This window comes from Trichechus manatus, unplaced genomic scaffold, assembly GCF_000243295.1.
Source record: "Trichechus manatus latirostris isolate Lorelei unplaced genomic scaffold, TriManLat1.0 scaffold00098, whole genome shotgun sequence".
Taxonomy (NCBI): Eukaryota; Metazoa; Chordata; class Mammalia; order Sirenia; family Trichechidae; genus Trichechus; species Trichechus manatus.
Window position 1 is genome coordinate 10834549 of NW_004444034.1, and position 62804 is coordinate 10897352.

At 38.1% G+C, this 62804-nt stretch overlaps 2 protein-coding genes and 1 pseudogene across 2 annotated transcripts; 2 read left to right on the plus strand and 1 right to left on the minus strand.

The window, feature by feature from the left end:
* Positions 1–25800: 25800 nt before the first annotated feature.
* LOC101350079 (60S ribosomal protein L23a pseudogene) lies at positions 25801–26406 on the minus strand (annotated as a pseudogene).
* A 276-nt stretch (positions 26407–26682) lies between these two features.
* Positions 26683–58667, plus strand: GPRC6A (G protein-coupled receptor class C group 6 member A). The gene is given in 8 exon segments (XM_004382755.1): positions 26683–26720; positions 27003–27200; positions 28988–29291; positions 33383–33848; positions 33851–34209; positions 41578–41790; positions 54556–54679; positions 57553–58667. Coding segments are annotated over 8 exon segments (2817 nt in total).
* On the plus strand, positions 49067–52119 carry LOC105756621 (CXADR-like membrane protein). The gene is given in 3 exon segments (XM_023737196.1): positions 49067–49135; positions 49940–50447; positions 50450–52119. Coding segments are annotated over 3 exon segments (978 nt in total). The 3' UTR covers positions 50851–52119.
* Positions 58668–62804: the final 4137 nt, after the last annotated feature.

Sequence of the window (62804 nt, forward strand, 5' to 3'; positions counted from 1 at the left end):
TAATAAAATCACTCAACTTTTCATTGAAAATTATTTCATTAAACCTCAAAATCCAGTGTCTCCAGCAACTTTATCCTTCATATATAAATAACTACTTACCTTTCTTTCCATTCCAATAAAAGCTAATCTATTGGTCTTTTTTAGATTAATATAAAATCAATTGTATGCTTGCAATAGCTTAGAAAAGAGAATAGATTAGGTTGGTCAGTGCACAAAAGGAAATAATGTACAGCTTTATGTATATTTGAGAACTCTTTCTTATAGAATGTTGTAATAAATATATGTAGTAAATGAGGTCATTAGGGTGGGCCTTGATCCAGTATGACTGGTGTCTTTATAAGAAGAAGACAGGCATAGAGGAAAGATGACAATGTGAAGACAAAGGCGGAGATTGGAGCCATGCTGCCACAAGCCAAGGAATGACTGGGGCTACTAAAAGCTGGAAGTGACAAGGAAGAATCATCCCCTGGACTCTTCAGAGACAGTATGATCCTGCTGACACCCTGAAGTCAGACTTCTAGTCCCCAGAACTGTGAGAGAATAAATTTCCATTGTTTTAAACTATCCAATACGTGGTAATTTGTTAAAGCCGCTCTAGGAAATTAATACAGCCTCTGATAATTCATGTATCCTCCATCCATGATCGTGTGCAACCCCCTCCTGTATTGATTCTGAGCTTGGACACGTAATAACAAAGGGCAGGTGGTGCCTTGAAAGGCACTTGTACATTGGGTCTTCACTTCTCTTGCTGATCCTAGAAACCCTGGGACCATTACCACGTGACTAAGTCCAGGCTAGCCTGCTGGAGACATGTCAAACACATTGCCCTACCTGATAGCTAGAACTAACCAATAACCAGAACAAATTTACAGACATCTGAGAGATGTGAGTAAAGCCATTCTTCAATAACCAGCCTCCAGCCGGCCTGCCAGTTGAGTGTACTCTCATGAGTGAACGCTGGTGAAACCTAGCCCAGCTGAGCCCAGAACAAATTGCTGACCCATAGAACCACGTGCTAGCAAAGGATAGTTGATGTAAGCCACTAAAATCTGGGGTGGTTTGTTATGCAGAAAACGCTAACAACTATGATTATGTATTGGCTATCGCCTTGCATGTCACAGTAATTGGTTGTACTTTAGAGATAAGAGTAGTTAGCGGGGAAAGCGGTTTGGAGAGTGAGTGCTGGACAATTTTTTGTCTTTTATTTGCTTTTTTTTACATGAGAAAAAGTAAAACTCAAAGGGGAGGGAGACTCTGAACAATAAAATTTACTTCAAAGAATTCATATAAAGATCAAATGCTATAATAAATACAAAAACACTAAATAAAAGATCATTGTTAACCTACAAGCCTGCATGTATGTAGACTGTATGTATTTTATCTTCTATTTGAAATTTTTTTAGAACACATATAAGTAAGTGGTTATACACATACGGACATACACATACATCTCATTTTGGGAGAAATAAGTTGGGGTGCCGTAGTACACTGTAAAACAGCTCCCCAAAGTTTCTGGCTACAGGTAAGATGTAATTTTTCATAGGTAGATCTCTACTTCTATCTCCAAATCCAGAGAACTCTGCAGTTGCCTCTCTGAAATGATGTATCCACACAGAGACACACTCTATGGGTGTAAAGAGTTTAAGATGTTCAAAGTGTGAACCCCAATTCCCATTAATTAATTAGGCATATTTGAGAGCTAAACAAACACTTTTTCACTTTCTAATTTTTTAGTTACGGTATAATATTCACCACATGCTTCCCTAGTGACCTTGGGGCTGAAGTGCCTATTAGTTAATGAAATACTTTATGTAATATAACAAGATATGCTATTTCATTAAATATTTATTTGTAAAATATAATGTGAAATCTACAAGAAGAGGACAATAAACTGCTTTGTGCCTTATCAGTGTTTATTTCGCATAAATTGGAAAAAGCAGAATAATTTTTAGTCTAAATGTTCCTATAATAACAAAGTAGATAATTGAAATTAAATATCTTATAAGTATACATTTTTTTTCATGTTTTATCTATGGTCATGGACAACACAGAAGAAATTAGATCATCTAAAATGTAAGGCAACACACATGATTTGTCATAAAATTGTTGTTAATTTCTTGTGATCAATAGCTGGCTATAAATCTATTTTTCCTCTCCGTGTACTTCTCTACATCATTGCTTAAGTGTGAAATACATTCTACACATGGTTCCTTTACTTAGAATCCCTGCCCCATGAATATTTACAATTGTAGCTTTACTTTTTTCTCAACCTTCCAATTTTTTGTATTTTATAAAACTGACATGTGAATATGCTGATCGTAATCACTTTGCTGTACATCATAATTTGACTAATAATCACTAACAGTTTTGATGAAATACATTGCTTTTTAATGTAATATTGAAATCAATACCTTTTTTTGGAACTTGTGTAATTTCCTCAAAGCTAAACAAAATTAGTTTTGTTTAAATCACTAGTTATGTAAAATGTCACCATGTCGAATGGACAACTATGCCTACTAACTCCAGGCTGCGGTTCTAAGACTGTGTGTACAACGCATTTATTCCTCATTCTTCATTCTGGTTGAAAGCTTTTGAGCCCAATATATCATCCTTATGGAACCATTTATCAAACAGAGGAGCTGAGTAAACACAACTCTTTCTATAACATATTGCTTTAAGGTGCCAGTAGAGGATAAATAACAATAGAATAATGTAATAAGTACGTCAAGATTAGATCAAGAGAAGAGGTGGTTGGTTATTTCTAACTCAAAGATTAAAACAAAGCTTCTTGAAGTTGGACCAGCTGCATCAGAATTACCAGGGGTCCTTGTCAAGTACACAGATTCCCACCTCAAAACCAGGGAATCGATGCATGAAATGAATTTTAGCAATATAGTGTCATATTTCAATATAGTGTCATAATTTCTCACATCAAGACAAGGAAAAGTGGCTTTTAGAAAAGATGAGGGAGGAGAACGTGTCCCAACCTAAACCAGGGTATAGAATATTTGAATCAAAATAAAGGATGCCTTCAGCAGGATTACAATTTAGTATTGGCTCTTTCAGAAGAATAATGTGGAAGACAGGGCTAAAGGAAAGGAGGAAAGAGAGCAGGAAGGGCCAGGTTGAGGAATGAGACGGTGATCACACTCCCTCAGTAGTCTCAGCACTGCTTTCCTGGTGTTTCATATCATGGCACATGTAGAAAATGCTAATATATACAGCACACTGAGGTAAACAGATAAGTCTGCTCACTGCCAGCTCTAAGAAGTCCAGAGATCCTGGACACCCCAAAAGACCACTGAGTGGATCGATAGTATCCCCTGGGGGACATCCCATTGGGAAACTGCTCCAGAGAATATCCATCATTCTCTTTGTGTGTGCATCACCACACGCTCTTAGCAATTCTTGGGCACTGGTTTTGCCTTCCCTACTTTGTAGAGTGGGGGACTAATGCCAGGAAGTCTCTAGGAGAGACGAGTGATACTTTCTCTATTTTCAAAGTAGGTCATGGAGCACTGTTAAATTATATGACATTTCATATAGAATATTTTTCTTGGTCACTGTATTTTATTTACATTTGAATAAAATATTTTAATACTTATTGTATCAGAAAGTACTAATAATTTCCTGTGTTGTCTTTTCAGTTAGCAGTCTATGTTGTCAGGAAATAAAATTTTAAGAGAATTTTGATTACTCTATATAAAATGAGAAAAGTTATAAGTGCAAAATATATAGAAAGGTGCTAGAGATAGCTCCTTTTATCTTTAGATAAAAATTATTTGCTGATCACATTGGTATCTTACAAATTTAAAAAAAAAAAAATGACTTTCCAGGTTAAAAAGAACAAAGGAGAGAGGAGGAGAAAATCAGAGACAAAGGAGTTAAAAGATAGCTTTGCTATTATATTGTATAAAATCAAAATGGTACTAAAAATATCAGATGATAATATTGCAAAGGAAAAGTCCTATTGATCATTTTCCTAAATTCTGATAGTACTGAAATGTGGATATATATGTGTGTGTGTGTATAGATATACACATATATATATACACACACATACATATACATCAAATTCAGTGTATCAAACTACTTTACATTTTAGCAATATTCTATCTCTCAGTATTAATTGGATACTTCAAAATATTGCAAAATAAACCAGGAAATATGTAACTGAAATTTATATTAACTTTTAAGAAAATTAAATGGCACACAGTGCTAAAAGTAAACTGTAATAACATTTGCACTAACATGGAAAGCAAATAATTACATATGATTACACATTTTGGGCTGATCTATTTGAATTTCTGTATGCTCACACTTCCAGAAACTTAACTCGTTGACAAATAGGGGAACATAAAATCAGATGTAAAACCATATTAAGCTTATTCAATGCTTGCAGTAAATGTGAGCTAAGCTTCAATTTTGTAAAGTGAATAAACAGCTCCTTCATCCTTACAGCATAGCTATTATAACTACTAATCTATAAGTTAAAAAACATCAGAAGGGTGGTTGATCATCTGTCTATAACTATGAGTTCATTTTCAAGGGGCATATGAGAGACATAAATGTCAATTGGTCCCTGCAGAGATGTTAAGTAAATTATCAAGGTCATTATATGAATTGCTGGTTGACTATATAAGGAAAATTAAAATAATGGAAAATTCTCCATCAAATACTCTATGGATTGTCAACTGCTTTCAGCATTCACTTAGTATTAGAAAAAAGAGAATTGAGGAAGACCATAAAAAATGGAAATTGTAATAGTTGAGGCAGGAAGTGATTAAGGTAAAAATAAGAATTTTAGTAGAGTTCAGGTCATGGTAAGGATTGATTTCTGTTCTAACCCTGCTCAGGTATATTGATAATTACAAGTCTACAGAGAGAAAAGTAATTCCATGGTGCCAGAAGTAGGCATATGTTCGAATTCAAATTATTTCATCATCCACTTTGATGTGAATGGATGCAAGCTGTCTAAGCTAGAACAATTAGTACTCATTAAACACTGCGGAATAGACAATGAAATTGTGTCATAGAGAATGAAATTAAACGTTTAACATAAAAGTTAAGATTGTATAATGACTTTTTCAGATTCATGGCCTTCCTGTATTTTATTAAGATTTATTACATCGGGGATGGAAGGATAGCATGTCTGCACTCCTTCGTTCAGAGATCAGTAGGTATGGAGTGCTCTGTGTGTAGGTAGCTTTGTAGAAGACCCTGCAGGAAGTGAAGTTCCTCCCTGTCAGGGATTTACATTAACTCTTGGCAGTGACAGGACACATCCAGGCTTGCTGAGAAAACAGGCTGCCTAGTCTGACGGCAGTGGTTAAGAGCTGCATTGCTAACCAAAAGGTCCGTAGTTCGAATCTACCAGCCTGCCTTCGAATTGCCATGGGGCAGTTCTGCTCTGTCCTACAGGGTCGCTGTGAGGTGGAATCCACTGGACCACAACCGGTTTTTTTTTAAGTCTGACGCAACAAAATGGCCTTTTCTGCACAGCGGATTGATTGATGACATCCAGAAAGATGTGAAACTCGTACTCACCTGTGCAAAATGCTGACTAGAATAGGGAGAATGAGAGAAAAGGAAATAGAAAAGCAAATACTAGCTTTCTGAAATACCTGAATGCAAATTCAAGATCTACAGGAAATAAATAATCAAGATTACCAGAAAGGAGTAGAATTTCACATAATTGGAAACAACACATGGCGGAATAACAGGACATTCAATGCTAGAACTGAGGTGCAAGTTCCTCAGGTGTGGACGAATAAATGCAAAGCATTGACCAATGTCCAAATCATTAATAGTATATAGCACTTTGATCATTATTGGTGCTCAATATTCAGTATAGAAATTAATAAATTTATTGGATTTAAAAAACAACATTTATCATATGCCTAACATTTATTATATACTAGGTACTATGTTAACCACTTTTTATATGTTATGTTATCCTCACTGATTGTATGAGTTAAGTACGACCATGACCTTTTTACAGATGAAGATATTGAGACCGCAAAACTTAAGTGACTTGCCCAAGCTCTTATGGTTAATAAAGGAGCGGGTAGGGTTGAAACCATCCCTACTGAATATAAAGGCTCATGTTGTTAACCAGTACACAATGTCAAGCTTCTTTGACTTCCCACCTAACACAAGTACCAGATATCTGTTTCTTACCTGCTTGGACCAGTGGTTCTCATTTCTATCAAGGCACACCCCCACACCTCTTTTTATATTAAATATTTGTTACCCCTATGTGTCTGTCAGTTTGTCGTACTGTAGGGGCTCGAGAAGACAAAGTAAAGTGTTATAATGACATGTGTAATGAGCTGGAGATAGAATACCAAAAAAGGAAGAACACTCTCGGCATTCCTCAAGCTGAAAGAACTGAAGAAGAAAATTCAAGCTGCGAGTTGCAATAGTGAAGGATTCTATGGGGAAAATATTAAACTATGCAGGAAGCTTCAAAAGAAGATGGAAGGAATACACAGAGTCATTATACCAAAAAGAATTTGTCGATGTTCAAACATTTCAAGAGGTAGCATACGATTAGAAACCGATGGTACTGAAGGAAGAAGTCCAAGCTGCACTGAAGGCATTGGCGAAAAACAAGGCTCCAGGAATTGATGGAATATCAACTGAGATGTTTCGACAAGCAGATGCCAGCACTGGAAGTGCTCGCTCATCTATGCCAAGAAATTTGGAAGACAGCTACCTGGTCAACCGACTGGAAGAGATCCATATTTATGCCTAATCCCAAGAAAGGTGATCCAACCGAATGTGGAAATTATCACACAATATCACTAATATCACACGCAAGTAAAATTGTACTAAAGATCATTCAAAAGCGGCTGCAACAGTACGTCGACAGGGAACTGCCAGAAATTCAGGCCGGATTCAGAAGAGGACGTGGAACCAAGGATATCATTGGATGGATCCTGGATGAAAGCAGAGAATACCAGAAAGATGTTTACCTGTGTTTTATTGACTATGCAAAGGCATTCAATTGTGTGGATCATAACAAATTATGGATAACATTGCAAAGAATGGGAATTCCAGAACAATTAATTGTGCTCATGAGGAACCTATACACAGATCAGGAGGCAGTTGTTCAGACATAACAAAGGGATACTGCCTGGTTTAAACTCAGGAAAGGTTTGTGTCAGGGTTGCATCCTTTCACCATACCTATTCAATCTGTATGCTGACCAAATAATCAGAGAAGCTGGACTATATGAAGAAGAAAGAGGCATCAGGATTGGAGGAAGACTCATTAACAACCTGCGATATGCAGATGACGCAACCTTGCTTGCTAAAAGTGAAGAAGATTTGAAGCACTTACTGGTGAAGATAAAAGACCACAGCCTTCAGTATGGATTACTCCTCAACATAAAGAAAACAAAAATCCTCATGACTCAACCAATAAGCAATACCATGATAAATGGAGAAAAGATTGAAGTTGTCAAGGATTTCGTTTTACTTGGATCCACAATCAGCACCCGTGGAAGCAGCAGTCAGGAAATCAAAAGATACATTGCATTGGGCAAATCTGCTGCAAAAGACCTCTTTAAAGTGTTGAAAAGCAAAGATGTCACCTTGAAGACTAAGGTGTGTCTGACCCAAGCCATGGTATTTTCAATCGCATCATATGCATGCTGGACAATGAACAAGGAAGACTGAAGAAGAATTGACGCCTTTGAATTGTGTGTTGGCAAAAAATATTGAATATACCTTGGATTGCCAAAAGAATGAACAAATGTGTCTTGGAAAAAGTCAACTAGAATGCTCCTTAGTAGCAAGGATGGCAAAACTATGTGTTACATACTTTGGACATGTTGTCAGGAGGGATCAGTCCCCAGAGAAGGACATCATACCTGGTAAAGTAGAGGGTCAGCGAAAAAGAAGAAGACCCTCAAGGAGATGGATTGTCACAGTGGCTGCAACAAAGGGCTCAGGCATAACAACGATTGTTAGCATGGCACAGGACCAGGCAGTGTTTCGTTCTGTTCTGTGGTGCATAGGGTCACTATGAGTCGGAAACCACTCAATGGCACCTAACGACAACAACAACAATTGTTTGTTATAAATATTTGTAATACTATCTTTACTACACTAAAAGAATTTCACATATAGCTACAATATATTTTTAAATCAGTGTTATACACTAGCTCTAATGTAAAGAGGAAATTAAAGAAAAATAATTTATAATAAATAATATGTATTTCAATGGATACATACTTGGGCATGACTACCTTAATTATAGAATCATCATGAATGGCACAGTTACAAATGTAGACTAAAACTTCCCACTAGAGGCCCTATACCTGCTTAGCAGTAGATAATTTAACCTTATTAATTCAAGATAAACTTAGTCATTCAAATATTTGACAAATATTTTTTCAATACTGTTATAGATTGAATTGTGTCCCCCAAAAATGTGTGTCAACTTGGCTAGGCCATGATTCCCAGTACTGTGTGGTTGTCTACCATTTTGTGATCTGATGCGATTTTCCTATGTGTTGTAAATCCTACCTCTATGGTGTTAATGAAGCAGGATTAGAGGCAGTTATGTTAATAAGGCAGGATTCAAATCTACAGGGTTAGGTTGTATCTTGAGTCAGTCTCTCTTGAGATATGAAAGAGAAAATCGAGCAGAGAGGAGAGGGACTTCATATCACCAAAAAAGAAGAGCGAGGAGAACAGCGCATGTCCTTTGAACTCAGGGTCCCTGCACTGAGAAACTCCTAGACCTAAGGGAAGATTGATGACAAGGACCTTCTCCCAGAGCAAACAGAGAAAGTCTTCCCCTGGAGCTGGCACCCTAAATTTGGACTTCTAACCTCCTAAACTGTGAGAGAATAAATTTCTCTTTGTTAAAGCCATCCACTTGTGGTATTTCTGTTATAGCAGCACTAGATAACTAAGACAAGTACTTAGTATGCACCAAGCACTTAGGACTCATCAGAAAGCAAAAGAGAAAAAGATCCTGCCCTTGAAGAGCTTATATTCTAGCTGAAAAGATAGACAATTTAATAAAATTAGTAATAAATAAATTGTATAATGTATCAAAAAGACGTAAGTATGGAAAAAAGCCAAAACAGTACAGGATAAATGGAATCAAAAGGGCAGGTGATGAGTATAAATAATAGCATTAAATAAGTTTATCAGGATAGGCTTCCCTGAGAAGCCTCATTGAGAAGGTGACATGTGAACAAATACTTAAAGGAGGTGAGGGAGTTAGCCAAGTGGCTATGTGGAAGAAGAGTATTTCAGGCAGAGCGAACTGCTAGAGCCTTAAGCAAGAACATACTGAGTGTGTTCCAGGAAAGCAGAAGGCCAGTGTGGCAGGAGTTGAGTAAGTCAAAGGAACAGTAGCAGGGAATGAAATGAAAGAAGTAATAGGGGCCAGATCATATAATGCCTTGAAGTCTGCTGTAAGAACTTTGAGTTGTACCCATTGCAGAGTTTTGGACAGAGGAGGGACATGATCTAACTTATATTTTAAATGTTTACTCTGGCTGCTGTGTTGAGAATGGGCTGCAGGGAGATGCATATAGTGGCTTAGAACAACCACAATTTTATTTTATCTCTTGATTATATGAGTCAAAAATTCAGGCAAGGCTCAATCTTTTTGTTCAGATGGCATTGACTGAGGCGATTCAGTAGTGTTCAGCTGGTAGAAGTACTGCTCCAAGAGTCCAAGATGGCTTCACTCCTATCCCTATTGTTTGGAAAGGTTGGACTAAGACACTGTCAGCTGGAGCTCCTACACATGGCCTCTCCACCATGGCTGTCTCATGGTAGTCAGATTCTTACATGGAGCCTCAGGGCTCCCAGAGAAAGTGTTCCAAGAATCAGGAAGTAAAAACTGCCCATTTGTTAAGAACTGGGCCTAGAAATTGGCAGTGTCATTTCTGCAATATCTAATGGGTCAAAGCAGCTGTGGAGCCCACCACAACTCAAGGAAAGGGAACGTAGACCCTCACTTCTCAATGGGAGGAGTGTTAAAGGATTTGTGGCAAGCTTTAATTGACTATAAGAAGCCTGGTGACACATGGGTTAGCACTTGGCTGCTAACCAAAAAGTCGGCTGTTTGAACCTACCAGCTGCTCCATGGGAGGAAAACGTGGCTAAAGATTACAGCCTTGGAAACCCTATGGGGCAATTCTACTCTGTCTTATGGAGTTGCTATGAGTCGGAAATGACTTGATGGCAATGGGTTCATCAGCTATAGTCCACATTCTGCCACAAATTACTTACATTCCTCTCACTTGTAAAATACACTCAGTTCCTCCCAAAACTCGTAAGCATCTCATCCCCTCAGGGCATCAGTCTCAGACTTAAGACCTAGGATCTCATTATCTAGATGAGATTCTTTCCCAATCTTGGACTTCCCCAACCTGTGAAGATCCTTACCTAATCAAGATAGGGAACCTGCTTTGATGCCATCATGTATTTTTTCAAGCAAACTTTATAAGGCAAATACGTCATGCCCTGCTACCTTCCAGGCTTCACCTTTGAATCCTTTCTCTTAGGAGTCCAACTCTAGCAACCGGAAGTCTTGGCTTTCAAGACTATTATCTCTGCTTTAAAACTATTTTTAGAATTCTATTCAGAAACTCATTTCACTTCTTTATTTTTATTCCCCTGAGAAGATTAATGTCACAGTGCATGATGGACTGGATTGGGGACAAACTAGAAGAAAAGAGGTCATTTAGGAGGCTGTTGCAACAATCTAGGGATAAGAGAAGGTGGACCCAAGATCCTGCTTTGTTTTGAGAGAATCATTTATTCTCTTGCTTATTGATAATACTGAAAATTATTTCTTCCTTAGGTCATATTGGCTCAACCAAAACATAATTTATTGTTCTGTGATCCACCATAAGATAAAGCTCTTGGAAGGATCTCTAACATGAAGTAAGTGCTCAATATAATACATATTAGTCATTATCATTATTAGTACTACTTTATATCCTTTAAACCAGGAACTTCCATTTCCTTCACTAATTAAATAATATCATTGTTTAGGGTTACCAGTAGGTGGGGATGTTGAATAATATTTTTCTAGGATATTACAAGCCTTTATTCCTGACTCCCCTCTACCCACCCCACCACCAAAAAAAAAAAAAATCAGGCCTGTGAATACACATCTGCCATATTACGCTACATACTTTTTAATGGAAAGGTCCCGCCCCCCCAAAATAAAGCAGCAAGTATAAATAACTTTATAAAGTTCTCAGAATTACTATAAAGATGATTGGTTGTGCTACTGGTGTAGTTTTAGTGTCAGACAAAATAGAATTTGAGGCAAAACTCATTAAGAGGGATAAAATGAAAAATTCACAAAAGATACATAACTCATGAACACTTGTGTGTACATCTAATAATGTAGTTTGAAATATATGCACCAAAAACTGGCATACTTTCAATGTGACATTAACAAATCCACAATAGTAGAAGGTTTTGTTTTTAACACAATTTTTCTATGTACAATGAATCCACATATAGGTAAATAAATTATTAGTACACCATTCAATGAACTTTCATGTATTGAATATGACCCTATACCCAGCACCCAGATCAATACACAGGATATTGCCAGCACTGTAGAAGCCCCCTGTGCCTCATCTGCCCCACAGGGTTTCCAAAGAGCAGCTAGTGGGTTTGAACTACCAACCTTTTGATTAGCAGCTGAAAGCTTAACCACTGCACCACCGGGGCTCCTTCTGGTTACTACTACCCACGGGAAAACATTATACTTAATTCTAACCACGGATTCATTTTACCTGCTTTTAAACTTTATATAAATGAAATAATATACTAAGCTCTTTTGGTGCCTGGTTTCTTTCACTCAACATTATGTTATGAGCTGCACACAGCTGTTACATGTAGGCAGCTGTAGTTTGTACAGGTGGATCCACCACAATTCACGTACACATTCTATTCTACTGTTGATGGACATTTGGCTTGTTCCCAGTTTTTTACTCTTACAATTAAAGCTGCTATAAATATTTTTGTACATGTCTTCTAGTGAGGTTATATATGCACTTGTATTGGAGATTTTCCTAGGAGTGAAATTATTGGGTAATACGGTATGCACTTGTTCAGCTTTAGTAGGTTCTGGCAGTTTTTTCCAATATTGTAGCAGTTTATACTCCCACCATCAGTGTATGAGAATCTTCATTGATTCACTTCCTTGCCAATACTATTTTTTTATTTTAACCATTCTGAGGTGTTCATGGTTTCAATTTATATTTCTGTGAATGTAGTCGAGCCTCTTTTAGTATGTTTAGGGATTCTTTAACTATCCTCTTTTGTACATTTTTCTAGTGGGTTGTCTTTTTCTTTTTTTTAGTTGATTTGTAAAAGTTTTTCTAAATATATTCTAGACTTGAGCGCCCTGGCTGGTGCAAATGGTTAAGTGCTCAACTACTATCTGAAAGTTTGGCGGTTTGAACCTACCCAGAGGCACCTTGGAAGAAAGCCCTGGCAATCTTCTTCCAAAAGGTTACAGCCTTAAAAACCCTATGGCATGCAGTTCTACTCTGCACATATGGGGTCACCATGACTCAGAATCAACTCCACGGTAAGTGGTTTGGTTTGTGTTTTTTTTCTTTTTTTTTTTTTTTGGTTTAGACATGAGTACTGCGAACATGTATGCAACTATGGGAGATTTTAACATACCCACTGCCAGTCGAATCGGTTCCAACTTACAGCAACCCTAAAGGACAGAATAGAACTGCCTCATAAGGTTTCCAAGGCTGTAAATCTTTACGGAAACACACTGCCAAGTCTTTCTCCTGCGGAGTAGCTGGTGGGTTCAAACTGCTGACTTGTTGGTTATCAGCAGAGCGCTTAACAGCTGCTCTACCAAGGTTCCTTAAGGGAGATTTTAACACACTTCTATCAAAAACCGATAGTTACAGCAAAAAGAAAGTAGTAAAAATAAAGAATATTTATAAACCTGTTCATATATATTTTTATGCTTGACAAATAGAGAATTTACATCATTTTTAAGCATATGTAGGCTTTTTACAAAAATTAACCATGTACTAGATCACTAAGAAAGTCTTACTAACTTTTTTTTAATCAATACAGATCATATTCTTTAACCTCAATGCCATTAAATTATAAATCCACAATAAAAAGCTAGTTTTAAAAAATACCGCTTTAGTCTCCTGGACACTGAAAAAGTTAAAGATAATTTTTGGAAAATGGAACCGCAGAAGGTTTGCCCAGCATGATTATGATTCCGTGAGAAGCGGCCCATAAAATCTAAGGTAACCAGTGGAGAAACAATGGCAGCACATTCCATGCTCCAGGTTTGGAAAATGCTCCAGGCTATCTACCTCTCTTGGAAGGCTAAATAAAGGCAGGGTAGCTAGGACAGACAGAGACACAGAGATAGACTGAGACAGAGAGAAAAAACAGCTCTGATAACTTAGTTTAATCCAGTGTTTCCCATTTTATTTAAACACACACAAAAAAAACATTTTTATCAAAGGGCAGCTATAACATCTTAAAGAACAGTTTGGTTAATACTGACCCAGAGATTTTAATTCTTTGTCTTTTTCTCTAGTAAACCCCTTGTGGTCAAGTTGATTCTGACTCATAGCGATCCTATAGGACAAAGCAGAGCTGCCCCATAGTGTTTCCAGGAGGGGCTGGTGGATTTGAACTTCTGACATTTTGATTAGCAGCCAAGCTCTTAACCACTACACCACCAGGGTTCCTTTTCTCTAGTAGCTCTCATAGACTGCTCTAATCGGGTTTTCCTGGCACCCAAGATAAGAAGTCTTCAGAAGCTTTTCTTTTGCTAGTCTTCTGTCATTTACTGAAATTGTAACCCATCAGTTTTGCTCTTCTTGTATACCCTGAAAAATACATATTTTTAAAGAGGAGTTAAGTTTTTGTTTACTTCATGATCACAAGAAAATGCTTTCACCATCTCATGTTTACCAAAGCAAATTTCTTTCTAGTTCTTATAGTGGTTTTAACCTAGTCATGAAAGTGAAATGTAAAAGTGCTAAGTAAGAGATAGTAACTGTTCAAAAGTTGAAAAATGCCAATTATTATTCTTTTTCTGTTTTTCCCTTTACTGCCTTTGAAGACAAATGGGGAAATGCTTTTATCTTTCGTATTTCTCTATATGTATATAGTCTGTTATTGTTAGGTAAACACAAAGACAGGACCAAAATCTTATGAAGTTCAAATTAAATATTTCAGCCTCACCTCTTTAAAAATAATATTTACGTATTTAGTAGGGGACAAGATAAGTAAACAGCTTGCATTTCATTTTTCATCCCATTTTATCTAAATATCCTAGGATAAACATAATATTGTACAAAAATATTGAAAAATAATATAGAGTTTTCTTGAACTTTTTTCTCTACTTCAAATTATAGTCTCTAGAACCTAGTAATTTGGCTTCCTAAATCTGCTTCACCATCCTTAGTGAATCCATGGATGAAAAGTGATAAAGGAAAAAAAACAATTTTAGAGTTGGTGATTTTTCTACTGAATAAAGCGGAAACAAAAATTCACCCTTTTTTCCTTTTATAAAGTATAAATTCTATTTGTCTCACAGAAATATATGTCTCAGTAGAAAAGTTATTTTAAATCAAAAGTGGTCATTACTAGGGAGTTGACAACATGAATTTTTTGGACAGAGCAAGAATAGAATACTACTTAAGTATCAGAATATTATTGCTTCGAGATCAATTTGTTCTAAAAATCATTGTGGTATACCTACTATTGGCCAAACAGTATACGTGACATTTGGGAACTGTAAACTTGAATAAAAAAACCCCAAGAATTCATATATTGTAGAAATCACAGATAGATAAGAAATTGATACAGTACTATGCACCAAGTATTAAAACAGAAGTACTGGCTTCCACTTCCAAAAAAGAACTGGCACAATATTGTCCAAGTGTTGAAAAAGAGAATTATCAACCCAGAATCCTATACCAGTGAAGACATCTTTCAGGAAGTAAAAGAAAATCAAGATATTCTCCGTTGAAGGAAAACTCAGGAAATTTGTCTCCAGTAGACCTATCCTAAAAAAATGTCTAAAGGAAGTTTTTTAAATAAAAAGGAAATGTTAAAAGAGAGAATCTTGAAATATCAGGAAAGAAAGAAGAACAACAGAAAGAGTAAAAATATGGGTAAAAAAAATACATTTTCCTTCTATTGAGTTACCTAAATTATGGTTGACAGGTGAAGCAAAAATAACACTGTCTGGTGTGATTTTAAATATATGTAGAGTAAATATTCAAGACAATTATATTATAAAGGCAGGTTAAAATTGTATAACAGCAAAGGAGATTTCTATACTTGAATTGGTAGGATGACACAAGGAAACTGTGGTAAATTATGTATATATAATGGAGTCCCAAGAGCAAACGCTGAAAAAAGCTATATAAAAAGATACCCTCAAAAAACACTATCAACAATGAATATTTGTTAAATAAATGAATAAACTGTCAGCATATTTTAACCTTAACATAAAGAAAACAGAAATCCTCACAATTGGACCGATAAGCAACATCATGATAAATGGAGAAAAGACTGAAGTTGTCAAGGATTTCATTTTATTTGGATCCACAATCAACGTCCGTGGAAGCAGCAGTCAAGAAATCAAATGACGCATTGCATTGGGCAAATCTTCTACAAAAGACCTCTTTAAAGTGTTAAAAAGCAAAGATGTCACTTTAAGGACTAAGGTGCACCTGACCCCAAGCCATGGTATTTTTAATCACTTCATATGCATGGGAAAGCTGGACAATGAACGAGAAAGACTGAAGAAGAATTGATGCCTTTGAATTATGGTGTTGGCAAAGAATACTAAGTATACCATGGACTGCCAGGACAACAAAACAAGTCTGTCTTGGAAGAAGTACAGCCAGAATGCTCCTTAGATGTGAGGATGGCAAGACTTCATCTCACTTACTTTGGATGTGTTAACAGGAGGGACCAATCCCTGGAGAAGGACATCATGCTTGGTAAAGTAGACCGTCAGCGAAAAAGACGAAGATCTTCAATGAGATGGATTGACACAGTGGCTGCAACAATGGGCTCAAACACAGCAACGATTGTGAGGATGGCGCAGAACCGGGCAGTGTTTAGTACTCTTGTGCATGGGGTTGCTATGAGTTGGAACCAACTGAACAGCACCTAACATCGACAACAACATAGGCATACTTTAATATTCCTCTTCCCCCAAAAAATAAAATATCTACAGGCAAATGAAACTATCAATTGTCAGATAATTGCTTGAGGCAAATTTAGATAAAACAAGCCTCTGAATAGAATTGTAAATTTAAATTATCTGAGTTCTCTCTACACTTCCTCAAACCATGGAATTGATACATAATTAGCTTGTCTTTGATAGCATTTTGATAATACCTTACCACAAGAGTATTTATGATTCAACTTCGTTTCTTGTTTCCAACTCCCATTTTCTACTTTACAGAATTGAAAGATTATAAATATATATATGTATATCGATGTGTATGTGTGTGTGTGTGTGTGTGTATAGTATTTGAGGACAAATTGATACAAAGAGCTAAATTAAACTCCTGGTCAATTGAATCTAACCAATCAGAGTTCTATACAACTGTCAGAGGTGGATTTGTTATCTTTCTAAACTAGTTATCTGTTTCGTGTCTTTTTCAATCAAAAGAGAGAGATTTTCTGTTTGTTTTCAATAGTTCTATTATCTCTTCTGCAAGTAAGCTTTTGAAGGAAACTCAGTGATTGCTTGCCAACCAAAGCAGCCAGATCTGCAATAATTCACCAATCTGGTCTAACCATAGTTGTCTGCCTTTGTTTCAGGGATTACACCTATTGATTGTCTGGACTCTCAAAGAAGGCCTGATCTTGTCTCTTAAACAATGTCCTATTTCCCACTCAAAATTGCCCACATCTTAGTTTTGCTTATATTGATGCTGAAACTTGCAAGGAGAGTACTCCTACTCCTGAGCAATCTCCTTGCAATCTTTTCACTGATAACCCATTCCTATGACAGAGTTTCTGAGCTTGTTGCCTATTCACTTATCATTTGCTGTGGCCTGTTTCTAGCTACTGAATTAAGCCTAAGAGCTACATAAGTAGCACATATAAAAAGTTATTTCTCCTTAAAACACGAACATGTCACACTCACAACATGAACTGTGAACCTGATGTGGTTTGTCCACGGTAAACAAATAACAAGTAGGAAGTGAGCAGTCTGTTGGGCCTACACTCAGCCAGGTGCTCACTACATTGCTCATTAGGAGAGAAGACCAGAGAATGAGTAAACAGGGAAATAGGTGTCACTCATTCCCCAAACAAGTTCTCATTCTGACATCATGAACTAGAAAGAAACCAGTGTGAATCTGAGTTTTTGCTTTTACGTTCTGAGTAGTCTTCACCAATGTTCAGCTTTCAGAGTTCCTCCAGGTATCAAAGCTACAGCAACGGAGCTAACAAGGGCAGTCTAAGCTGTAATTATCCATTTCTGTGCTGTTCCACTGTACTCGTTTATTCAATGAGTTATTCACTATCTACTGCATACTAGGCACTGCATAAAACACTGGATTTGTTGTTAGTTGTCATTGAGTTGGCTCTGACTCGTGGTGACCTTATTTATGTTAGAATGAAACATTACCCTGTCCTGTGCCATCTTTGTGATTATCGGTATGTTGGAGTCCATTGTTGTGGCTATTGTGTCAGTCCATCTCATTGAGGGTTTCCCTTATTTTCGCTGACCTTCTACTTTACCAAACCTGGTGTCCTTTTCTAGCAAGTGATCTTTCCTAATAACATGTCCAAAGTAAGAGAGCCAAAGTCTCACCATCCTCGCTTCTATGGAGCATTCTGGTTGTATTTTCTCTAAGACTGATTTGTTCCTTCTGGCAGTTCAGTGTACTTGCTGTTCTTCTCCATCATCACAATTTGAATGCATTAATTCTTCTTCTGTCTCCCTTTTTCACTATCCAGTTTTCACATGCATATAAGGCGATTGAAAAAGACCGTGGCTAGGGTCAGGTGCACCATAGTCATCAAAGTGATTATCTTTGCATTTTAAAACTTTACAGAGGTCTTTTGCAGTATATTTTCCCAATACAATACATCTTTCGATTTCATGACTGGTGCTGGATATATGCTAGTAAATACATGCACATAATCTCTATCCTTATAGAGCTTTAAAATATAATGGAGGAGATGGACAGTTAACAAACAACTGACAGCAGCAGATTTTGATAAAAACTGTGAAGGAAATGAGTCAGTTCTCTGAGGAAGTGATATTTAAGCCAAAATCAAATACAAGAAGACTGCAAATACTCTAGTATCAACATTTGCAGAGTAAAAGAAAATCTTCGTTTCCTTGGCTTTGAGCCCAACTCGGCAGCATGGGTAAGAAGGAATAGATTTCTCACCAATTTAAGCATCTGTTGTGTGTAGAATATCCTATTAGGGAATATGGGAATATAGGGAACACAATTTCAAGTTTCTAAAGAAAAAAGGATTTATTTTTTAAATTCTGCATTACGTATTTGCTATGGAGAAAAGAGAGCTAAGTGGTTGACTTGGACTATGTCTATATACATCAAAAATTGAAGAGAAATTCATTCAAATTGACTCATTCTTGTATCCACAACACTAAAGTACTGATTTAGCAGATTTGTTATTCCATTGAATTTATAATTTAGCTTGGCGTTGAAAGTTGACCCAAGCTTATGCAACCTGTTAAACAAAAGACTAAACCTTTCAGTTGATTTTTTTTTTTAAATAACACCATTGAAAATAAAATATATGTACAAAGCTTAGGTTGCAATATGAGAGAATCAGTTTATACACAAAAAGCAGGTTGAGGCAATAGCTGGATACTGAAGTAGATAACTGGTAGATCCTTTGAGATTATGATTTCCTTGTATGTTTTATAATTAGTGCTGAGATGGGTGAAAAGAGTACTTTTATAATTGGAGTTGTAATATCAGGGCTAAAGGATAGGATGATGAAATGCTACGTTACCATTCCATATGAGACTATGAATAATAAAGCTAAATGGTAACCTAAATTACCAAAGTTCTTTCCTTAAGAGCTATATATATATACATATATATATATATATATACATACATACATATACACATATATATACCACTGCCGTTGAGTTGATTCCGACTCATGGTGACTCTATAGGACAGAGTAGAACCACCCCATAGGGGTTCCAAGGAGCTGCTGGTGGATTCAAACTATGGATCTTTTGGTTAGCAGCCTGAGTTCTTAACCACTACACCACCAGGGATAGATAGATATATGTGTGTGTGTGTGTGTGTGTGTGTATATACATACACACACCCTCAGATTATAACAAAATAATTATCATAACAGTCAGCATTTTTTAAATGATTAGTGGAAAGGAATAAAGAAAAAGAAAATAGCTTTGCAATATGAACACTAGGCCTGTTCTGAGCTATTGACAATTAAAAAAAAAAAAATACTATAGATTGCTTCTGCTACTTAACTTCATCAGAAAACAGCCGTCCTTCAATTGTGGCAAGTAAGGTAAGTAGATCTGGTCTTTTCAGGTTAGTGATCTAGTTATATTCTACTCTGGGATGGATAAGAAGTGCTTTGTTGGTAATAATGCTTTATTAACATAATCTTTTGACTGCTAAATTGTGATATGTATCAAGCACATGATGTTGTTGGTGGAAGGCAAACAACTAGCATTGGTGAAGATGATTTGAGTTACAAATGGGGAAAAACAAAGGCAGGATCATTATCTCAGAAAACATTCTTGTGTTTCCTGGGAAACAAGGCTCAGATTTGTTCCAATAGACAGTAGTTTTTAACTTTTTTGGGAGAAGGGAGAAAGGGTAGGGGAGGTAACAGACCCCTTTGATAATCCAGTAGAAGCACTGGATACTCTCCCCAGAAAAATCCACAAAAAATTTTTGTACAATTTCAAGGGATTCACAGACTTCCTTGAAGCCCATCCATAGATCTCCTAGGCTGCCCTTAGTGAAATAATATCCTCTATATTGTACATTAATTATCTAATATTCAATCTTACATAATAAATCAAAAATGAATGCTAGGTGGGAATTTCTAGTACAGATAGCAGTATAGTGGGAGAAGACGGTACAGGGAAGGACCAGAAGTGTTGAAGTGATAAACAACAACTCCGTGAGGAAAAGCAGTGTTGGAATACTGAGTCAAGGCAATTAGGTACAGGAGAACAGGGTATCTAAAGGGGGGAATGAATGCAAGGCGACCAAATTCTGATTCAATTACTTTGCAACCTCGTTAAGGATCAACCCAGAATAAAATATTTGAAAAAACCAAACAAAATGAAATAAATTACGTAGCTATAGACTCATCTGGGTCCACTGGAGATTCAGGCCTTTGTCTTGTAATTTTGCCTCTAGCCCAGGGTTTGCTGAACTTTATAATTTACAGTAAAATCATATCTTTCTAGCATTCAATGCAGATTAAGCAATATGAATTGGTATTTTGATTTTTACAAGGGGATGATAATAGCATACACTGTAAACAATAACGATCATATCTAGTGAGTACTGTAACTTGAGCTTACTGGGGCCTACCTATTTTTCCCTCCTGGTATCTATTTTTTTAAACACTGAACTATGAGATACAAAAAGAAGTATAAAACCGTATCTCAGTCTTCAAAAACTTTCAATCTAGTAAGCACTTTAAAAAATAATAAGGAGATTAAATAAACTTATAAGGCATTAACACAATAGATGCCGTTGAAAGTGTCTAATTATGGGATTCATGGCTCAGTCTTTACAGTTGTGTTCTTAAGGGTACAATCTTTCCGGTTGTGGCTCCTTGATAATGGATCGTGCGGAAAAGAAGCACACCACAAAGAAAAACACTTTCAAATTTAATGTTGATCAAATAAAACAAAACTGTAGTTGTGGTTCAAGTTCTGAATACCTGCTTGTTTTAGCTAAATATATTTTTGTTTGTGCAGCCCTAGAAGAGGTGGGTAGAGACTGAAGGAGATTGACAATATGGAACGAGGACCTGAGTTCTTATTCTTAAATTCTGTTTATTTCCCCCTGGGCTGCAGATGTTGGCATGTGCCTTCAAAACATTGGTGCTGGTTTCTCCTTTCATTTCAGAGTTCACACTCTGACCTGTTCTGTCAGGCTGGCTCTGTGTGCGGGCAGAATAGTCAGCTGCCTGGGTAGTACGGGTGAAAGGTTCAACATGAGCCCCTGCCACGGAATATCTCCCCTGAGCCTTCTCTCAGAGAACTGAAATCCCACTGTTTTAAATTTATTCCTTTAATCTTGAAGACATTTTAAAATCTCATTGCAAATGCAAGTAACACTGAAAACAAGTTTGTGGTATCATTATCAGTATGAAATTTAACAAAATGTAATGAAGTATAAAAGCAGAATGTAGAGCTGGGTAGGGTAGATGGGAAGCTGGGAGGCAGAAGGAAAAATAAAGCACTAAAAGAAGAAGTTAAATGATATCAAATTTCATTGACTTGATAGTTTCCTTGAGTGCCGATGCTGTATTCTGTGCCTCTGGTCCTAGAGTACTATTTCCAGCCTGATCCAGTCTTCACTGCAGCCTTTCATCATGGGACCAGCAACTCTATATTCTTGGCTACAAACTGATAATATTAGAACAAAGCATCTTTTTGCAAGTGGCATGCAAGCTACGATTGATCTCCATTCACCTGGAGTAGCAAAGGAAGGAGAGTCGGAAATCAGACCAGGAAATGGAATGCATGTCTGGTTGCCTCTGTGAACAACTGCTTCTTATGCTATGAGACCAGAAGAATTGGATGGTGCTCGACTACCATTACAGACCATATTGATAAAAGATTCTATAGAAGAATCCTGGTCAAAAAGGGGGGAAATGTGGAACAGAATTTTAAATTTTCAGTGGAATCCAGACTTTCTGGGGAGCCAGTAAGGCTGAATGAACCACCAAAACTGTTGCCCTGAGATTACTTTTAAACTTTAAACTTCAATTCAAACTATCACCTGAAGTATTCTTTGAACCAAATAATAGTTTAGCTTAATTAGTAAAATACATCTGCCTTAAGCATTGTGCTCCTTTTAAAGAATTATCTACATTGGATGAAACTGATGACAGCAACTTGAAAGGTTAGATGAGAAACTTAGGAGGCAGTAAGTTGATGCTGAAGGTGGTGGAATACTTTGGAAAAGGATAATGAGAATGGTTGCACAAATTAAAGAATGTAATCAATGTCATTCGATTGTACATGTAGAAATTGTTGAAATGGCACAACTGTTGCTGTGTATATTTTTACAATAATAATAATAACAATCACACACACACATAAAATAACAAAGCATCTTTAGTCACTGATTATAATTCTCTATTGTGTGTTTCCAAGTAGGACAAAGGTATCTTTATGAGAATTCCTTGCATAGTGATATCACCTCTGCACTGTGCCTCTTAAATAGTGCTAGATATCTCTTCACATAAAAATAATTATAAAGAAATATAGAACCTTGATATCAAAAGGAGGAATGAGCTGTCCCATCAGTATATGGATTCATCTCTCAAAATTTTTAAAAAGGGTCTATGTCTTCCAGAAATAGTTGTTTAAGGTAAAAATCACAATCTTTTGGAACAGTAATACTTACATCATTATTGTCATTTGTGTTTTTAAATAATAGAAAACATGTAGTAATTGTAGATTTGCATCAGGCAAAATCACATTGGGCAAATCTGCTGCAAAAGACTCTTTAAAGTGTTTAAAAACAAAGATAACACTTTGAGGACTAAGGTGTGCCTGACCCAAGTCATGGTATTTTCAATCACCTCATATGCATGGGAAAGCTGGACAAGGAGTAAGAAGACCAAAGAATTGATGCCTTTGAATTATGATGTTGGCAAAGAATACTAAATATACCATGAACAGCCAGAAGAACGAAAAAATCTGTCGTAAGAAGTATGATTACAATGCTCCTTAGAAGCAAGGATGGCAAGATTTCATCTCACGTACTTTGGACATATCATCAGGAGGGACCAGTCCCTGGAGAAGAACATCATGCGTGGTAAAGTAGAGGGTCATCAAAGAAAAGGAAGATCCTCAATGAGATGGATTGACACAGTGGCTGCAACAATGGGCTTAAGCATAACAAGAATTGTAAGGATGGTGCAGGACTGGGTAGTGTTTCCTTCTGTTGTACATATGGTCGCTATGAGTTGGAACTGACTCAACAGCACCTAACAACAATTGTAGATTCTAATTATGGCTTAAAGTTCTATCCCTGGTTCAAAACTAAATCTTGATAATAACAATAATTGACACTATAACAATGAAGGTAATGTGTCCAATGGAATCCTGAAGTAATTAATATATTATACCTCTTCCTTCAAGTTTAACTCAATACCAAAAGTAGGTTTACATTCTAGGAAGACAATAACCAAGTAATGGTACTATTACAAAAATCATCATTTCTACCAGACGTGTATTTAAGTGTTTGAAATAGAGCTCTGAACAATGATTAAGCCAGTTGTAGAAATCACCCCAAATTTAGGAATTGGTAACTTTCAGTTTGGTTTTGAAAAGAGAAAAGAGGGAGCCAACACTAATTAAGTGTCTACTGATGAAGATCAAAGACCACAGCCTTCAGTACGGATTACGCCTCAACGTAAAGAAAACAAAAATCCTCACAACTGGACCAATAAGCAACATCATGATAAACAGAGAAAAGATTGAGGTTGTCAAGGATTTCATTTTACTTGGATCCACAATCAATGCCCATGGAAGCAGCAGTCAAGAAATCAAAAGACACATTGCATTGGGCAAATCAGCTGCAAAAGACCTCTTTAAAGTGTTGAAAAGCAAAGATGTCACCTAGACAACTAAGGTGTGCCTGACCTAAGCCATGGTGCTTTCAATCACCTCATATGCAAGCGAAAGCTGGACGATGAATAAGGAAGAATAAAGAAGAACTGACACCTTTGAATTGTGGTGTTGGCAAAGAATATTGAATATATCACGGACTGCCAAAAGAACAAACAAATCTGTCTTGGAAGAAGTACAACCAGAATGCTCCTTAGAAGCGAGGATGGCGAGACTACGTCTCACATACTTTGGACATGTTATCAAGAGGGATCAGTTCCTGGAGAAGGACATCATGCTTCGTAAAGTAGAGGGTCAGCAACAAAGAGGAAGACTCTCAGATGGATGGACACAGTGGCTGCAACAATGGGCTCAAGCATAGGAACAATTGTGAGGATGGTGCAGGATCAGGCAGTGTTTCCTTCCATTGTGCATAGGGTCATATGAGTTGGAAGTGACTCAGTGGCATCTAACAGCAACAACAGAATACAAGAGCTTTACCAGTTGATCCAGCTTGAGTCTCATAACATACCCATGAAATAGAGTATTTTACCTATTTCACAGACGAGAAAATTAATGTTCAGAGAATATAAGTAACTCACTTATGATCACATGGCTAGTAAGTGGTGGGCAGAGCCAAGTTTGAGCCCTTTCCACCACATGATACTGCATTTTATAGGGTAAAGGACTTTCAAAACTTTTGTCTTCCTACCTTCAGAAGGCTCATTTATAGAAACAGATCTTCAAATATGATATATATTTAAGTTTTATCAATATTTTTAAAAGTAGAGAGTAATTTGATTACAAAAATCCTAAATATTCAAAAAATTGCAACCTAAAGAAATCATTAGGACAACTTTTTCATTGACTTTTCAAAAAATGTCAGGTTTGAGGTATCTGGTCACATGAGAAACATATCTTCAGAATGACTCTGAGTTGTTTAACACCTTTAAGTACTTTTGCTGTGCAATTACCTGAATTTTTTTTACCTGTTAATATATCTTTAACCCAAATCATCTTTGAACTTGTAGTTACATGAGACCTTTGAGGTTATCTGAACAAAATAACTAAATACATGAAAATATAAATACATCCAATTAAGCACACACACACATAGACAAATGGTTAATAAGATTAATATGGGTAAAATGCAATTGCTAAAGTTTTGCAGTCTTTAAACTCATGTATCATATTTTTGCACAAATAATACCCTCCTTCTACGTTTGTCTGCCAACCGTACCCTCTTCCCAGCGAGGTGTATTTGTAAGCACGCTATGCTATTTTTTTTTTACAGCAACATGTAAAAAAAAAAAAAAAAATTGGCAAAGCAGTGTTTACGAAAACACCTGGTGGCAGGGGAGGGGGGGTTGGCAAATGCAGAAGGCCCATGTTATTTGCATAAAAATATGATATGTTTACTAAATTTTCTAGGCAACTGAAGATAACTGGTTTGGGTACTGATAGAAAATCCAGATAATGGTAAAATATAAAGAAATATTTGACACTGTGTGACAAAATGTACCTTTTCCACTCTTCAGTTGACATAACCCCACATGTCCATGGAATCTAATGCAAATGCTTATTGTCAGATGGAAAATGAAAAATGTCATTATGGCCACTGTACTCTTTTATTTCTGAAATTCCTTTAAATATATCCACCACCCATCAAACAAATGGATGAATTGGACTTGGAGCTGCTTGCCATTGAGATCTTCCTTCTTAATCCATTGTTTGAAAATTGATTTTGAAAGATAAATTCATAAACCTTGAACTTTTTCTTAGTGATGCCTAAGTCACAGATATATCTATCTACTGTTAAATTCCAAGAGATACTCATGTTAGTTCAGATTTCTAAGCATTTAAGAACATGTAACCTGAAAGTAGTCCCAAATTTATAAAAGTAAACTAGTGTAATTGTGGAAATGCCAATGATCTATGACAGACCCTTCTTGTTCGAAGCAAAACACTATATGAAGCAAGTGTCATTTCAAGTTTTGCCTAGCACCACAAAACCTTTTTCTTTTTTTTTAATGTGGTGAAAAAATTTATATTTAGAATTAGCCAGCTGGACTCAGTTTAGATGATCCCAAGTTTGTTGGCAACATCCAAAGCATCATAGTCAGGAGCCAGTCGAACATATGCCTTTTTCTCCCCATCAGGTCTGATAAAGGTGTTGACCTTGGCCACATCAGTGTCATAGAGCTTCTTCACAGCCCGTTTGATCTGGTGCTTGTTGGCCTTGACGTCCACAATGAACACAAGTGTGTTATCTTCCGTCTTCTTCATGGCTGACTCAGTGGTCAGGGGGAACTTGATGATGGCATAGTGGTCAAGCTTGTTTCTCCTGGGGGCGCTCTTACGAGGGTATTTGGGCTGCCTTCACAGCTTCAGTGTCTTGGGCCGCCGGAAGGTGGGTGAAGTGCGGATCTTCTTTTTTTTTTGTGGCTGCGGACGCCTTTCAGCACTGCCTTCTTGGCCTTCAATGCCTTTGCTTTGGCTTCCGTTTTGGGAGGGGCAGGGGCTTCCTTCTTCGCTTGCCGCGCCATCTTCGTAAAAAGGCCAAAACCTATTTATTTTTCACACATGTAAACTGGAAGCTATAAATACCTGAACTTAACTGTATTTTCGTTTTTTTAAGTAGAACTTTTTAAGAAAAGTAAAAACGGAAGTTATTTTTCTAAAATGTTTAGAAACTACATTGGAGACTTTGGGTCTTGAATGTGATAACTTTGGAAATGTGCAACTGTCTATTTCTAATGTGGGAAAACTTTCCCAAACTTCCCTCCTGAAGATTCTGCATTCTGCCCCAAAAGGGAGGCCAACATGACTCAAAACCCTCAACATATCAGTGGAGTAAGAGAGTGCTGTCACACTATGATACTTGAGTTTCTAATTCTATCAGCATTCACCTAACGTTACTATTATCACACATCTCCGATATTAGAGTGTTCAGAGACAGTCTGATATGTTCTTACTGGTGAAAAAACTGTTTCGACTATCATCAGGCATCTGAACATTCAGTGTTTCTGGCCTTGGTACTGTCTTATACCTTGGTGTTTATGGGTGAAATAGGAATCATGTTGTTGGCACTCTGTGAGCTTAATGATTTCTAAGAACTCTAGTGAAGTGAGCAAATGAGATAGAAACAGGGCATTATTGGTTATACTGATGACCTGCTTTGGGATTATTCTTGCTACTTCCCAGCCTTGCCAGACCCCTGATGACTTTGTGGCTGCCACTTCTCCAGGACATATCATGATTGGAGGTTTATTTGCCATTCATGAAAAAATCCTGTCCTCAGAAGAACATCCCAGATGACCAGAAATCCACAAGTGTGTTAGGTGAGTAAAGCCTCAGAGAACACACTTAGATTTCAAGATCATGCCAGAGAACAAGGACATGTAAAATGTTTACTTATATTAGCATCTAAAGTGTTTTAATAAAATTTAAACTCCTTGAGAGAAATTATATTCACTGAACAACTATTTATTAAATGCCTACATTACTGAGGCCCCATTCAGGGCACTGGGGATACAGAGATGAATACACTAGACAGGTCCTGACTCTCATGTGGCTTGCATGTGGAGTGCTCTGAAAATATTATAAGATTTAATTGTCAGACAAACTATTACCTTAACCTTTCCCTCTTCTTTGTTTCATTTTCTTTAACTTAAAATCTTAATGCTCCTTTGCCAAACTTCATATTTAGATGATCCACAATGATAGTTTTATTCAAGTGGTTTTATTTAATTTATTACTATTAATGAACTAAAAGGAAACTTCAGACTATTGAAGCCTGATCAATAATACCACACTTTGTTAATTTAAAAAAACATTTAGTGAACCATTATTATGTATTGGGCCACGTTTGTAACCCTTAGTATACAGTGGTGGATGCGATAAATGTAACAGTAAATCAGTAATCAAACAACAAAATGCTCTGGAATAATCACAAATCAAGAAGTAAATTGGAAAAGTCCTCTGAATGTGAAAATAACTATGCTTCAAAACTAAAATAATGCCTTTATCTAGGAGAAGTTTGTTGGACTGTTACCCAGAGACTGTTTTACATGTAATTCTTCAGAGTCTTATTTATCTGGTTTCCAACCACAACAGATTAGAATTAGAAAATTAATATAATGACTTATGAGTTTTAAAATGCAAGTACTTTGACAGCAATAAAATGCTGACATCTAACTACAAAAAGAATTTAAAAATTAAGTCTCTATATTGCAGAATACTGAATTAATTGTTCAAAATGATCCCAGAATTCATCAAGAAAAGTTTAGTCACAAAACGGGACTAATGAGGAAAAGCAGTCCAGGGACAAGGACTAGAAGGCAGGAGAGGACAGGAAAGCTGGTGATAGGGAACCCAAGGTTGAGAAAGGACAGTGTTGACATGTCGTGGGCTTGTTAACCATTGTCATAGGGCAATATGCGTACTGTTTAATGAGAAACTATTCTGTTCTGTAAACCTTCATCTAAAGTACAAAAAAAAAAAAAAAGAGTTATCTATGTGAAATCAAATTGACAACAGCAACTCGAAAGTTTTGATGAGAAGATTAGGGGGCATGAGTTGAAGATAATGTTGATGGAATAATTTGGGAAAAGATAGTGAGAATAGCAGCACAACTGGAAGAGCGTATGTTCTGAATTGTATATGTAGAAATTTTTGAAATGGTGTATCTTTGGCTATGTATATTTTCACCAAAAAAGAAAAAAGGTCCTCCAAGGTCGAGAAGGGAGAATGTTGACACGTTGTGGGATTGTTAACCAATGTCATAAAACAATATGCGTACTGACTGTGTAATGAGAAACTATTTGTTCTGTCAACCTTCACCTAAAGTACAATAAAAAAAATTTTTTTTTAAAAAGAGAAAAGTTTAGTCCTGTTTCATGTACTATGCTTAAGAAACTGTAGATTCCTATAATACCCTTTACAAAGGTTTCTACCAAAAATTATTTTTAAATAAGAAAAATCTATAGTCTTCAACAGATGAGCTTCACTTATTCAGAAATTTCCAATTATAAGCAGAAATGTGAATAAAATGAGACATCAGTATGCCTATAGAAGAGTTCTGATTGTAAAAATGTTCTGATTCCAGAAAATACTTGTTTCCCAACAGCTTTGAAATATCAATCTTTCTTCAAACTCTTGCTATGATACACAGCATTGAGATGATCAATAATTCAACACTACTATCTGGAGTCACACTGGGGTATGAAATCTATGACACTTGTACAGAAGTCACAGTGACAATGGCAACCACTCTCAGGTTTCTTTCTAAACTCAACTGCTCCAGAGAAACTGTGGAGTTTAAGTGCGACTATTCCAGCTACACGCCAAAGGTTAAGGCTGTCATAGGTGCTAGCTACTCAGAAATAACCATGGCTGTCTCCAGGATGTTGACTTTACAGCTCATGCCACAAGTAGGTTTTTTTCTATTTCCATACATGGATCTTGATCATATTCATTATTATGAAAGGATCAGGGTAACCCTGGAAAACTAGTTAGAGAGTTGCTTTTACTTTAATCTTTCTTTCTTATCAGTCAAAGAGAGGATGTGCCCTATTATGAATAGTATAGAGGAAAAGAAGTACTAGTTGAGTAGTTACCCCTCAATCTGTCAGGTCTAGTTTCTGACAGCTTTCAGCGTGATTTAGATAAGAAGCAAATGTCTGAGAGCCTCAACACAGAATTCCAAAATAACATCAGTTGGATGATATGAAGAAAAGTGAAGAGAATAAAGATCAAAGGGGTATGATGGTCAAGGAAGACCTCTTAAGGAAGCGACGTTGAGCATGAAACTTGAATGAGAAGGATAACCAAGGGAAAATGGAGGAAGAGCAGAGAGTGTCTAAGCAGAGGAAGCAAAAAGTGCAAAGTTTGGAATGCTCAAAGAATATTTTAAAAGGTCACTATGGCTAAATCAGTTTGAGCAGAAAGGAATAGAGTAAAAGAAGCATTTGTAGAGACAGGAAAGGACTGGGTCACAGAGCATCATGAAAGCTATAGTATGTTTTGCTTTTGTTCTGAATGTGATGGGAAGGCTTTCAGCAGGGACTATAGAGCTGCTTATCTCCATGTAATATAAGCCAATAACCAGGTTGTAAACCAAAAGACTTCTGAAAAACCAAAAGAGACATTAGAGACTCCATGCACTAAGTTCTTGCACATTACAGTTATATGTTGCTTCACATCCATGATATGTTCTGTGAAATAGGACGTTTTGTGATTTCGACATTGTGGGAAGACGGTATTATATACAGGCAGTCCCTGGATTATGAACAAGTTCCCTTCCTGAGTCTGTCTTTAAGTTGAATTTGTACGTAGGTCAGAACAGTTAGGTAAGGTTCGTATCTAATGTCAGTTAGTCAAATGTTTGTCTTAGTATATAGTAGTGTACGTTTCTAAGCATAAAAAAAATTAAATAAACACTCCAGAGACACTAAAACATCTTTAACATAATAATACAGTAATAATAATAATAATAATGTTTGATGTGTGTGGCAAAGTAGTGCCCGTTTGTTATTACAAACCATTGTATGTACCTCAAATTTTTAACATAATAGGCTTTATGAGGTCAGTTCGTAACTACAGGTTGTACATAAGTCAGACGTTCATAACCTGGGGACTGCCTTACTTAGTACCTCTGAGGAGCTCTGGTGGCGCAATGGTTAAACACTCAGCTGCTAACTGAAAGACTGGCGGTTCAAATCCACCAGCCGCTCTTCAAGAGAAAGATGCAGCAGTCTGTTTCCTTAAAGATTTACAGCCTTGAAACCCCATGGGGCAGTTCTATTCTGTCCTACAGAGCCACTGTGAGTCAGAATTTAACTTGAACAGCAATAAGTTTGGTTTTGGTTTTGGTTTTAGTGTACTTGTATTGACTAAATAGCCACTGGGAAGCTGTTGTGTTTGCTACATCCCATTTTCCAATGGGGATTTCTGAACTCTGTTATAACCTTATGGGACCACAGGTGTATATGCCATCAGATGTTGCCCAAATGAATGTTATGCAATGCATGACTGTACTCAGAGTCAAGCAAGCCACTTTGGCTTTTATTTTGAGCCTACTTATCTTCATATCCAGGAGAAAGATGTGGCAGTCTGTTTCCATAAAGATTTATAGCCTTGACAACCCTGTGGGGTCACTGTGAGTCAGAATTGACTCAACGGCAGTGGGTTTGGTTTGGTTTTTGGTATCTTCATATCACACCATTCTGTAACTTGCTCAGTTCCTGCTATCTAAGACCAAGGAAGATTAGAAGCCAAAAGTTAGAAAGGAAAAATATTTATTGTCATACTATCAAGAAATAATCATCTGATAGCAGTGAGCAAACAGGAAATATATATATAGCATAATAAATATGTGTAAGAATTCAAAATATATGACTTTCTGGAATTTGAATAAATAAATCATATAACCATAAACAACCCTAGTACTTCCATTATATTATAACCTAGTGAAGTTTTATAATCAAAACCCTGAATTATCAAGAAATGTTAAAGTTATGTTTAATGACTTCCGTTTAAGGAGACAAGCAGATAAGAAAATTACTTTTTTAAAAAAACTGAAAGCTATATATAGGCAAAAATAATACTGTAGTTATTTTTAATTACAAAACGAAGTAGAGCTAGAAGTCCAAATAAAAGATAAGCTACCAAAAAATGATAATTTAAAGAGATAATTGTGATAACTATGCAGTGTCACAAAAAAGTATTTATGACATAACTTTAAGTGAATTTTATTTTAAAATTATAATTAATTAAAATGGGCATATATGGTCAAAGATTGGAAGAGAACAGGAGATAAGGACAAGAGTTGACATTAGGATTGGTGACATTTTGGATGATTTATTTTTACTGTTTTATTATGCTTATAAAATTCTAACAAGTAAAATGTATATGGACAGGAGTATAAGAGATTTTAGAAAGACGGTATCAAAAACAAAGAAGAGAAAGTTTAAGTCTTAAATGACAAAAGCAAAAAGAATAATTCCCCAACCGTATCAGAGATAAGGCTTTGGCTCAAAATTTCTAGAGTATGCACAATGCTAGTTAAGTGATAAGTAAGAAAAGTAAACTAATTTAACAATGGTTGACTAATGCAAAAATGTAATTTCCATAATAGACAACATGGAAGGGAAGGGGGCTCTTTAGGCATAACATTGGTTTTACAGAAGTCCAGTTCTTAGAATGCAGCTGAGCACAGCCAAGTCAGTACTGGAAAGGGAACTAAGGTTCAGTGAATGTCCACCGTGCTCTAGTATACAATTAAATTTTCTCCTTTAATAGTCAAAAGAACCCTATGATTTTACAAGTAAACATATGTTAAGGAACTTTTCTGAATTAACTGGTGTCAGAATGCTAACACTGTGTCAGACTCCAATGCCTCTTGTCTTTCCACCATACTTTGTGGCTTCTGTAAATAGTAAAAAAAAAAAAAAAAATGAGTACTGACTGAGCAAGTGACATGGTGCTATTGCAGCTAGGGAAAATAATAATTCTACTGGAATAAAACCATCAAAGGTGTAAACCAGGCAAAACTTTGCACACGTTACCTGTTGCTGTCAAGTTGAATTCGACTATTAGTGCATACATTATGTACCCCAAAATGCTAATGCATATTTGACTAGATTAGAAGTCAGCAAACTACAGTCTGTGGGCCAAATGTGACTCTCAAGTTCTTGACTTCTCAAGCTATACGGATAGTTTTTTACATTTTTTAAAGGGTTATAAAAACAAAACAAAACAAAAAACACAAAGTATATATGACGGAGACCACATGTGACCCCAAAGCCTAAATATTTTTTTGTCTTAAAAAAAAAAATTGCCGTCCAATTGATTCCGACTCATAGCAACCTTATAAGACAGAGTAGAACTGCCCCACAGGGTTTCCAAGGAGCGGCTGGTGGATTCAAACTGCCAGCCTTTTGGTTAGCAGCCAAGTTCTTAACCACTGCGCCACCAGGGCTCCATTTTCTTTCTGTCTCTATAGAAAAAGTTTTCTGATCCCTGGACTAGATGATTATTTGGCTTGATGATTTATTTTACCTAGAATAAAATCACCAAAGTTCTAAATTAGACAAAAGTTTGAACATATTAGATATCCCAAAATATACTTTGCTTATTTGTCTGGCTGCATTGTTTCCTCTATTTACCTCTATGTATTTAGATAATCTCTACTGTTGGTCCTGGCTGAGATATAAAATAGATATAAATGGATATAGAGGTATAGATAGAGATATAAGATAGAGCCAGAAACATCAACGGGCTTATACTATACACAAAATGAAATGATTAAAGACCAATGAATCTAAACCCATGACAAGGTGGTAAGTATCATGACTTGAGCTATTTGTAAAGTAAAAGTCTATTGAAAGGGAAGGATAGAAAAGACCAGAAAATTTAGGGAAAGATTATAGATATTTACAGAAATCAAAGAGAGGAATACCTATCATAAACAGTCACTTGGAACTCATCAATGCCATAACTAAAAGATTCTGTCAATTTCCAGGTGAGTTATGAATCAACTGCAGAAATTCTAAGTGACAAAAGTCGCTTTCCTTCATTTTTACGGACTGTGCCCAGTGACTTCTATCAAACTAAAGCAATGGCCCACCTGATTCAGAAATCTGGGTGGAACTGGATAGGCATGATAACTACGGATGATGACTATGGACGTTCGGCTCTCAACACTTTTGCAATTCATGCTGCTGCAAATAATGTGTGCATACCCTTCAAAGAGGTTTTTCCAGCTTTCCTTTCAGATAATACCATCGAAGTCAGGATCAATCAGACACTTGAGAAGATCATTGCAGAAGCCCAAGTTAATGTCTTTGTGGTATTTCTGAGGCAATTCTATGTTTTTGTTCTCTTCAATATAGCTATTGAAAGGAATATAAAGAAGATCTGGATTGCTAGTGATAATTGGTCAACTGCCACTAAGATTGCCACCATTCCTAATGTTAATAGGATTGGCAAATTGTGGGGTTTACCTTTAGAAGAGGGAATATGTCCTCTTTCCATTCCTTTCTTCAAAATCTGCATACATTCCCCAGGGACAATAACAAACCCTTAAATGAGTATGTCATGCTTTTGTCTGCCTGTGCATATGCTAAAGACAGCGATTTGAGTCAATGCATTTTCAACCATTCTCTGAGGACTTTGCCCTACAAGGCTATAGAAAGGAACTTCTCCCTGAGAAATGACTTCCTGTGGGATTATACTGAGCCAGGACTGGTTCACAGTATTCAGCTTGCAGTGTTTGCCCTTGGTTATGCCATTTGGGATCTGTGCCAAGCTCGAGACTTTCAGAGCCCCAACGCTTTTCAACCGTGGGAGGTACTAACTCACACATCCAAAAAAATTCCCCCACCATCATTTTCCCCATTTCCTTCCCTTCCTTAACTTGCAATAGATTTATATTAACTACTCTTAATCTTATCTCTTTTATAACACCTTCAGTGTTTGAATAACTTGCATTTCTATCATAGCTCACCATTCTTGAAGATAACAGATAGAGTTATCATTTTACATTCACCTCCTACTCTGACCCATCAAAGTTGTGTGCTTTTCTATTCCTTGTGTTATGGGTTTTTATAAGACCTTGCAGTTTTTCCAATGCTTCCTATAAATTATCTTTTAATTCTCTTAACAAACACAGGAGTTAGACCAGGCAAGTTTAGTGACCCTTTTTATTATTATTATTAGGTCCCTGGGTGGCACAAGCAGTTTGTGATTGGCTGCTAACCAAAAGATTGGTGGTTTGAACCCTCCCAGTAGCACTGTGGAAGAAAGGCCTGACAATCTCTTCTGTAAAGATTACAGCCAAGAAAATCCTATGAAACAGTTCTATTCTGTAACACATGGGGTTGTCATGAGTCACAATTGACTCGATGGCAACGGGTTTGGTTTTCTGTTTTTTATTATTCCTAATTATTATGGAGGAAACACTGGTGGCATAGTGATTAAGAGCTACAGCTGCTAACCAAAAGGTCAGCAGTTAGAATCCACCGTGCGCTCCTTGGAAACTCGATGGAGCAGTTCTACTCTGTCGTATAGGGTCACTATTATTATGGATGAGGAAACATAAGCTAGAATGTACCAGAAGTAAGACTCCAGTCTGAGTCTCCCGACTTCATGCCCACTGCTTTTCACTGTGCCATTAGTGATTTATGGTAACTTAGGGTGGTCTCCTTAGAACACCAGCCTTCTTCAAAGAATAGTGTTCAATTGCGTGTAATAGAAGTCTTTCCTTTTCTTCTCTCTGATTAGCTTGTTATTGTTAGGTGTCCCCAAGGTGGTAGCTTGTAGAAACTCAAATTAAAGCTTAATGTGGTCTTATTTAATGAAAATTTTCCATTGTGTTTTTAATGTCTGTGAACAAGGCATTTAAAAGTGAATTGCTTCTTTAAATGATGATAAATTTTATTCATTAGAGACAAATAAATTTCTTAATAAAATGTGTATTCGAAGACAAACTTACATGTCTTGAGGGAGAATCATCTTCCAAAAATATATTTATTTTAAATTTGTAAGGGACAAGAAGGTAAAAGGGAATAAGGTTCAATTTTTCTGATGGTATAAGTGGATATCCAGAATATATTATTTCTACTTTTGTCATTTTTACAATTAAAAAAAAAAAAATCTGTTGCCATCAAGTCGGTTCCAACTCATAGTGAACCTTTAGGACAGAGTAGAACTGCCCAATAAGGTTTCTAAGGAATAGCTGGTGAATTCGAACTGCTGACCTTTTGGTTAGCAGCTGAGCTCTTAACCACTGTGCCACCAGGGCTCCTTTTTTGTCTTTTCCCCATAACTATAGGCATGCAAAAACACAAGCTTCAAGGTTTGAGGTGACCAGCTTACATCTGAGTGGATCATGTAATGGCCACAGGGTGTTTTAAACTGCTCATTTTTAAACTAGTTTTCACCTTGTAAATACAAGGCCAAAAATCTAATAAAGATGTTATTGTTGTATGCTGCTGAGTCAATTCCAAGTCATAGCAACCCTATGTAACAGAGTAGAACTGCCCCAGAAGGTTTCCTAGGCTATAATTTTTGTGAGAGAAGATCACCTGATCTTCCTCCCACAGAGCTGCTTGATGGGCTCAAACTGCCAGCTTTCTGGTTAGCAGCCAAGCACTTTACCATTGTGCCACCAGGGCTCCTTAATGAACAGGTAAGACTAGAGATTAAGATAATTTTTCAATTAAAACTCTCATAGACATGTATATAGTATTTTTAAAACACCTGGTTGAAAGAATACTCTTTAGTGTACAACTTTAATGGAAGATGAGTTATAAGCATAACTTCTCTTTCTCAAGTCACCAACACTCTTCACTATCCTCTAATTCAGCCAGCCTTTTCCTAATATATTTCAATAGTTTTGGTCTGGTACACTGCAGAAAAACATGTTTCATTTTAAAGTGCAGACTACCATACTGAAACACCACTTGGAATTTTAGGAATGAGAGCTTAAGAGGAATGGAGGGAAAAATAGACAATCATAGACACAAGTGGAGTAAAGGGGAGAGGATATAACGAGCCCCAGGAAAGAGAAATACAAATAGCAAGAGAATTCCCTTTACTCTCTAAAGATCAGGGAAAGTATATCAGGAATAAGTCTCAAACATTCTGAGGAAAAGACTTGAGAAAGTATAATCTAAGCCAAATCTACTAAAATGTTTTATTTAAACACCAGGCGCCTGGGGTCATTCTTTATGCCCCTGAGAGCCTGTTTATCTAGAAACAAACAGAAACAGATTGGAAAAGAGGACTGCGAGTGACTTGCTCCTTTGATCACGATGTGCATGAGCCACGTCTTTGTCAGGTTCAGTGGGGCAAATAATGCAAACAATGGTCTTTTTATGAAGAAACCTGCATAGACATGAAATTTCAAAGATCATCGACTCTACAGCAAGGGGCTTTGTTTCTGGTTTTAATCAGAGATACGTTCTTCAGGATTATTTTTTTTCCTAACAAAATTTACAAATATTTAAATGACATTTTCTAAATGATCATTTAGAGTCAAATAATTTTGAAGGGGTTAGTTCTTCCCAGTGCTTGAGAATAATACTTTTTTTGGCTCCAGATTTCAGTGACGTTTGTGAGCAGTACTCAGGGACAGCACAGTAACACTCGTTTTACTTCAACAGATTTTTAATGTTTCTCAGGTGTGTGTGAGGATACCACCTCCTTGTCACTAGTGATTTTGGTTTTATTTTTTTCCCCTCCACTTCTGATGATATATAGGGTAATAAGTGATGTATGAGAGAAGAGAATGTCAAACTGTTATTCATGTAATTATTTAGCAAACATATGTTGGATGTTTCAATGTTCCAGGCACTGTGTTGAGTGTTAAGTTATTATGGAGAATAAGAAAGAATTCCTTCCTTAATGGAGTCTTCTTTTTACAGTAGTATGCAATCAAACAATTAAGAAGCTGGTTACAATGCAGGATAATGCATTACAATGCTTCATACAAACACATGATGGCAGAGAAGCACATAATTGAAGCAGCTAATTCAGAATTAGCGGTTCAGGAAAAATTTTCCAAAGAACACGGCATCTATGATGAATATGATGAGCTGGTAGGAGTTAGCCAGGTAGAAGTTAGACAAAAAAATCTCTAGCAAAGTCCCAGAGAGAAAAGAAAGCATGGCATTCTCAGGGCCAGAAAATGGCACCATAGGACTGGAGTCTTGTATGGACGCTGTAGGTAAATGAGATTGGAGGGGTTAGTGAAGGATACATCACTAGGGTCTTGTCAACCAAAGCATCTCCAACATTAACGTGCAGTTGAATTGTCTGGGAATCTTGTCAGAATACAGATGCTCGTTCAGTAGTTCTTGGGTGGGACCTGAGAGTTTGCATTTCTAAAAAGCTCCCAATACTGATACTGATGCTGATACTGCTGGCATCAGGATCATCCTTTAAACAGAAAGATTTTAAACTATCTTCAAATGCTTGGACTTGATAGAGCAATGGGGACCCGATTAAAGATATTTTTAGCAGGAGAGTGATGTTTTCTATTTCAGAAACAGAATTCAGACTGCAGTGATAATTGATTAAAGGACACAATACTGGAGGGGAAAAGACCAATTTGATAATCTAGGTATAAGAGAAGGGTGCTTTGTACTACAAGTGTGACAAAAACGATGGGAGATATATACATGGACACTAAAAGGACGTATGAAGATCATTTGAATAAGATTGGATTTAAAGGATGACGGACGGAAGCAAAGATGTTGCAAACGATTCCAAATTTGAGTAACTAGTATCATTTATCAAGATGGAAACAGACATAAGTGGAGATCTGGCGGGGAGAAGAAATATTAAGCATTCCATTTTGGATATCTTGAGTTTGAAGAACTTACGAGACATCCAAGTGTAGCAATCTAACCCTAACCCTAATACTTTTTAAGGTCTCCTGTACTACCAGTAGCAGTTGCTGTCAAGTAAACTCTGACTCATGGCTACCTGATGTATGTCAGAGGAAAATTGTGCTCCATAGGGTTTTCAGTGGCTGATTTTTTCGAAGTAGATTTTCCAAAGAGCCTCTGGGTTAGGGTTAGGGTTAGGGTTAGATTGCTACACTTGGATGTCTCAGGAGCAGTTAGGAGCCAAGCATGTTAATGGTTTGCACCACACTTCTAATCCACAGGACTCATATTCTTTACATTCCATCCTAAAGAAGTGGCAAGAGAAAATGCTGTTGGTGACCCAGACTTGCAGCAGTTTAGAGATGGAGGGGATTTTAGTCAGGAAGGTTCTGGCCCACATTTGCTCACATAGCAGTAAAGCTGTCCCAGCCTTAGTCCAGGGTGCTTTCCTCTACCCCACGGAAAGTTTCACAAAAGAAAAAGACATAGGCTGGGCCCTAGGACTGCTCTCTCTGCTATTCTCTAATTCACTGACGTAAATACTTCTTTTCATAACCACAGCTCACTTGTGAGGATAGAGTGGATATCAGACCAGTTAAGGAAATGGAAAACAACATCAACCACAACAACTTAATTGGCATGGCCCCCAGGCCTCGCATTCCTAGAAACAGGACATTACCACATGGAGGAGAAATATATAATAATGGAAATGTGAATACCACTCTCTCCTTTTTTTATGTCAAATTTATAATGAATTTCAGAGTCTTCATGAAAAAGTAACAAACGATGGATGGAAAAAGCATTTAACAGTTTAATAACTAGGGTGTTAATGTTCAAAATTTACCTTAATCCAAAGTAAATGTTCTATCGTATTTAATGAGTAATGAAGGTTCTGTTTTATTTGCCTCCACCTTCTTTCCTGTAAGAACAAGCATAGAATTGCTCTAGTTTATTTACATTATTCAATGTTATCATTATTTACAGAATGTGTATGTGTCAGAACTTTACCCTGTAGAACCTAATTAAATACAGGAAAAAACAGATGGAAATTATAGTTCAAACACAAAAGTGGAAGAGGATATGCTCCATAAAGAACTGAGCTACTGGGGCTTAAAAGTGCGTATTGCTTAAGGAAGGATCAGAAGAAAAACCAGTATACATGTAGAGGTGGAAATACTGAAGGCAGGCCCTTACTTATTTTTTGTTTAGTTCCTTCCACTTTTTTCTCTCAGGCAATTACTTGGATAAGGTTTTGTTGATTAATTTCACCATGGATGTTAGTCCACCGAGATGTTAAATCTTGCTTCTTTAAAGTAATACGAATTAATTTACATTTGTTAGAAGAGCTAATAAAGTAAATAGGCCCACTTAGAGATTTTGCTAAAATGTTATTGTCATTGACATGACTATTATAGCTAATAGATTTACTATAAAATATTACTTCATTTTCTTATATTCTATTCACTAAAAAAAAAAAAAATTAAAGGAAGCTAAATAGAATACTTTCTGCCTCATTCCATAGATTTTGAGCCCAACAAAAGTCATATAGAATCACAGATTTCGATCATCAGTGGGCCCAGTGCATTCAGAGACGGTATTTACTTAGCCATAATTATGTTCAAGGTAATGGCAACACTGAACTGAAACCTGTTTTCCTACCAGTGTTACTTTACTGCAGCACAAGTTCATTAGGGCTGCCTCATTTGTAAGTTAATCATTTCCTGTCCTAGTTGTATTGCATATACGTTCTCGCTATAGAAATTGGGTGGCAAGACAAGTAATTTTTCATCACATTTCTTGCCTCTCAAGTTAAAAAAAAAATCATTTTATGAATTAAATTAGAAATAAAATTTAGAGGTTACTTTACTATGCACGGACCCTGGTTGTGCAGTGGTTAAGAGCTTGGCTGCTAACCAAAAGGTTGACAGTTCGAATCTACCAGCTGCTCCTTGGAAACCCTGTGGGGCAGTTCTACTCTGTCCTATAGGGTCTCTAGAGTGTTGCTATGAGTTGGAATTGACTCAACAGCAACAGGTTTGGTTACTTTTGGTTTACTATGCATACTAGGAGTCCCTGGGTAGCACAAATGGTTAAGCACTTTTGCTAACGTAAAGGTTGGCTGTTCATCACCATGATTGGAATCCACTCGATGGCCACTGTTTTGTTTTGGTTTTTACTATGCACTCAATCACTGAAACAGACTTGAGACCCACTGGAGATAACAAGGCTCCACCTCCCACCAAATGAGTAACAACGTATGGACTTAAAGGGTGGACTCCAGCCATTACCTTACATCCACCAACTAAACTTCTCTGGTGAGGACGTTCCTCAGAGCACACCCCAGGAGTAGGATGCTGTTTGTAGCTCTGTCTCTTCTGCTTTCATTTTGGAGCTGGTGAACATGATAACTGCTGGTTTGCATTACTCACTTAGACCAAGTCACTTGTGACTCTAGAAGGAAAGGAAAAATTTTCCTGCCTTCCATAACTCCAGAAGGCCTATTGCTGATTACTCTGGAGTCAGAAAGAAAAAATAGTGAAAAAGATTTTCAATTAATGTATTGCCAGATGTGATGGAAAGACCCCAGAGTGAAAGTCAGGATGTGTGTCCTCAGATAAGTCCCTTCACCTCTCAGTGCCTGGGGGATCTCATCTAAGAAAAGAGGAAGATAATCCCTATATACCTGCTTCACTGAGTTGTTATGGGATAAAAGGATATCACAGATATGAGTATTGACAAGTAATAGATGAATGTTATTTATTTGCACAATGTCCCTGTTAGATCATAATAATACCTGTTCCAGATACTGGGCTAAACTCTATACGTGTATAATTATATTTAGTCCTCACAATAGCCCTATTAGGTAATTTCTACTATCCTCATTTTACAGATGATGAAGCTGAGGCCTGGGGGAAAAATTATAACTGTCAAGATCACACCATGAGATATAGAGCCAGAATCAGAACCCAGGCTACTTCTTTACAGGACACATTCTGAAATGCTGCTATGTGGATAAACAGATGCTCAGATTCCAGTATTATAGGATAGAAAATCTACCATCCATAAAAATTAACTTGCTTTCTCAAATTCACATAGCAAGACTTTGGCAGAAATGAGGCTGGGACTCAAGTAGAACTCATTCTTAAATGGTTACCATATGGTTAAGAGCCTCTCTTAACCAGTTAGCACCCTCACTGATCCAAAATGTCTTTTTTCTTTTTCTTCTAATTTTTAAGTGATATTCCTTGTAAGACTGTTATCATTGGGATAATGAATGCACTTACAGTGTGCATTCAGTGTTTGTTTCTGTTTTTATTTTTTATAGTTACTTGATGTGCTAAAAAATGTGACATTTTCTGATGGAAAGAATTCATTTCATTTTGATGCTCATGGGGATTTGAATACTAGATATGATGTATTGCTCTGGAAGGAGATCAACGGCCATATGACTATCACCAAGATGGCAGAATATGACCTACAGAATGATGTCTTCATCTTTACAGACCAAGAAACAAAAAATGAGTTCAGGAATATTAAGGTAACTTTGTGGTAGATGGCTTTGTAGCATTAAGCTTGACTCATTCAAAATCAATTGGTCCCTCAACTGCAAAAATACTTGACCCCACCAGGAACTTCAGTGATCCGTCAACCTCTTCTCTGTACAGTAAGTACATTACATTAGATTAGATTACATCCACAAGTATAGGAGTAGATTCCAACAAATATTTTGGGGGACACAATTCAGTCCATAACATCATCTTACTTCACTTACCAGATAATTATTCTCCTCTCCATGAAATGCTTTGTTTGCTTGCTTCCATACCACCACACTCCTTTGATTTTCTTCTTTTCCTGGTTCCTTATCATTCCCCAAAAAAACAAAAAATTTGTTGCCGTGGAGTTGATTAAAACTCATAGCAACCCTATAGGACAGAGTAGGACTGCCCTATAGGATTTCCAAGGAGCAGCTGGTGGATTCAAACTGCTGACCTTCTGGCCAGCAGCTGGGCTCTTAACCACTGCACCACCAGTGCTCCTATCATTCCCACTACCTCTAAATATTGGAGTTTCCAAGGGCTCAGAAATGCTTCTTTTTTCTGTCTGCACTTTTCTTTAGTGATCACATCCATTCCCACAGCTTTAAATGCCTTCTGTATGCTGATGCCCCCCAGATTTTTATCTCCTGAATTCTGTCCCAAATATACAACTGCCTATTTGGCATCTCTTCTTGGATTATGGTGTTGGCAAGGAATATTGAATATACCATGGACTTCCAGAAGAACAAACAAATCTGTCATGGAAGAAACATAGCCAGAATGCTTAGAAGCAAGTATGGCAAGACTTCATCTCACATACTTTGGATATATTATCAGGAGGGACTAGTCCCTGGAGAAGGACATCATGTTTGGTAAAGTAGAGGATCAGTGAAAAAGAGGAAGACCCTCAATGAGATGGATTGACACAGTGGCTGCAACAATGGGCCCAAACATAACAAGGATGGCCAGGACTGGGCAGTGTTCCATTCTGTTGTACATGTGGTCATTATGAGTTGGAACCAACACATGGGCACCAAACAACAACAACACTTAGATGTCTAATAGTCATTTTAACTTAATATCTCCGAAAGTGACCTTCTGATATTTTCTCCCAAACTTACCCCATCTCAATAAATGGCAACTCCCTTCTTCCAGTTGCACATGGAAAAGCCTGGTAGGATCCTGGCCTCCTTTCTGTCACACCCCACGTCCAATCTAGGCTATACTTTCAAAGCGTGTCCAAAATCTGACCACTTTTTAACTCTACTTCACTGCTGCCACCCTACCCCAAGCCACAATCATCTCTCATCCCAATTATTACAGTAGGCTTTTGACTGCTCTCTGTTTTAACTCTTACTCCCTTCAGTCTGTCCTCAAAACAGCAGCCAGAGTAATCCTGTAAAATCTAGTATTCTGCTCCGTATTACAAGCCCTACATGATCTGCCTCCAATACCTCTCTGACCTTATCTCCTACTATCGCCCTTACTCTTGCCCATCTCCTATAACCCCAGAGGCCTTCCTGCTGTTATATACCTGCTTTCCTTGCTCCTAGCTCAAGGCCTTTGTACCTGCTATTTCATTTGCCTGTAATAATCTTCAACAATGTCCACATGGTTCACTGTCTCACTTTCTTTTGATCTTTTCTAAAATGTCACTTTTTAAGTGAAGCCTTCCCTGGTCACCCTAATTAAAATTGTAATATCTCCTCATCCTTTTCCTATACACTGTCCTGTCTTTATTTTATCCTTAGCGCTTATCACTATCTAGCATTCTGTACATTTTGCTTATTTTTATATAGCTGATTACCAGCCTTGCCAACTAGAACTTAAGGTCTATGAGAGCAGGGATTTTTGTGTTTCATTCCCTGCTGTACCTCCTACAACTAGAAAGTTATTGCTAGTTGCCATCAAGTTGGTTCCAACTCATGGTGACTTTATGGACAACAAAACAAAACCTTGCACAGTCCTGCTCCATCTTCATGACTATTGGCATGTTCAAGTCCATTGTTGCGGCCATTGTGTAGTGCCTTCCACCCTAGGGGGCTCATCTTCTAGACTGTATGGGACAATATTCTTTTGTTTCTATAGGATTTTCATTGGCTGATTTTCAGAAGTAGATTGCCGGATATTTATTCCTAGTTTGTCTTAGTCTAGAAGCTCCTTCCCCCACATGTCTGTCAGTTTGTCGCACTGTGGGGGCCTGCGTGTAGCTGTGATGCTAAAAGCTATGCCACCAGTATTCAAATACCAGCAGGGTCACCCATGGTGGACAGGTTTCAGCTAAGCTTCCAGACTAAGACAGACTAGGAAGAAGGACCCAGCAGTCTACTTCTGAAAAGAATTAGCCAGTGAAAATCTTACGAATAGCAGCAGAACATTGTTTGATATAGTGCTGGAAGACGAGCCCCTCAGGTTGGAAGACACTCAAAATACCACTGGGGAAGAGCTGACTCCTTAGAGTCGACCTTAATGACATGGATGGAGTAAAGCTTTCAGGACCTTCATTTGCTGATGAGGTATGACTCAAAATGAGATATAACAGCTGCAAACATCCACTAATAATCAGAACATGGAATGTATGAAGTATGAATCTAGGAAAACTGGAAATTATCAAAATGAAATGGAACACATAAACATCAATATCCTAGGCATTAGTGAGCTGAAATGGAATGGTATTGGCCATTTTGAATTGAACAATCATAAGGTCTGCTATGCTGGGAATGACAAATTGAAGACGAATGGTATTGCATTCATCAAAAAGAACACTTTGAGATCTATCCTGAAGTACAACGCTGTCAGTAATAGGATAATACCCATATGCCTACATGGAAGACCAGTTAATACGACTATTATTCAAATTTATATACCAACCACTAAGGCCAAAGATGAAGAAATTGAAGATTTTTATGAACTTCTGCAGTCTGAAATTGATCGAACATGCAATCAGGATGCATTGATAATTACTGGTGACTGCAATGCAAAAGTTGGAAACAAAGAAGAAAGATTGGTAGTTGGAAAATATGGCCTTGGTGATAGAAATGATGCTGGAGATCACATGATAGAATTTTGCAACACTAACAACTTCTTCATTGCAAATACTGTTTTTCAACAACATAAATGGTGACTATACAAGTGGACCTTGCCAGATGGAATTCACAGGAATCAAATCTACTACATCTATGGAAAGAGACCATGGAAAAGCTCAATATCGTCAGTCAGAACAAGGCCAGGGGTCAAATGAGAAACAGACCATCAATTGCTCATATGCAAGTTCAAGTTGAAACTGAAGAAAATTAGAACAAGTCCATGAGAGCCAAAGTACAACCTTGAGTATATCCCACCTGAATTTAGAGACCATCTCAAGAATAGATTTGACGAGTTGAACATTAATGACTGAAGACCAGACGAGTTGTGTAATGACATTAAGGACATCATACATGAAGAAAGCAAGAGGTCATTAAAAAAAACAGGAAAGAAAGAAAAGACCAAAATGGATGTCAGAAGAGACTCTGAAACTTGTTCTTTAATGTCAAGTAGCTAAAGCAAAAGGAAGGAATGATGAAGTAAATGAGCTGAACAGATTTCAAAAGACAGCTGGAGAAGACAAAGTAAAGTATTAAAATGGCATGTGCATAGACCTGGAGATAGAAAACCAAAAGGGAAGAACATGCTATGCATTTTTCAAGCTGAAATAACTGAAGAAAAAATTCAAGCCTTGAGTTGCAATATTGAAGGATTCTATGGGGAAAATATTAAACAACTCACGAAACTTCAAAAGAAGATGGAAGGAATCATAGGGTCACCAAAAAGAATTGGTCGACATTCAGCTATTTCAGGAGGTAGCATATGATCAGGAACTGAAGGAAGAAGTCCAACCTGCACTGAAGGCATTGGAGAAAAACAAGGCTACAGGAATTGACAGAATACCAATTGAGATGTTTCAACAAACAGATGCGGCACTGGAAGTGCTCACTTGTCTATGCTAAAAAATTTGGAAGACAGTTACCTGGCCAATAGACTGGAAGAGATCCATGTTTATGCCTATTCCCAAGAAAGGTGATCCAACCGAATGTGGAAATTATCGAACAATAACATTAATATCACATGCAAGTAAAATTTTGCTGAAAATCATTCAAAAGTGACTGCAGCAGTATATTGACAGGGAACTGCCAGAAATGCAAGCCAGATTCAGAAGAGGTTGTGGAACAAGGGATATCATTGCTGATGTCAGATGGATCCTGGCTGACTACCAGAAAGATGTTTACCTGTGTTTTCTTGACTGTGCGAAGTCATTCAACTGTGTGGATCATAACAACTTATGGACAACATTTCGAAGAATGAGAATTCCAGAACACTTAATCGCGCTCATGAAGAACCTGTAAACGGATCAAGAGGCAGTCGTTTGAACAGAACAAGGGGATGCTGCATGGTTTAAAGTCAGGAAAGGTGTGCGTCATGGTTGTATCCTTTCACCATACTTATTCAACCTGTATGCTGAGCAAATATGCTGAGAAGCAGGAATATATGAAGAAGAATGGAGCATCAAGATTGGAGGAACAGTCTTGTATTATGCAGATGACACAACCTTGCTTGCTGAAAGTGAAGAGGACTTGAATCACTTACTGATGCAGATCAGAGACCACAGCCTTCAGTACAGATTACACCTCAACATAAAGAAAACAAAAATCCTCACAACTGGACCAGTAAGCAACATCATGATAAATGGAGAAAAGACTGAAGTTGTCAAGGATTTCATTTTAGTTGGATTCACAATCAACACCCAAGTAAGCAGCAGTCAAGAAATCAAAAGACATATCGCATTGGGCGAATCTGCTGCAAAGACCTCTTTAAAGTGTTGAGAAGCGAAGATGTCACCTTGAAAACTAAGGTACACCTGACCCAAGCCATGGTGTTTTCAATGGCCTCATATGCATGTGAAAGCTGGATGATGAATAAGGAAGACCAAAGAAGAGCTGATGCCTTTGAATTGTGGTGTTGGTGAAGAATATTGAATATACCATGGACCACCAAAAGAATGAAGAAATCTATCTTGGAAGAAGTACAACCAGAATGCTTCTTAGAAGCAAGGATGAAGAGACTACATCTTACATACTTTGGACACATTCTCAGGAGAGATCAGTCCCAGGAGAAGGACATCATGTTTGGTAAAGTAGAGGGTCAGTGAAAAAGTGGAAGACCCTGAATGAGATGGATTGACACAGTGGCTGCAAAATAGGCTCGAGCATAAAAACGATTGTGAGGATAGTGCAGGACCAGGCAGTGTTTCATTCTATTGTGCATAGGGTCGCTATACTGTTGTAAACCACTGTTCTTAGTCTAATTTTCCCTGTCAAAAATTTCAGTAAAACAAGATACTTTTCCTTTGGAAGACAGAAATTTAACTTTCTTTGAATGTTCTCAAACTTTCATCATCATCTTCATTAAAGTCACTGTCGTCCTCACAACTACTTTACGAACCCAGCACTCTGCTTTAACTTTAACAGGATCTTTTAAGTTATGCCGTGACTCCTTTTCTTATTAAATACACAGAGGATTCTGAAGAGTTGTTTTTAATTATTACTGAGACTTATCTCCAGACTATAGGGAAGACACTCAGTGAAGGGGAGGTGACAAAATGACTCAGAACTGAATGGAGCTTTTAATGACTAAATGGAAGGAGCTGACAACCATGAAAGAGGACAAGTTCTCCTTTTTTTTTCCTTTTTTTTAATTGTTGTAGTTAAATGAAGTTTACATCTCAAGTTAGTCTCCCATACAAAATTTTATACATACATTGTTATGTGACCCTAATTGCTCATTCCATTCTACTACAGCATACTCCTCCTTTCTGCCCCTGATTACCCATGACCATTCAACCAGCTCCTAACTCTCTCTGCCTTCCCATTTCACTTCTGGACAGAAGCTGCCCCTTTGGTCTCCTGTATCTACTTGACAAAGAGGTACACTCTCCATGAGTATCACTTTATGTCCTACAGTCTGGTCCAATCCCTGTCTGAAGAGTTGGCCTCAGAAATTGTTTTAGTTATGGGCTGATAGAGAGTTCAGGGGCTATGCTTTCCGGGGTACCTCCAGCCTCAGTCAGACCATTAAGTCTGGTCCTCTAACTAGAATTTCAGCTCTGCATCCCATCTTTTTGCTGCTCCATCAGGGACTCTCTGTTGTGTTCCCTGTCAGGGCGATCATTATGGTAGTCGGCACCATCTAGTTCTTCTGGTCAGGCTGATCAAGTCTCTGGTTTATGTGGCTCTTTCAGTCTCTTGGGCTAATACTTTCCTTGTGTCCATGGTGTTCTTCATTCTCCTTTACTCTGAGTGGTTGGGACCAATTGATGCGTCTTAGATGGCCGCTTGCAAGCTTTTAAGACCCCAGACACCACTCACCAAAGTAGGATGCAGAACATTTTCTTAATAAGCTTTGTAATGCCAATTGACCTAGATGTCCCCTGACAGCATGGTCCCCAGACCCCTACCCCTGCTACTCTGTCTCTCAAAGTATTTGATTGTATTCAGGAAACTTCTTAGCTTTGGTTTAGTCCAGTTGTGCTGCAAGTCCTCCTTTCTAATGGAAACACACATAAATATTTCAAAAATGTAGTGGAAGCCAACAATAAAAACCAAAAAGCAAACCCATTGCCATCAAGTCGATTTTGACTCATAATGACCCTATAGGACAGAGTAGAACTGCCCCATAGGGTTTCCAAAGCTGTAATCTTTACAGAAGCAGACTGCCACATCTTTCTGCAGCAGAGCGGCTGGTGGGTTCAAACTGTTAACCTGAGATCAACTAGGTGAGATTTTAAGATCCTCTTGTCAATCTACCTGCTAATTGGAGTATCAACATTTCTGGTAAATCACCAAAACCCGTAGTCCAAAACATCTAATAATTCTAAATCATATCCCTAATGACCTCTGGCTTTAACTAATAGTCAAATTCTTTTGTGTCCTCTGTGCACCCCCCAAGAGACTGGATGCTTTAGATTAAAATTTTGCCCTGGGGAATCCACAAGGCAGTCATTCTGATTGTCAAAAACCCAAGTCAATAATAATTTTGTTGAGAAGAAGAAAGCAAGTGTTTGTGGACACAGGGCCAATGATCTTGGCTACTTTTTTCTCTCAAACATTTTTCATCTTTCAGAGAAAAGACTGGTGAGCTTAGATCTTTGACTGTGTTCTGGTCTCAGCATTATCCATTTAGAGAGTCTTAAGAACGCCTCATTTTACCATTCTGCTCTGGCTTCCTAAGAGTAAGAGTGAAACGATGGCAGCGATTCATCTCACGATGTGCCATGAGAAAGGGACTATGAATGGAAACAGTAACATAGCTGAAGTGCTAAGAATTATTAGCTAAATAAGAAGCATAGAGTTCCATAAAAGTAGAATGTTGCGGGGGACCTCATACCATCAAGAAAGCAATGCCAGGAGCAGAGCGTGTCCTTTGGACCCAGGGTCCCTGTGCGGAGAAGCTCCTAGTCTGGGGGAACATTGATGAGAAAGCTGACACAGAGAGAAAGACTTCCCCTTGAGCTGATGCCCTGAATTTGTACTTTTAGCCTACTTTACTGTAAGGAAAACTTTGTTAAAACCTTCCACTCGTGGTATTTCTGTTAGAGCAGCACTAGATGACTAAGACAGAATTTGGTACCGAGAAAGTGGGGTGCTGCTCTAACAGATACCTAAAATGTGGAAGCAGTTTTGAAACTGTGAATGGATAGAGGAGTGGCAGTGGCAGAGGACCAGCAACAGCAGAGAACCTGCAGCGGCAGAGAAGCGGCAGTGGCAGAGAAGCAACAGCAGCAGAACCAGGAGACCAGCGCCAAGATGGTGCTGGAGCCGACCCATGGAGCGAGAGAGCGGAGTGCCTGTGCACAGGAGGCTTCCTGGCAGAGTGGGGTGCCTCTGGGCACTTATCGGTGGAGCTAGGCTTTCTGACCCCCAGAGCAAGGGAGCTGAGTACCAGTGCGCAAGAGGCTTCCTGGTAGAGTGGAGTGCCTCCGGGCATTTACTGGTGGAGCTACTGAGCTTTGGAACACTTGCCCCAGAAGGGCAGATGCAGGCGTGAGGCCCAAGGGCCAAGAGGCCATAGGACGCAGAAGCTGAAGAGACAAGGAACACAAGAGCCGAGTCTCAAAAGGTGATCACTTACTCCAGTCGTCATGTCTACAATAACTTGACTGAGGAACAGAAGGGCCGAGTAGCCTTTACTTCCAATTTCCTGGTCGGCGATGCCTCACTGCAGATTGAGCCTCTGAAGCCCAGTGATGAGGGCCAGTACACCTGCAAGGTGAAGAATTCAGGACGCTATGTGTGGAGCCATGTCATCTTAAAAGTCTTACTGAAACCATCCATACCCAAGTGTGAGTTGGAAGGAGAGCTGACAGAAGGAAGTGACCTGACTTTGCAGTGTGAGTCATCCTCTGGCACAAAGCCCATTGTGTATTACTGGCAACGAATCCGAGAGAAAGAGGGAGAGGATAAACATCTACCTCCCAAATCGAGGATTGACTACAACCACCCTGGCCGCTTTCTGCTGCAGAACCTCACCATGTCCTCCTCTGGCCTCTACCAGTGCACAGCAGGCAATGGGGCTGGGAAGGAAGGCTGTGTGGTGCGAGTGACTGTGCAGTATGTACAAAGCATCGGCTGGTTGCAGGAGCAGTGACAGGCATGGTGGCTGGAGCCCTGCTGATTTTCCTCTTGGTGTGGCTGCTAATCCCACGGAAAGACAAAAAGAGATATGAGGAGGAAGACAGACCTAATGAAATTCGAGAAGATGCTGAAGCCCCAAAAGCCCGCCTTGTGAAACCTAGCTCCTCTTCCTCAGGCTCCTGGAGCTCAGGCTCTGGTTCCTCCTCCACTCGCTCCACAGCAAATAGTTCCTCACTCAGCCAGCAGATGCTGTCAACTGAAGCAGCACCTCAGCCACGGCTGGCCACCCAAGCATACAGCCTAGAGTGGCCAGAGAGGAGAGGTTCTGAACCAAAGAAAGTCCACCGTGCTACCCTGACCAAAGCAGAAACCACACCCAGCATGATCTCCAGCTAAAGCAGAGCCTCCCAAACTGTCTGAATTACAGTGGACTTGACTTCCAGAGGGAGTCAAGGTCTTAGGACTCTACTAGTCATCGGAGCCCAGTCACCAGCCACACAACCCCCTAGGACCAGGTGCGAGGTCATTTAAATAGCAGTGAGCACTGCATGAAATGGATTCAACTGAGCACTTTCCTTATATGACACCAAACAAGCAAAAAGATTTAAGTGGATCACCTCCAAAAAGGCATCTCATTGTGCCTTTAGACCAGAGTTCGGAAAAACAAGCATCCAAATCTATTTGTTGACCAGATCCTGTAGTGAGAAGGTTGGGAAACGGGCAGTGAACGCATTTAAAACTTCTTACCTGGAATGTCTTGTACCAATGCTTTGATTCACAGTTGTCAAGAAGAAATGGGGTGTTGTTTGTAAATTTTCTATGCATTTCTGCAAACTTATTGGATTATTGTGATTATTCAGAGTCAAGCGTAACCCACAGCTTTATACTACACCTATCTGCACCAGGTACTAGGCTTACCACTTCTGAGAAACTCCATAAAAGAAGACACGTCTCTTCCATTCTGACTTGACTTCATGTGCCTTAAGATTTGGATATTAATTTCAAAAGAAGTTGAAATAGCGGGAGATGGGGAAGATTGAGTTTCTCCCATTCTATCCACTACTAACCTTCCTATGTATATTGAATGCTAAAATGAGAACTAAAAAATGAGACCAAAATGTGTACAAGGGACTGTGAAGAACATTACATCTTAATGATCTTCAGAGGATCACTGGCAAATAGCAGAAATATATACTGGAACAATTGTGGATTTTCCCTCAAATCAAATGTCTCTAAAGACTTCCCTGCTGGATATCTCTGGAAGAAGAAAACATTCTCTGCATGTCATTTAACAATGTCCTTAGAAAGAAATCTAGAGATAAAGAGATCTTTTAGGGATGCTGAAAGATCACCTGACAGGCCATTATAGTCTCTTCTTTCTGAGAAGACATGTAACCGGAATTTCAAGACTGATTGAAATAGAAAAGAATAGACCTGTTTCTTAATATGTCAAGGAGAGACATAAAGACGTTTAGCATTGTACCATACTTTGAGCTTATTCTATTTCTTTCATTTTAGAAAAATGATGTGAATCTGGCACTTTTGATTTTAGGCCTTAAAATATCAAAAAGATCAGGGATTGCCAACATTTCCTGATGGCATTGCAAGTATATGTCATAATCAGTCTTCTCCCAAGAGGTTGAGATAGAAATTCAGTATTTTCACAGCATCAGCCTCCAAGGAAGGCTAGCTCTGAACTGGAAGGAAGGGGAACTAACATTAAGTGTACAGCTGTTTTAAGGACAACTGGTGGGTGGCAAGGGTGGGCTGGGTGGTACCTGCTAACATTTTAGTTGTCAGCATTTTGGAAAGAATTAGCAGAAATGATTCATCAGGGTAGCTATCTGAAGAACTGATTCATGGGGGAAGAAGGGCATCTAAAAAATAAAAAAGAAAGCAGCCTTCAATACAATACCTTGCCTTTTTAATAGTTTTGACTACTCTGCTATCTATGGCATGGATGCTGGACCTGAAATAGCTCTTTAAGGACTCTAACTCAAATGTCCATTATAACATAGGTAGAGCAAAAATTTTCTTATTAAAAGGGCAGCAGGCTAGAGGAAAGAGTAATGCTGAATATGGTAATGAAAGTATTGCTTTTGAAATGGAAATCAGATGCTAAAGGGAAAAGGCTGATCTGGGATTTTGCCCTCTCTCTGATTTTTCATTCCTACATTTAATTTTCACACTAGTGCCCTCACACAATGTAAATGTATTTCCTTCTAAGATCCTTTCAAAAATAGGGTTTTACTCTTGAGTGCAAGTTTTAATCAGAATGTTATCTTCCACCAAAAAAGGTGGGAAATAAGAGACATTGAGGATGAAATGGAAGGAATGTCTACTATTAATTTTAGAGGGCTGGCATATTTGGGAGAAAGATGCGGCAGTCTGCTTCCCTAAAGATTTGTTTGCAGCCTTGGAAAGCCTATAGAGCACTTCTACTCTATCCTACAAGGTCACTATAAGTTGGAATCGACTCGACGGCAGTGGGTTTGGTTTTTGGTTTTGGGCATATCTGGAAAGGTTCTTTTATTAACACTGCCTCATTGTAAAATATAAAACCCCTTACTCTGACTACAGTTTTAGCCTTCTGGTAGTGTGTTATCCAAGAAATATAATACTACTGCTGTGTCATTCTGAGAATTCTCATTCCTAGAGTACCTGAGACAAAAAAAAGTACACTATGGAGGCTGCAGCTGTATCGTCATTAGCAATTTGCTCTTATCATTACTTGCTACCTTTGCACGTAAGGTTTCCTGCCTATGCCTTTGAAAGTAAGAATCAGTCCCCTCTGCATGAAAAGGAGGTATAAAGATATTAGTTATTAGAAGACTAAAATACCAATTGAATAACCAGATTAATTTGCAGATGTATTCACACTGGAAATCTACAACAAATTCCAAGACAGATGACTATCTAAGAGCTGAGAAAGTCTAAGGAACAGAAGTGTCTGAGAGAGAAAGTGCTGAGAGCTCAGCAATGATACTGCACTTCTCTTTGAGTAAGGTGTTTAGGTTCACATAATGCAGGCCCTGTGCTCAAGAAAAAGTTACAGACATTATTGGTTTCAAATTATATCCTATTGACTTTGCAAGTCAAAAAAACTTCCTTCTTTAATATGGAACAAACCAAAAAAGAGAATAAAGTAAATGGCAGAGGAAAAGATTTTGTAGAGAGAAGATGCAGATGGAATGATGTGGATGTTGAGAGGATAACCATTTCAATAAAATACATAACTCAACTTAACTTTGTAAAATAATGAAGTTGACGCCTCGTTGTTACTGTACAAAATTTCAGAATTGCTGTTGCAAACAGACACATAATTTTGCTTCCGTTCTGGTGTAGAGCTGTTTATATTTCAATTTTAGCTTCTAGGTTCTCTTGTAATTGGACTGTGTTTGAACATCACAAAAACCAAATATTTATTATAGATGTGTCTGTATCAGCAATTAAAAAATAAATAAGTAAAGGTGACACTGTAAAAAAAAAAGTAGAATGTTGCTGCATGTGATTCACACCATGACATGCAGAATAATAACTTAAATTCTCAGAAGGATTTAAATAGTATTTATATCTCTAAGGTTGTCTTGTTAACTTCTACTCTAGTAGTTTTAAATTAAATATGGTCCATTGTCTTACTTTTTAAGTTTAAACTGAACATGGTTCTTGGACTGGGACCTTTGCACAGCATGATTAGTAACTTTCTCCTAAAGAATATAAGAGCCCAATAATATATATAGTTGAACTCTTTATAAAGTATGGAATTGGAAATTTCCAGACCATCGTTTCTTTCCTTCATTCCACCACTACACATTTCTCTCTCTGCTGGGGACTTCTCAAAGAGCTAATTTCCATAATTTGCTTACAGAAGTTTTTAGTGTGACAAAAACTGTGTTCTTCCTAGAACAGTTACTCCATGTGGAGTATTTTATATTTCTTGAAGTTGTTCACATTCCTCAAGATGGCAAAAAATTCTATTCTATGAAAAAAGATCAAAATACTGTTCAGTAAATACATCCTTATACTATGTCAAAGTTAGTTATGATAAGTCTTTTTTTAAAAAAAAAAACTATTTGGGATTTCTTTCCACTTTTAACATAGCAAATTCAGTCTAAATGCTCCAAGAAATGCAGTCCTGGACAAAGGAAGAAAACTATAAAAAGTCAACATATTTGCTGCTATGAATGTGTGAACTGTCTGGAAAATCACTACAGTAATCAGACAGGTAATTACAGTCACTACACACACAGTGGTGCACCTGAACAATTTCTCCTAAGATGATTTGTTTTTTTAATTTAATATTGTTTGAATTCTATTTTGGTTTAATTTCTCATTTGACAAAAAAGCTTCTCATGTTCTTGATAATTTAAATTATGATAAAATTTCATTTGATCTTAGAATCTGTTCTATTATATCAATAGCACAGCCAATAAAAACAAAACAAAACAAAACATTGCCATTGAATAATAGAGATGTAAAAGTAACTTCACTTCCAAGGGAAGATGTCATTCCCCCACCATCCCCACTCCAGTAACTCTTAAAAAACAATGCAATGTCTATGTATTTCCATACTGACATGCCTGGTTTATAATTGGGGCACAATAACGTAAATAAATAGAATGCTGAATTAACTAAACTGAGCATAATAGAAATCCAGAGGTTAAGAAAACAGGCGTGCATGCCCTGGAGATCTCACTATGTACCAAAATACAAAAGTTAAGCCTAAAAAGGAAGAACCTTCTTTGAGACAAGGGAACCAACTATTGACAGAGATGAGGTACTAGTAACTGATTGTTTGCCAACCCTATCTTTAACAATTTTACCAGATCACAGCAAAATACACAAATTAAAGAACAGGAGTGAGGTCAGCAGCCTTAGGAGCCCTAAAAGGAGCTATCAGCACTTTCCCTAGAGTTAAACCTGCTTTAAAAGCATTCCTATTCATCTTCTACAGAAGCTGAGCACCCCAGAACTGAAGTAGGCCCCAAATGGCTATTCTTTCTTCTTACTAACCTCAAGGATGTAGAAGTGTACCAATATAAATTTTTAAATTTCATGTTCTGTCACTATCTCACAAAATGCCATTTACTCCAACCTGAGATGGATTGTGCTGCTTAAATAATTAGATAATTGGGGGTGGGAGGCGCATTTCCAGGCAATATAGTAATTAGCAACTATCTGCCAAGTCGGATAAATAAAGCACGGAGAAGTATGTACCATTTATTTCCCAAAAAGATGTACAAGAATCTTTCAAGATCCAAGTTGAGTTATCTTTTTATAACCAGGACAAATTGCTTCCATAAACAAGTATCGAAAACTGAGGACACTTTGGAGGAAAAGCAGAGTTAGGAGAATCTGAAATCTTATTCTTCTCTACATGTCCAACACCAGACATGGCTCTAGTACATAGAAAAGTCTAGTAAGTGTTCACTGAATGAACGAAATGAGTGACATGGCAGGCACTAGCAGCAGTGATCAAGGGGTCCGTAAACCATCGCCGTCAAGTCTATTCTGGCTCATAGAGACCATATAGGACAGAGTAGAACTGCCCATAGAGTTTCCAAGGAGCACCTGGTGGATTCGAACTGTCAACCTTTTGGTTAGCAGATGTAGCTCTTAACCACCACGCCACCAGGGTTTCCAGTCAAGGAGTAAACAGGAAAAAAATAGTTATTTGTAAAGAAGTAGGTTTCGGAAAGACATCCCTGGGTAGTGCAAATGGTTTGAGTTTGTCTACTAACTGAACGGTTAGCGGGTCAAATCCACCCATAGGTGCCTCAGAAGAAGGCCCTGGAAATGTGCTTCTGAAAGATCAAACCAAAAAAATCCGTTGTTGCTGAGTGGGTCCCAACTCATAGCAACCCTATAGGACAGAGGAGAACTGCCCCATAGGGTTTCCAAGGAGCTGCTGGTAGATTCGAACTGCCAACCTTTTGGTTAGCAGGCATAGCTCTTAACCACTGCACCACCAGGACACCATTGAAAACCCTGTGGAGCACAGTTGTACTCTGATACACATGGGGTTGTCATGAGTCAGAACTGACTCAGTGGCAACAGGTTTAGGGTTTGGAAAGACACTCATGCTAGAAAGGTCATGCAGTTTATAAACAGAAGTACAACCTGATTGTGAAGCTAATAAGAAAGGGAACATAGAAATTTTAAAAAGTTGAATGGGCACTAGGGAGTTTAATCACACATGATGCCCTGAGATAGACTTTTTGGAAGCAGTTGGGACCCACCATCTTCAATGGGTGGAAATGGGGAGAAAATGCAATCACACCCAGCAAGACCCCACTGTAATACCAATTATTCATGCTGTACTTGTGGTCAGAATCAGCATAAATAATTTTTGAGTTTATCAATACCAATGTGAGAGGCTTAATTTTACTAGTCTCCTGGGGAAAAAATAAACTTTAATTATTCATCAACTGCCATTAACTACAATCTTGTAGTATTTCACCTTTAGGAAGAGACTTCAAGCTTTTAGGGTTGTCTAGCCATACTGCCTCTTGGTTTTAAAAGAACTGCAACCTTATTCATAGCAGCTCCCAAATATTGAGTGCCTACTGTATGCCAGGCTCCATGCAAAGCATTTTATATGCATTATCTCATTGAATACAACAACCCAATCAAGCAGAGTCTTTTTTTTTTTTTTTTAATGAGATTTGGAAAGAGGCTCAGACAGGTCAACTAGCTGTTTCAAGATCACAAAAATAGTGGTAGAACCAGGAAAAGGATTTAAGATACATCTGATCCCACAGCCCATACTCATAACAGAGCCACCAATAATAAATTCATAAAAGGCTAGTGTCTATGCTGAGTATATTAATTTCCTAATGACTAACAGCCCAGCTAACATTTGCTCTTTCTCTTTTTCTTTGTCTCTATTTTCCTCCCCCTCTTCTCTTACCTTTGCCCTTTCTCTCTTACTTTCTTTGAGTTCTGTGCATGCTTTATTTTAATATGTAATCAACATGACAATAATGTATATCTGTTTTCAGTCAGGTCTGCTACACAGAAGGAGTCTCATTTGTAGTATTGTGGACCATCGCCTAGTTTAAATGTTCACAAAATAACTGACTTTCCTCTGTCTTTTAGATATGGATCACTGCCTTTTATGCAACAATGAAACTCATTGGGCCCCTGCAGGGAGCACCATATGCTATGAAAAGGAAGTTGAGTATCTCAACTGGAATGATTCCCTGGCTATCCTGCTCCTGGGCCTCTCCCTACTGGGAATCCTGTTTGCTCTAGCCATTGGCATAATATTTACAAGAAATCTGAGCACACCCATTGTAAAATCATCTGGGGGATTGATGGTCTGCTATGTAATCCTCCTCTGTCACTTCCTCAACTTTGTCAGCACGGTTTTTGTCATTGGAGAACCACAAAACTTCACATGTAAAACCAGGCTGACGCTGTTCCATGTGAGCTTTACTCTCTGCATCTCCTGCATTTTGATGAAGTCCCTGAAAATTTTGCTAGCCTTCAGCTTTGATCCCAAGTTGCAGAACTTCCTGAAGTCCCTCTACAAACCAATCCCCATTATCTTAACTTGCACAGGTATCCAGGTTGTCATTTGCACACTCTGGTTAATCTTTGCTGCACCTGTGGTAGAGGAGAATGTCTCCTTTCCCAGAGTCATTATCCTGGAATGTGAGGAAGGATCCATAATTGCATTTGGCACCATGCTGGGCTATATTTCCATCCAAGCCTTCATTTGCTTCATATTTGCCTTCAAAGGCAGGAAATTACCTGAGAATTACAATGAGGCCAAATTCATAACATTTGGCATGCTCATTTACTTCATAGCTTGGATCACGTTCATCCCCATGTATGCTACCACATTTGGCAAATACCTACCAGCGGCAGAGATTATCTTCATTTTGATATCAAATTATGGGATCCTGTGTTGCACATTCTTCCCTAAATGTTACGTTATTCTTTGGAAGCAAGAGACCAACACAAAATCTGCCTTCCTCAAGATGATTTACAGCTACTCTTCCCACAGCGCAGGCAGCCTTGCCATGAGCCAAGCTTCGCTGGACTTCACCAACAGCAGTATCACAATGACCAACCCTAGAGCTGACGGCAAGTCTGCAGCCTCTCAGAAAAGTAAAGCCCTTCAGGCACAAGCGTTTGCACATATACGGAGAGAAAATAGTCCTGGAGTATCTAAAACTTTGCCTCGAAAAAGAATTTCAGGTATATGAATACTTGGGAGCTGCCCAGTACCCAAGTAAAATATTTCTAGGGTCTTTATGGTTAAGATGTGCATCTGCTTTCCCAGCAAATATGTCCTATGTGTTTCTTCAGCCACCACTATCTCCTCCAGATTTTGGTTGAACACTCACATGGTCCACTCGCCTGTTTAACAAAGAAAATAAAGCCCTTGACCTGAAACTCTCCCCATTCCCTACCACTTGTATCTGTCTCCATGTTTACCAGCTTCTTCTTAGGTTCACAGTTAAAGGGATCTCTTCTATTCAAAGTTAATTCCCAATATGTTATCTTTTTACTCCATCCGTTACTGTCTCTTCTCAAACCTATTTACATTTGCTTGCTGTCTTCTCTCTTGGGTTTCTTTGTCTCCCCTTCCTGCAGCTCAGCGTCCTGGTGGCGCAGTGGTTAAGAGCTCAGCTGCTAACCAAAAGATCGGCAGTTCGAATCCACCAGCCGCTCCTTGGAAACGCTATGGGGCAGTTCTACTCTGTCCTACTTAGGGTTACTATGAGTCAAAATCAACTCGATGGCAACGAGTTTGGTTTTTTTGGTTTCCCACAGCTCAGTTCAGTTCAACAAACCTTGGAGCAATTGCCACGTGCTAGATAATTATGTAAATACAAAGGTGTAAGAAGGAGCAAGAAAAAAATTTCAGACCTCAAGAAGTTCAAAATCCAGGGGGCGAGAGTCACATGTAGATATTTTCAATTAATGTGGGGAATTCTATGATTGTAATGTGTAGGTCACTACAATAGTAAAAGTGGCTCTTCATCACCCTGGTGTGCTATGAAGGGTTTAAGAGAAGGCTAAGTAAAGAATATGATGTTTACGTGATGTGTATTTAGGTGTTGTGGTAGTCTGAATAATGGCCCCCAACCATATCTAGGTCCTAGTCCCTGGAACCTGTGAATGTTACCTTATAGGACAAAAGAGACTTCGAAGATGTAACTAAATTAAGGATCTTGAGATAGGAAGATTAACCTGAATTATCTGGGTGAGCCCTATTTGCAATCACAGGTGTCTTTCTAAAAGGGATGCAGAGGGAGATGTGTCACAGAAGAAGAAGAAAGCAATGTGACAGCTGAAGCAAGATGCTATGCTGCTGGCTTTGAAGATGGAGGAAGGGGCCATGAGCCAAGGAAGGCAGCTCTACAAGCTGGAAAAGGCAAGGAAATGGATTCTCCCCTACAGCATCTGGAGGGAGCACAGCCCTGCCAACACCTTGACTTTAGCTCAGTGAATCTGATTCCAGAAGACTTCTAGCCTCCAGAACTGAAGAGAGTAAATTTGTGTTGTTTTAAGCCACCAAGTCTGTGATAATTTATTATGGCACCCATAAAAACCTAGTACAGAAAGTAGACAAGAATTATCTTAGGTGAAGGGAGGGACAGCACACACTACAGGGGAAGTCAGCACAACTGGACTAAACCAAAGCTAAGAAATTTCCTGAATACAACCAAACACGTCAAGGGACAGAGTAGCAGGGGCAGAGGTCTGGAGACCATGCTTTCAGGGGACATCTAGGTCAATTGGCATAACAAAGTTTTTTAAGAAAATGTTCTGCATCCCACTTTGGTGAGTGGTGTCTGGGGTCTTAAAAGCTAGCTAGCGACCGTCTAAGATGCATCAATTGGTCCTAACCCACCTGGAGTAAAGGAGAATGAAGAACACCATGGACACAAGGAAAGTATTAGCCCAAGAGACAGAAAGGGCCACATAAACCAGAGACTTCATCAGCCTGAGACCAGAAGAACTAGATGGTGCCGACTACCATAATGATCGCCCTGACAGGGAACAAAACAGAGTCCCTGACAGAGCAGGATGAAAGTGGGGTGCAGAACTCAAATTCTAGTAAAAAGACGGGATTTAATGGTTTGATTGAGACTGAAGGGACCCTGGAAGATGTAGCCCCCGGGCTCTCTGTTAGCCCAAAACTAAAACCATTCCTGAGGCCAACTCTTCAGACAAAGATTAGACTGGACTATGGGACATAAAATGACATCTGTGAGGAGTGCTTCTTAGCTCAAGTAGATACATGAGATTAAATGAGCAGCTCTCATCCAGAGATGAGATGAGAAGGCAGAGAGGGTCAGGAGCTGGTTGAATGGACACGGGAAATCCGGGGTGGAAAGGAAGAGTGTGTTGTCACAGTATAGAGAGAGCAAGCAGGGTCACTAAACAATGTATGTATAAATTTTTGTATAAGAGACTAACTTGAATTTTAAACTTAAAGCACAACAATTAAACAAAAGAAAAACCTAGTACAGGTGAAGTTCTAAAAAACGAGTAGGAGTTAGCCAAAGAAATGGGTTCCAGATAGAGGGGAAAAGCAGAAACAGCAGAAAGTGGGAAGAGCTATGTTCAGGAAACTGCAGTCATGCTGGTATTAGTAGAGAGAAGTCCTCTTTGGGAGTGAGAGGTCAGGTCATGAATGAATGCCACAGACTGAAGATCTTTGTTTAGGAGCTTATATGTTTATCTTGTGTGCAGTGGGTGGTCATCTGAGGCAGAAAGTTGACAGCCTCAGAGTCCCATTTAGAAAGATCACTCTGAGGCAGGTTAGAGGCTAGAGACCAGTTAAGAGAGGTTTAGGATCTGTTCTTGAGAATAGAAAGGAGGATATGGAAACGTATTTCAACAATATAGGAGGTGGTCATTTATTTGAAGTGGTTGGTGAAGCATGAGTTATAGGCTTCTAGTTTGGTGTATTTAAAGGTGATATGGAATACATGAGGAATACAGGAGGTTTGAAAAGATGATCAAATATTGAATTTGGGTTGCCTGGGGTAATTTCAGGATGTGCTAAGCATTCATGTGGATCTAAGACTCTGAGATTAGGTGCTATGTCAGGGCTAGTGATACGGATTTTGGTGCCATGCTGACATTGCTCCTCCCTTCCTTACAAAACAGAAAAACATACAAAATAATATTGCTCCCAATCTTGACTTTCTCTTTAGCTACTGTTCTGTTTCCCTCTCCTTTTAACAGCTAAATATTTGAAGAAATAATATCATTATTGTCTTGTGATCCATTAGTTCTAGGCCTACCAAAATCTGGCTTCTAGTTCTACTACATGCTGACATAGTTCATGGAAAAGTCATCTCTGACCTCTTTCTATAAAATTAAATGATCTTTTTTTTTCTTTTTTATAAATTTTATTTTGTTGTTGTTGTTGAGAATATACACAGAAAATATACACCAATTCAACAGTTTCTACATGTACAATTTAGTGACATTGATTACATTCTTTTAGTTGTGCCACCATTCTCACCTTCCTTTTCTGAGTTGTTCCTCCCTTATTAACATAAATTCACTGCCCCCTAAGGTTCCCACCTAATCTTTCAAATCACTGTTGTCAATTTGGTCCCATATAGATAGTTCTTAAAGAGCATAATGCTCAAGGCAGACCTTTTTTACTAGTTAAGCTAAACTATTGTTCAGTTTTAAGAGAACTTCAGGGGATACTTTTGGTTTAAAGATTATCTCAGAGCAATAGTTTCAGGGGTTTTCCACCTTCCATGGCTCCAGAAAGTCTGGAGTTCATGAGAATTTGAAATTCTGTTCTGTATTTCCTCCCTTTTGTTCAGGATTCTCCTATGGAATCTTTGATCAAAATGTTCAGTAATGGTAGCCAGGCACCATCCATTTCTCTTGGTCTCATGACAAAGGAGGCAGTTATTCATGGAGGCAATTACCCACACATTCCATTTCTTCTACTCCTGACTCTCCTTCTTCCTCTGTTGCTCCAGGTGAATAGAGACCAACTGTTGTGCCTTGTTTGGCCACTTGCAAGCTTTGAAGACCACAGGGAACGTTTAAGGGTTTATTTCTTCTAAGTCTTAAGAGTGTTTGTGGTCTAAACACTACAGGCCTTAATACATGGCATTAACAGGATACAAACCATAACCATCAACGCACAAAACCCAACAGATAACTGGGATCTTCTAAAAATCAAACACCTATGCTCTTCAAAAGACTTCACCAAAAGAGTAAAAAGAGAACCTACAGACGGGGAAAAAATTTTTGGACAGTACAAGTCAGACAAAGTCTAATCTCCATAATCTACAAGAAAATCCAACACCTCTACAACAAAAAGACAAATAATCCTATTAAAAAATGGGCAAAGG